The sequence below is a fragment of the Astyanax mexicanus genome, chromosome 3 (genome assembly GCF_023375975.1).
Source record: "Astyanax mexicanus isolate ESR-SI-001 chromosome 3, AstMex3_surface, whole genome shotgun sequence".
NCBI classification, from domain to species: Eukaryota; Metazoa; Chordata; class Actinopteri; order Characiformes; family Acestrorhamphidae; genus Astyanax; species Astyanax mexicanus.
In genome coordinates, this window is record NC_064410.1 from 56679885 (window position 1) to 56751973 (window position 72089).

At 37.4% G+C, this 72089-nt stretch overlaps 2 protein-coding genes across 3 annotated transcripts; one reads left to right on the plus strand and one right to left on the minus strand.

Annotated features, from left to right (window-relative positions):
• Nucleotides 1-39259: 39259 nt before the first annotated feature.
• Nucleotides 39260-41507, plus strand: LOC125799262 (uncharacterized). Its single transcript, XM_049475540.1, has 2 exons — nucleotides 39260-39734; nucleotides 40383-41507. The coding sequence occupies exons 1-2, from the start codon at nucleotides 39320-39322 to the stop codon at nucleotides 41381-41383; spliced, it is 1416 nt and encodes a 471-aa protein (XP_049331497.1). The 5' UTR covers nucleotides 39260-39319; the 3' UTR covers nucleotides 41384-41507.
• Nucleotides 41508-41518: 11 nt separating this feature from the next.
• LOC125799263 (uncharacterized) lies at nucleotides 41519-44949 on the minus strand. Of its 2 annotated transcripts, none has more exons than XR_007438097.1 (4): nucleotides 44718-44949; nucleotides 43336-43527; nucleotides 42908-43004; nucleotides 41519-42805 (listed from the first exon to the last, which is right to left on the minus strand). XR_007438097.1 is itself a non-coding variant. In XM_049475541.1 (4 exons), the coding sequence occupies exons 1-4, from the start codon at nucleotides 44371-44373 to the stop codon at nucleotides 41871-41873; spliced, it is 1257 nt and encodes a 418-aa protein (XP_049331498.1). In that variant the 5' UTR covers nucleotides 44374-44704; the 3' UTR covers nucleotides 41519-41870. The 2 variants fall into 2 exon arrangements, 1 of the variants encoding a protein (XP_049331498.1); XM_049475541.1 differs by lacking the exon at nucleotides 44718-44949 and adding an exon at nucleotides 44341-44704.
• Between the last annotated feature and the right edge of the window lie 27140 nt (nucleotides 44950-72089).

Sequence of the window (72089 nt, forward strand, 5' to 3'; positions counted from 1 at the left end):
AAAAAATCATTTTGACCTACAGACCCCTTTCTGTGCCCCTGTGGTACGGCTATAAAGCTATAAATGATTAATGTGTCAAATTACCCACCATAGATTGAACACAACCATAGCTGTCACAATTAATCAATTATATCTGATTACACTATTTAAAATAATTCAATAAAATTGATCTGAATGAGCCTGCAATGATTAGCTGCCAGTTGTGTGCACTGGTATTGCATATTTTAAAGTATTATAGAACATTTAAAAGGTTAAGCATGTTTAAAACAGTTTGTGCATTACATTTAGAAGGTTAGTAACAGTCGATGCCAAAGTAGAGTCCATATTAGTGCTTTCTTTATTGCTGTTTCTGTCAGCCCTCAACAGACGTTGTCAGTCTACCTACCTCAGACTCTAGTATTCCCCTAAAAATACTCCATTTCCCAGAATTCATCTGCACCCAACCTTCCAGACATGCCAGATCACATGACGTTAGGTTTCTGCTTTCTGTAATGAACAATCATAGTCACCCACTTAACACCACCATCATGAAGCAGAGGAGTGTGTTCAGTGGCAGACTGCTGTCACAGAGCTGCACAACAGACAGACTCAGAAAATCCTTTATTCCGAGAGCCATCAGACTCCTCCCACTTAATTATTTACATTAATACTTCCCCAACCTCACTTACATTCAAGTACACTTTACTCATGATTGGGTATTCACATATTCACATTCTCTTTTTAGAACTTCTAGATCTTCTAACGTATGCATATTTATATTTATATTACATTTCCACGTCACATCAGTCACTTTCGTAATCAATGTCATTGCACATTGCACTTTGCTCTATTAATTGTTATTTAATTATTTATGACCATTAGCAACATCTACTGCACTTCTCCGTTTACAGATATATCTTACCTTGTATAGTCAGGTTTTTACAGCATAATATATATTTTCTATTCTTCTGTGTTTTGATTTGTCTGAGTATGTTTCTTATTGTATTGTGTTGTTGCTGCTGGATGCCTAAATTTCCTTCTGGATAAATAAAGTATCTATCTATCTATCTATCTATCTATCTATCTATCTATCTATCTATCTATCTATCTATCTATCTATCTATCTATCTATCTATCCATCCATCCATCCATCCATCCATCCATCCATCCATCCATCCATCCATCCATCCATCTATCGGTGCTCCAAGTCACCCAGTTTCTGAGATTTCTCACACCTGTGTTCCCCTGTATAAATACCCCTTGTTTTTCTCTTCTCACTTGCCCTGTATTGAACCTAGATTCCTAGCTCTTCTACCTCACGTTTCTTTTGTGTTTGCTACTTTGTTAGCGACCTATTTTTTATTTTTAACTACTCCTTTTGCCTTGTCCTTCTACCTTATTTGGATTACCCATGTATGACCTTTTCCTGCCTGCTCACTCTGGTATGTTGCTTATTTTTGCTGACGTCTTGTTACTGATCTTGCCTGTCTGTCAAGTGTTTGGTCACTGTGACAGTTTCAATATAGTGTATATATATACACTTTTTTATTTATATAAAAACATAATGAAAAAGAAACCAGACTATTGAAATAGTTCTTAAAATGGGTGTTTTCAATAACATCAGGTTTTCACGAGTCAGATATCAAATTTCTTTCTTGCAGCCAGCCAATAATCTCACAGAAGAATGTGACCTAAACTTCTGGATTCTGCTGCAGGTTTGGACCCATTGTATTTCCAAATATGGATCTTTGTATTTTATGGTTTCTAATAGTATGCAACACTGTTCTATATATTGATGCAAAGATGAAAAACATGCTTTGTGAATAAGCATCACACCTCAGCAAAGACTGAGAAAAATGTGTATACATACACTAAGAAGTCTGTTTAAAAAGCTAAAATTACATTATTTTAAGAACCTGGAATATGCTGTTAAAATGATGACTTGAATAATCTTTGCAAGTTTATTTGTATAGCACCTTTTATACACAGAGGCAATACATAAAGATTTAAGACACAATGCAAAACAAGTTTAAAAGAAAGTTATAAAAATATATAAATTATGGTAGAAAAAAGGACATCTATAACAAAATTTAAATTTTTATTTAAATCAAATATTAAATTTATGAAATAGTAATATAAGAAATACACTTAAGACAGGATACAGAACAACGTTAAAAAAATACAAGAAATTATAAATAAAATAGTATACAAGTATGTATACTATGTAAAAATGTAAGTGTGGAAAGCGCAGATAAACAGATGTGTTTTCAGCTTTTTCTTTAAACCCACAGACTCACAGACATTAAGGTAAAAACAGGTTTTAAGGTGAACCAGACAACCAAACCAAGGGCAAAATGGGTGTATGTATAATAGGTAAATAGGTGCAGTGAATCTAGAAGTCAGGTGACTGGGTACGTAGGCATAGGTGAGCCGTCAGCCATCAACCTGCGCAGCTTGATTTAGGACGTGTCAGTGTGTCTTTGCTATTGTAACAATGGGAAAAGTACACCTTGTGTGGCTCGAAACACGCAAAAGGCATGTTTTGTGTGTAACGAGTAATAAACCAATCAGTGTGTCTCTTGCCATTCCCTTTAAGAGCCATGTGCACTCTGGCAGATTGCTATTTCAGGGATGCAGCTACTTCTTAGCAGAGGGAACTGTCCTGTTCGTTCATGCTCGTTCATTCTGTTTATTGTTCATATTGTTGATTGTTGCATAGCTGACAACCAGTATGGGTTTGTGCACTGCTCAGTGTCAGTTGACCTCTGTCTAGGTTTTTAATTTTTTTTCAGTCAGTGGCGCACCTATGTTTTCCATTGCCAAGATAGCCATATGCCAGAAATTTACCTGAACACACCTAGCAATGAGCATCACAACCTGCCACACTGTCTCTTATTGGCTGGAGAAGAACACAAATGCCCTTCATACACTGCCGAACTGCAGCTTACAGACTTCGGACAGAAAACTGCTCTGTTCAGTACTGTGAGATTATGTGTGAGACTATGTTTAGGTCTAATTAGCAGGACAGAGATCAGGCTGGTGAAGAGAAGAGCTGATGAGTGGCAGATACATGAGTACAGGCAGAGTTTGTGGTGAATCCTCTGGTGTTTTACGAGCATGGCCAATTAAGTTGATTGAAACTTTCAGAGGGACCCATCCAAAAATATAACTATAGACTATACAGCTCTGGAAAAAACATAAGAGACCACTTAAAAAAGATGAGTTTCTTTGATTTTACCAAATTGAAAACCTCTGGAATATAATCAAGAGGAAGATGGAAGATCACAAGCCATCAAACCAAGCTGAACTGCTTGAATTTTTGCACCAGAAGTAAAGCAGCATAAAGTTATTCAAAAGCAGTGTGTACGACTGGTGGAGGAGAACATGCCAAGATGCATTAAAACTGTGATTAAAAAACATGTTTTTTTCTACCAAATATTAATTTCTGGGCTCCTTAAACTTTATGAATATAAGCTCTGCATCTTTTTGGTTATTTTAGCCATTTCTCATTTTCTGCAAATAAATGCTCTAAATGACAATCAAAATCAGAGAAACTGATTCAGAAACTGAAGTGGTCTCTTAATTTGTTCCAGAGCTGTATATTCCTGACTGTTTCTGTATTTAGTTGAATTATAAAAGTTGTGTGAGTGTGAACAGCCAGCATGGTCTGGCTTGTTAGTATGGGATGCTGAGAGCCAGATGCTTCTCTGGTTTTAAACATAAAAGTGAAGAATGTGGAGGACTGGCTGAATGTCGTTTCCTGAGCTGAACCAGCAGAGAATTTTAAACTTCAGATTTGTCTTTTCTTTGTCCTTAAAACTGAGAACATATATCTTCTATATACTTTTGGTCTTTGTTCTTCTGGGAGGACTTTTGTGGACTTAGAATGATGCTCTATCCTCTTATTTTTGAATGTCAGAGCTGGGAATGATGTTACACCAAGTTAGCATTTTTTTCGGTTTCCAATACACATAATATATAATATAATTGTACAATATTTCCACATGGTTTCCTAAAAAGTGTTCCTAAAAAGCTTAGGAGTTAGGAGTTTACCACAACCGATTTGCAAGTCTTTTTTATCAGTAATTGTTTTTAGCATTGTGCCAGGTTAGCATTGTCAGCATTATTAGTTGAAAATTATTGTGGTTGGTGTGGTGCAGTGGATAACACCACCCCCTGCCAGTGAGCTACCATGTGGGTGACTAGGGTTCAATTCCAGGTGGGATTAGTTTTATGGGGGGTCCTCTGTGATTTTATTCCCATCCGGAACAACCATGTACGTGTTCTTCTCAGACGTCCTCTAAGAAAATTACAGGCTGAATTGTCTACTGTTTTTCGCTGAACTCTGTGGTCCTCCGGTAATTTTAGTCCTGTCCATACGCAGTTCTCTCTCTGAGTTTCGTCTCCTTACGTTTAATAAATTAGCTATTTGTCCACTGCTACGCACTGCAATAACACTTTGGGCGCATGTTTCCACGCAGATCTAGAGCAGAGGTCAGCAATTCGTTTTGGCTGCGGGCCAAAATAGATCTTTTCCAAATTATTATATAGATATATACCAAAAAGATATTTTCCAAGCCATTACATGGTGAGCCACAACAAAAAAAAAAAAATGTGTAAGTGTAATGGGATGGAGTGCTACAGACTAGTAGCTCTCCAGCCCAGAGGGTTGTTGAACCCAATTGCAGAACAGTTGATCTCAAAGCAGGTAAACCCAAGAAGAAAAAAAATATATATATAAATAAATAAACACCCCGCTCCTCATCAGGGTCGCAGTCCAATACACTACCACTGCCCCAGCTGGTGAATTGGGATACAGCCGGGAAAAAAGGCCTTATAAGGAGATCGGGACCCAAAAAAAAAAAAAAAAACGCGACAGACAGACAGGGGAGGCGTGTAAACTAAAGTTCGCCAGAGAACTTTTTTTTTTCATTATCGTTCATTATAGTAACTTCATGGTTCAGATGTTTCACGCTTGCGTGCCACCTATTGCTGACCCTTGCTCTAGTGTAATATCTACTGATATCTACTATAATCTGTGTAGTGCTTCTTAAAGTTTTCCCACTTCCTAATTTAAATCTACTTTTCCCCCCAAATGCTCTTTGCTATTCATTCTAACCTCTGGGCTTGTGAAGAGTTTACACTATTAATATTTATTGGTACATATGAAAAATGGCCCTCGCTAGACTTCTTGCTCTGGGCTCCATGGGGACAGCTGACATATGCTCAACAGCAAGGCAAATGAAGAGCTGTGGCGAAATTGTCAAGAGGCATTAGACTCAAATCCGGGCTGTTTTCTCCCCCGACAGACGTGGATGACAGATGTAACAACACTGTGAGAGATAAAGACACTCATGTTGCCACAAGTGTTCACTTTACTGTGTAATGGTGGTGATTTATGTACAGCAATTCCATCATGTTTCTTCGCTTTTTTTTTTCATCCCCTCTGATTCCGCAAAACTGTTTATTTGAGCTTCGGCGAGGTTCTCCTGTCACTAGCGAGCGACCGCTGACTGATATTCACAGTGCGGTTTCACGGCGAGAGTTGCAGCATCACTCGCGCACTCTCGCGCTTTCGCTCTTTCGTCTGGAGTATTCTCCTAACTGAGTGCGAAATATGTTGGATTCACTTACCGGCACACAGGAAAGCAGCCCTTTTGGGAGTGAAAGAGCCTCGGAAAGAGCCTTTAGAAATGTTCTACATGGTCTACGCTGAAGTCTCCTGCTTTCATGCTGCTATGCTATGACGTGCTTTCCCAACATTCCTGACGAAATAACTCTTTCGATGTTTTACGCTGCATTTACAGCACTGCCCTGTCGCATCAATGCACATGAACGCACTGCCCGCCTCCAACTGGTCGCATGTGGGCGTGACAAAGGCATCCCCTGCGTCATCCAATTAAATCGTTTAAATAAAGACTTACAAAAGACTGAGCTCTTCAAAGAGCACTTACTCTCCTAACACCTCTAACACACCAACTACTTCTAACCTCATTTCCTTCTTCCCCTCCTTCACTCCTCTATTCCTTTATTTCCCTTCGACCTCCTTTAAGCCCTATCTAAAAATGGTTTATCTTAATTCCTATTACTTTGTACTTGACTATTGTCGCTTTGGACAAAAGCATCTGCCAAATGTAATGTAATGTAATGTAATGTAAATGGGAAATGCTTTAATACAAGCTATTATAGTTTTCTATAAATGAAAAAAAAAAAAATGTGTATTTGTAAATATCAATGTTTGATTGAGCTTTATTACACTAACTAGTGAGCAGCATGTAGGCTAAGAAAAGCAAACTTTTCCAATTAAATTATATATATTTATATTTTAAAAACCCACCAGAGACCCCAACAATCTCAGCAACCTTTCTCCTCGCTGTATTACACTGATTATATTCCCTGTAAATCAGCAGGGATTTAAAAATAAAAGGCAGGGAAGCCTGAAACCTCACTTCCAGGCTTCTCCGGACGCTTGAAAGCGGAACTAAAATGTTTTCATACGCTGCTCTGAGGACACTTATCAGGTGAACACCTGCTCTCTGATTGGACAGACGCATCGAGTTGGACGGATTCATTTGCAGAAAGTTCAGCTCGGCTCAACTTTTCAGCGCATCGCATCCCCCGTGGTCTCTGTTTAAGTTCTTCAGAAACAATACAAATTGGAACACTGGAAATACTGGAAATTTTTTTTTTTTTTTTTTTTTTTTTTACTTAGAGAAGCGTTAAACACATGCAGGTAGCTGCGCCATTGAAATAGCAATCCGACAAAGTCAGAGCTCACCTTGCTCTTAAAGGGAAAATTGGTTTATTTAATGTTTTGCCCAAAACACACCCATGATTAGTTAAAATAATTAGCACACACCTTTTAAGCATTTCAAGCCACGCAAGGTATACTTTTCCTGTCTTTACAACAGCAAAGACACACTGACACGCCCTAAAGGAGAACTCCGGTGTAAAAAGTGCTCAACCTTTGATGAATAGCACACCTCCGTTCTCCCACAGCGTTCCGAGATCCAGAAATCCGAACAGTTTGTCCAAACACCCTTCAGACTGGGTGACACTGGGCATAATTTGCCTCAATAAATCACTTTTCCACCGTTTTTTCAGGCTCAAAGTAGCTCCACACCTCCTTGCTAGAATACGGAGAGCCCTGACAATTAAAACGAGACATTAATAACTTAAAAAAGTGCACAAGAAGCTTATTCAAAACCACTGTCTAAATCCTATAACGCTAGCTTCAGCTCCGAGCGCCACCATCACTGTACTGATAATAACATAGACATACATATTAATATACATAGACTCCACATAGAGTAGCAGGAGGCAGGCTATGGTACTGTTACAGTTGATAATTATATTTAATTAATTAAATCAGTCAATCCTTCTCATCACTGTCATCACTAGGTGACTGATATTATGATTGTCTGTCTTTGATTTTATTTTTCACTTCTAGACAAGAATAATGCATAAAAATAGACTGCAGACTGCAGACTTTGATTGATATGCTCTCATAAACTCATATTCAAGTAGAGGCTCAATATGACTTGAGGAAAGCATTACAGCCACCCTTCTAGGTCTTTCTATGGTTGGAGAAAAAAAAAAATATATATAAGAGGCTTTGTTAGATTTGGTGTCAAACACATGTCAGAAATAAGCGAAACTAAAGAAAAAAAAACAAAAACGCTGCAAACAATTTCCTCATTTCTTGACTGGTGCAACAGTGTGATTCTGAGCACAGGGGTTTGATGAGAGCCAGCTTTAGCTCTTCTCGCCGCTGGTGAGCAACTACCTGGGGAGCAGGTAGACTAAGCTTCTGTTCGGCAGTAATTGCTCAGCAACAACTCCCCCACCAACTACAGAAAGTTCCCAGGCGCCGCGAGCAACCGCAGCCCCCGCTGGGTGAAAACAAGCTCCCCGGTCTACGTGGAAAAGCTGCTCGTGCGCCGTCTCTCGTGCATCTGGCGAGCCTCGACTCCGGTGGGCGTGGAGATCTGCTTTATAACGTGATGTTGTGTGGAGCATCACTGTCACGAGGAAATTATATACGTCTACCTTAAAGAAAAGCACTACTTTAAGCATTAAACTACACTGTCTGAGCACAGTATAGAAGAGTGCAGAGTTAAAACAGTGACTGCATGTTTAACTGATGAGGTATACTAAAATGTATTGGGACACAAGCATTGAAAAAAAATGAGAGACCACTTTAAAATGATGAGTTTCTTTGATTTTACCAAATTGAAACCTCTGGAATATAATCAAGAGGAAGATGGATGATCACAAGCCATCAAACCAAACTGAATTGCTTGACTTTTTGCACCAGGAGTGTAAAGCATAAAGTTATTCAAAAGCAATGTGTAAGACTGGTGGAGGAGAACATACCAAGATGCATGAAAACTGTGATTAAAACCAGGGTTATTCCACCAAATATTGATTTCTGAATTCTGAAATATTTTTTTTCATTATTTGAGGTCTGAAAGCTCTGCATCTTTTTTTTGTTATTTCAGCTATTTCTCATTTTATGCAAAACGAGATCATCAAAAAATGCATCAAAAAGCATTTAAAAAATGTTCTAAATGACAATATTTCTATTTGGAGTTTGGTAGAAATGTTGTTCATAGTTCATAGAATAAAAGAACAATGTTCATTTTACTCAAACATAAACCTATAAATAGCAAAATCAGAGAAACTGAGCTGGATATTTGTTATCCAAGATATCAAAGGTAATTGATATCTTGATATCAAATTGTTGATATTTTTCCACAATTTTAGTTCTTACTCCACAGACTGTTCTTTATACTTAGTCTTTTTTGCAAGTTTTGTGTGAAATTACGTACATTTTGGCTCGTTTCTCAGCTTTTTTGTGTTGGTCCAATACACACAAATATAATAATGTGTAATTGAATTAACTTTCTGGGAGAAAAACGTAATTTTCAGGACAAATTTCACTTTCGGCCATGACTGTATAACACAACACTTTCTGGCATCACCCATGATGCCATTTTAGAGTTTATGAAACTGTCACTCCTTGCCTAGAGGTAAGGGTATTTGTGCCTCAAAAAGGTAGTGGGTTGTAGAAAAAATGATGGCAAACTGCAGTAGCACATCCAGTACAAGTGTTTTTTCTTTTTTTTATCAAGTGACTGGTGCAAAAAAAATGTCAAAACATCAAATAAGAGAAGATAAGACTAGTTATTTAGTAAGAATAGTTATTGTACACACCGTAGGCCACAACTCATAAAATAAGCATAGAAAGAACAATTAAACCTTATAACCCAAAAGAACTCCCCTTTAAATGGTATGGCCCAAACTACTGAGCATGCCTCATTTTGCTTAGGCACTATTTAGGGGCAGCTAAATCTGGGATAGGGCCTTTTGCCAGACCAGGAAGAGAACACAGGAGCCCTGGTGAGCATGTAAGTGTAATTTGTTGGATGTACAGCTATTAAGAAAGAAAATGTATAGTCCAGTAGCATAACTAAACCGTAAAATGTTAAACTTCTAAAGGGGGAATTTTAAAAGTGGGCAGATTCCCTCTGTTGACAACTTTTATGGAGATGCAGATTTCATTTTCCAGCAGGACTTGGCACACTGCCCACACTGCCAAAAGTACCACTTGGTCTTATATAATAATCTAATTTTCTGAGATACTAATTTTTGGGTTTGAATTGGCTGTAAGCCATAATCATCAACAATAAAAGAAATAAATGCTTAAAACATCTATATAATGAGTTCCACATTATATATAACTGGAATAAAGTAACCTTTCAGTGATGTAGCTTTGTGGCTAAATACCTGAAATGTAGGCCTATGTGCGGGGTTTAAAAAAATCTATATACACAGTGAAGAAATTGAGATTTCTGTTAAGATCTTATGATGGTGTAACTCTCTGCGAAGCACTGATAACCTTCAACTTCTCTGAATAGCTTAAGTAGCACTCATGCTCTTTAAGATTACAACAGCACGTAATGCTTCCCTCTGTTTAAGACTTCTATGGAGATACGGATTTCATTTTCCAGCAGGACTTGGAACACTGCCCACACTGTCAAAAGTACCAATTGGTCTTATATGATATTCTAATTTACTGAGACCCTGATTTTTTCGGGTTTTCATTGGCTTTAAGCCATAATCAACAATAAACGAAATAAAAGCTTAAACTAGATTGTGTAATACCTACCATTAAATATCTATTTAATATGATTTTCACATTTTAAACTGAATTACTGGAATAAAGTAACCTTTCAGTGATCTAGTAGTTGTGGCTAAATAACTGAAATGTAGGCCTGTGGGCAGGGTTTAGTTTTTAAAAATCTATATTTACAGTGAAGATATTGAGATTTCTGTTTCTTAAGATCTTATGATGGTGTAAATCTCTGCAAAGCACTGATAACCAACTACTCTAAATAGCTTGAATAGCATCCACGCTCTTCAAGATTACAGCACTCTATGCTTATGGAGATGCAGATTTCATTTTCCAGCAGGACTTGGCACACTGCCCACACTGCCAAAAGTACCAATTGGTCTTATATAATATTCTAATTTTCTGAGACACTGTTTTTTGGGGTTTTCAGTGGCTCGAAGTTATAATAATCAACAATAAAAGAAATCAAAATAGCTTAAAATAGATCACTCTGTATTTAATACATCTATATATCGAGTTTCACATTTTGAACTGATTTACTGATATAAAGTCACCTACATCACCTTTCAGTGATGTAGATATGTGGCTAAATAACTGAAATATAATCGTATGTGCATGGTTTGAGTTAAAAACATCTATATTTACATTGGAGATATTGAGATTTCTGTCTCTTAAGATCATATGATGGTGTACCTCTCTGCAAAGCACTACTAACATCCAACAACTCTGAATAGCTTAAATAACATCCATGCTCTTATCCATGATTAATGTGTAAAGTTAGATAAAAGTTCTTAACCATGAACTTGACCTTCACCAAGATCTCTCTGCTTTAGTTGGATCAGTAAATCGGCGTATAATAGTGTCTTTTTTTTTTTTTTTTTTAAGTCGAGTTGAAAAAGCTTCAGTCAGTTTTCGGTCTATTTAATAAGGCAACAAATTGCTATTGCATATTCCAGAGTGCAGTAACACCCCACTCATTACATCACAGCCCTGAATGCAAACTACTGCTTTACCCCTCAACTGCAAAATGCATAAGATGGACATTACCATGCAGTCGCATTGAGTTAGAGTGGGGAAGTGAACAGACTGGCAATCTTGCAAAGAGCCCTGAAGAAATCAGCTGTGAAATGGAAATAGTCCAGTCTATGACAATCCCTGGAGCTTGAAGCTTCCCTATTGTGTCTGGGTTCATTTGTCCAGCAAACACTGAGGATTTGTCCATTATAACCTTGGGAAATGGAGATGAAGACCACCGAAATAAATGATTCATCATGCAGGTCTCATCAAAATTTGCCAGGGTTTGAAGCCGAGCCAAAATAACACAGAAGGAGAAAGTCTACAAATAAATCAGGAGAAAATTCCATTTTCTGTGAATCTTATATTCATTATGCATTATGAATGCATTTATATTGCATTATACCTAATAAGCTTGTATAATAGCTCGTATAATAACTAGTTTTAGCATTAATTTGGGTTTCATAATACATTATATTAGTGTTCACAATGTTCTCATAGACATACAGCTCTGATTTTACTTTACATATTTATTAGTGCATCTAAAAAAAATAGAATAATTGAAAAGTTACATTTCTTCTATAGTTCAGTTCAAAATTTGAAACTCTATATATATATACATATAATAATGTGTAATATATATATATATATTACACATAAAAAAAAAATAGAACACGTACTTTTGGCAGTGTGGGCAGTGTGAACTAGAAAGTGAACTAGAAAGTCCTACTAGAAAATGAAATCCACATCTCCATAAAAGTTGTCAGCAGAGGAAAGAATAAAGCATGACATTTATAATGATACTCAATTGTTTTGAGATGCACTAGTATATGTTTGAGTGAACCATTGATTACCATTGGTGTTTTATTATGTGAACTACTTAAATCATTCCTTCCAAATTCCAAATTTTAAAAATGTGATTTAGCAAAAAACAATTTGAAATGATCAAAACGTTGAAAAAGACGCAGTGCTTTCAGACCACAGATAATTCAAAGAAAATACGTTTATATTTATATAGAAACAACAATACTTTTATACAGTTTTACCTCAGGAAGAGTTCAGTAATCAATATTATTTAATCACTGCCTTCAAGCATTATGGCATGCTCTCCACCAGTCTTACACACTGCCTTTGGGTGACCTTACACCTTATAATCTTGGTGCAAAAATTCAAGCAGTTCAGTTCAGTGTGGTTTGATGGCTTGTCCATCCATTTCCCTCTTCATTACATTCCAGAGGTTTTCGAGTGGTCTCTTAATTCTTTCCAGAGAATTACAGAACTACGATATGTAATTACAGAATAGAACTATAGAGTATAAAGTGTTCCTATACAATCAATAGAGCAGAAAAAATGATAATGGATGTAGAATTATACAAGAAGTACCATACAAGGTGATAATGCTATGCTTGATTGGTTTATGACCTATTACAAAGGCTTAATACAATCAATGTAAGGTATTGTGTATGCTATATAATGCATTATGAATACAGGAGTCACGGGAAGTGTTACCTCATTAAAGAAAGTGTATGAAATCAGAGAGAGCGAAAGCAGGAGGGAGAATTAAAGGTCTCCAACCCCTTCGCATAAGTGATGTCACCATCACTTATAGCCTACTTCGCAACACGCTAATTATAGGACCAATGTGCAAATTATATACTTTCACTTTGATAATTGGATTTCGTAGGATGTGTATAAAAAATATGCTAATATGGGTTGGGGGGGTTGGAGTCATTTATAGTAGCTTATCTGTGAACCGATGCTACTCCTGTCTGAAAATGCAATTACCTCAACACAGCCATCCGTTAGCCTACACAACCACTCGCACAGTAACTGGTGGATACTGGCGGTGGACACAGGCGCCAGTCCCAAACGGTGATGGGAGTAATGACGTTGAAATAAACGGCGTTACTAACGGCGTTACTTTTTTAAGTAAGGAGTAATCTAACTAATTACTCTGACTAACAATAACGTTATTATCATTTCCTACACCCCGTTACTGCACCTTACTTTAGCCGCTAAATGAACTTTAAAAAAAAAAAAAATAATAATAATTTTACATTTCGCGCATACAGACAAAGGCGCGCGTGTGTGTGCGCGTTGTGTGTGTGAGTCACAAGGGAGGGGAGGATGAGATAACCGCCTAAGCAATGATTGTTGTCTTTCCTCTTGTGCACTCTATTCATCTGGCTTATGAAACATGCTCTGAGAAGGTAAGGGGTTACGGGGGCAAGTAACACAAGTAATGCAATAATTACTTTTACTGGTAACTAGTTACTTTTATAGTGGAGTAACTCAGTTTGTAACTGTTACTTTTTTGGAGAAGTAACTAGTAACTATAACTAATTACTTTTTCAAAGTAACTTGACCAACACTGGTCCCAAACGTGCGAGTATAGGATGTGCAGCTCTGCTGGATAAAGAGCATTTTCCACCTTAATCAATCTTTATACCTTTAATTCACGTCTTCTTAACAGACCCTCAAGAAAGCTGCACTGGATCACTTTAGTTAGTCACAGAATTATATTATAACTAAACATACAGTACTTGAGAAGTTTCCCACGTATGGATAATAAAGCCTAGTCTTGATCTACACAGTATTTTATGTTGATTGGTTCAATCATTTGTCTTTATGTAAAACGACTAGGCTTAGTATGACTATCAGCTGTATTTTCTTATGTTAGGTAAGCTGATTCCTCATTTAGTTTTCAATGTAAAATATCATTATTTCAATCTTGAACAATGCTGATTTATAGTTATATTGATTTATAGTAAACTAAACCAATAGAAAATAAAATAAAATGATGATAAAACAAATAATTGTTGACCCAGCATCTGTTTGCTATCTGGAGTGTGAAGTTAGCATGTTTAAAAAAAATGTTCAGAGGAGCTACTTTAGGGTTGTTCTGATTTGTAGAAATAAACTGGGACTAAATTTGATAAAAACAAAAATAAAAAAAAAAATGTTCAAACATGGGTTAAATTTGGACCAAATCAGAAAGACTAAACACATTTAGTGACTTTTTTGGGGGGGTAAATCAAGGATGTGATTTGACTGTTAAAATATATCTATAAAAAAAACAAAACATAAAAATAAAGTAATACCAGAGACTGTAAAAAAAGATGGACGTCGTGTCTCCGTTCCCATTCATTCATTGAAAATAAAGCCAAAATCTTCCACCATGTTGGTGATCCTGAAACCCGAGTCTGTGCAGTAGAGACCAGAGGAGGGAGAAAGACTGTGGAGAGCAGCCTACTCATTTAAATAACCCCGCCCCTGAGGGCTGCCTCGAGGTCACAGGCTGCAGAGCGGAGCTGACGGTCTGTTATTGGTCCCGCCCATAACCAGCCCTTTTACAATAACCACACCTTTTTTGAATAGAGCTGAATAAAGTTTTAATAAACAAATTCTGTGGGGATATAAAAATTTGACAATATAAGCAGAGGTTAGACTAGCTGTTACATTTAAATAATGGAGGTAGAATTATAGTTTATTAGAAAAAATCTTGATTGAAAGTTGTTCTGTTTTGCCATTGAAACCTAAGGGGATGGGTGGGGTTACACAGCTTTCTGCAGCCAAACAGCAGGGGGCGCCCGACCTGTGGTGGCTTCACTTTTGAGAGACGATGCTCTGTCCAGCTCTATACAGTCTATGAGTAATACATATGATCTGTAATTATTTGATCTATAAAAAACAGTCACTGAGTATTCTGTGTCTAATTTAACTTTCCTCTTAGGTGCTGCATGAAACCAAATGTGTTGATTTTATTAAAGAAATTAATATGCAAGTTTAAAATGTCTAATTTAATGTTTTCATATTGTGCAGATTAATACAATAACTATAAAGCAGTAATGGCCACAGAGGCTTTAAATTCTCTCTATTGTAAAAAAAATGAATTTTTAATGACTCTTTTAGACTGCTTTCAGATTGTGAAACATGGTTATAAATTCAAAACTGTATAATTATTTTTTTAGGAAGGACATCAGGGCATGTGTAACAGGTGCTCAAGAAATTGTAATGGCATCCGTGACATTACAACAGTGCTCACAGCTAACACAGGTAGTGATTGAGCTCATGAGTGCTCATTACAACGATGCATAAAATCATACAGCTAATCATTGCTGTCCAATGAAAAACATGCAACATCTCCAAAATGGGGTCTTTAAAAGAAAAGGTAAAAATGTTCTTTAGAATAAACTTTGAATGAAAGTCAATGTAAAAAGAGTTTATTTCAAATAATTTTAGAGCATTTATATGTGGAGATGTAGGTCATGGGTGAATGGTTAGTTTTTATATTTTTAGAAAAGCACATATATATATAATATATATATATTCCTAATGTTAAATGAACACATGCAAATCTACTGAGTAAGAAAGTTTTTTTATTTTTTCATTTTTCTTTCATAAAATAAGTTTTTGTTTTTATTTATTTGTGCTACTGCTTATTTTTTAGAAGAAAGTGTTTTTTTATGTTTCTTGATAATTGGCTAAATCTACTTTTACACCTTCTAAAAAAAACAAGCTGTGTTCAGTGTTGTTAATGATTATAACCAATCACAATGCTGATTCCACATCTTGATTTTAGTGTAAAATATTTCAATGTTTAACAATTCTGATGTATAATTATAGTAATCAAACAAATCCAACCAACCAAAAAACAAAAAGCTTAATAATAACAAAAAGGATTGATTGTTGATCCAGCATCTATTTGCTATCTGGGCCAGAACCTGTGAGATCAGTTAGCATATTTGAAAATTAGTTAACATGTTTAAAAAATGTTTGGAAGATCTACTTTGGGGTTGTAAATGTGGGTAAAAAAGATGTTCAAACCTGGGTTTAATTTTGACCAAATCAGAAGGAATAAAACAAATTTTAGTGACTTTTTGGGGCTAAATAAAGGCTGTGATTGACTGACCACATTTACTAAAAAAAGAAAATCATACAAAAAATTGGTTTGGTGGCTAATGTAATTATTTAATCTATAAATAACTAATTACTCACTGATTCTTCAGTTACTGTTGTTTGTTCATTCTAAAAAACAAGGTGCTTTTCTCAGTGTTTTTTATTATTGTTGAATGATCTCAGTGGACACTTTCTGTAGTGGAGAAATCCCTGCAGTGATCTCCTCCAGTAAGCGAGGGGTTAAGTACGGCTCATGTAAACTAGAACACAGCCTGCTGACAGACAAGGCCGACAGGGCCTCATTTAAAGCGGCCCTGAATTAGAGATGACAACACCATGGCCTTGAGAAAGATTAGTCAGAGATCTGAAATACCGCCCTCGATAGCCCGATATGACTGTCACTGTGGGGGTCACACACCCCCAATAAGCAGAAAGCAAAGGTCTGAGCCCACGGACTGTCAATCACAGGCCAACGTCAGCAAAACAAAACAAAAAAAAGTCAACATTGACAGCGATGATCACATCAGGTGCTGTGAGGGCTGTGGAAGCGCCGGTGATGGAGTGTAATGAGCCGGGGCGGGAGGTCCGATCGTGACCCACCTAAAGGACGTCATTTTGAAGCATAAGAGAGTGACATACTTGACCCTGCAGAAGAAGAACGTGGCTAAATGACCTTCAGCATCGTCTAAAATACTCATTGATACATGAGCATAAAACCGGTTATCTACATGCATTCATACAGCAGTTCTCCAATCTCAGTCTCTATAGTCCAGTATGAAGAGCAGTATGAAGAGCAGTAGAGTGGGGTAGCTGAGTACACTGAATGCCTCTATGCCCCCCAGAAGTGTCTGTTTGAGGAGTGAGTAATCCCACCCATTTAGACTGAACTCCTTCACCCCAGACGCTGGAGTGAAATGAAACCTGTAAATCTCTGACTCAAAGGTGGCCGGTTTTAATAAGACGAGCACATATTACAATGTAGCTCGTCTCCCTCAGAGTCTATTTAATAAATAATTGATGCCCTTTGCTGGCGCTTGAGGCACACGAGCCATAGGGTGGGTGAATCCAGGCAAAGGATATATAGCCTTGTATTTCAGAAGAGCACAATAATGTGAGTTCCAGGGTTTACTTAATTTAAGCCCCCCCTGCTGAAGTTCCTCCATTCTTCACCCGCAGTACTTCTTTCACACTTTTTAATGAATGAAGTGAAGGAAAGGAACTAAAGGCCTTTGTCATCTCCTCTCCTTCACTTCCTCCCGACCCGTGTCTGCTTTCATAACCCTTCCTGAGCTCCGAACCGTCGGCTGGTGGGGGACAGATGACAGGTGGCACTGGAACTGTCCACCTCTTTGAAGTCTTGCCCCTATTTGTTCTCCACTGTCTGATCCCCGACTGTCTGGTGTCAGGAACATCTGTTTGTCCAAATGTGTCAGGGCTCATCAGTTTGCCGCTGTGAAAGCAGGATGTGATGAAAGCACTGCGCACAGGTCTTAGATTGTTTATCTCTGTATATAAAAATGTGCAGTAAATGTTTTAGCCAGTAAAAACTCTGTGGATCTGTTTCTCAGACAGGGATTAAGTCTAGTTTTGCATTACAAAGCATTTTAATGAAGATTTTGCATAGAAAGAAAAATATAGGCTATGGCGATAAGGTTGGTTGGATGGATGGATGGATGGATGGATGGATGGATGGCCCTATATAAAATTATGTTGGATGGATTGATGGATGGATGGTCCTATATAAAATTATGTTGTTGGATGGATGGATGGATGGATGGCCCTATATAAAATTGTTGGTTGGTTGGTTGGATGGATGGCCCTATATAAAATTACGTTGGTTGGTTGGATGGATGGCCCTATATAAAGTTACATTGGATGGATAGATGGATGCCTATCTGGGTGGAGTTTCCATAGTTCTCCCTGTGTCTGTGTGGGTTTTCTTCCAGGGACTCCAGTTTCCTCCAAGTAAGTTAGATACTCTAAAATTACCCATTAAACTAAGTACTCTAAATTGATCTGGATTGGCACTTTGTCCTGGGTAAATGCTGTAGTGACCGATGCAGTCCTCCAGGTGGACGGTTGTTTCCGGTTGAGAGTACGTTGTGCGCTATTGGCTGCTGCTTCTCACCGTTGTGTGGATGAGTGCTGAGTATGAATGGTTGTATATAAAAACTTGATTGTATAACATCCTTGGGTTTTTAGAAAGGCCCTATATAAGTGTAACTTCATTCATTCATAAAATAGAAATACAATTGAAATGTTTTATTCACAAAACAGTATTTAATTTATTTTACTTGTTATTCCAAGTACTGTGGGTTTAAACAATTTAGACAAAGTTGGTTGAGCTTATTTTAAATTTCCTATTTAACAGCAACTGTTCAAACTGTATTTTTCATTGTTTCAAAACATTGATACCAACACTGACAACATATTTTTTTAGTAATACAAGAGAGAATAATTTAGCACCAGGTTCAACACACTGCAACACCTCAGCAACACACCATAAAGGTAACTTGATCTTACAGCCTACAACAATGGAGCCTGGAAGCTACACAATATAATTGGAATGACTACCCATTCAATCTTACAATAAATGATGCCCACAAAGAAGGTTATGGCTATAAGCAGGATTATATATTCATATAATGTACCTTGTTATTCTGTGTTTGCTAACTTGGAATAAAAATGCACCAAAATGACTCTCATTTTGGTGATAAACGGTCCTTGTCCAAACCTAACAATACTGTATGTACATGCATGTACTAAATTGTATTTTACTAACAAAGTCTTATTTCAAACAAAAACACTGACTGAAATCATTACCAATAAATAATAAACCTTTATTCACTGCTGAAACATTCTTGGCACCAAGCAACAACGTAATGCTCTCCATGGTTTCGGCATGTTGTCTCTGCAGAACCTGCTGGTAACATTATTGCTTAATTTATGTGGCTCACATACTGTGTCATTTAACATACACTGACACTAATTTACATAATTACTTCTTAATTTATGCCATTAATTAATTTAATGCGCATAAGAAGCTTCAGTGGCAGGAAACAGTGCAGTGATGTTAGCATGGCTAATACATACATGGTTTGTTGTGTTTTGAATGGAGATTTCCCATTAAAAGGAACATTTAGTCTTGGCCTAGGTTTATTCACTGTCTTATTTTCAAAGGGTCGGTTTCCTGGCAAAAGATTAGGCCTAGTCCTTGACTACATATATTTTACAATGGAGGATTTCTTTCCAAACTGCTGTATAGTCAAAAATATGGCCTAATCTCTGTCTGGGTCAGTTTATTGGTAAGATATTAGTTGTAGTCCTAGAATACGCTATTGGGTCAACGTAGGAAAACAGTGTTTTGAATGGAGATTTACCATTAAAAGGAGCATTTAGTCTCTAACTAGGTTTATTCACTGTTTTATTCTCAAAGGGTTGGTTTCCTAGTGAGAGATTTAGTTTAGTCCTAGGGTACATATATTTTATAATGGAAAATCTCCTTTTAAACTGCTGTATAGTCCAAGACTAGCCTTAATCTTTGCCTGGGTCTGTTTCTTGCTGAGATCATAGGCATAGTCCTAGACTACAATGGGGAATCTGTATATTCCAAGATTTATAATACAAAACTAGGTTTAATCTCTATATGAGTCTGTTTCCTGGTGAAAGATTAGTCCTAATCATAGTCTACATATATTTTATAATGGAGAATCTCCTTACAAAGTGCTTTATAATCCAAGACTACCCTTAATCTCTGTCTGGGTTGGTTTATTGGTAAGAGATTAGGCCTAGTCCTAGACTGCATATGTTTTACAATGGAGAATCTCTTTTCAAACTGCTGTATAGTCCAATACTAGCCTTACTCTCTGTCTGGGTTGGCTTCCCTAGTTCTAGACTACATATATTTTATAATGGAGAATATCCTATAATGTACTGTATAGTCCAAGACTTGGCCTAATCTCTGTCTGGGTTGGTTTTCTTGGTGAGAGATTAGGCCTAGTCCTAAACTACATATATTGTACAATGGAGAATCAGTATAGTCCAAGATGTATAATTCAAGACTAGCCTTAATCTCTGTCTTGGCACAGCATTTCCAATAGAAATTTAATCCACAACTACTGTAGGTTTAATTATATTCTTGGGGACTATCCCACTAGAGAGTGGCTAAATATATTTTTCAATAAAAAAAATCTACATTACAAATGCTGTAAAGTCCAAGTCTATGCTTAACCTCTGTCTGGGTTAGTTTCCTGATAAAAAAAAATATGTAGTCCTAGACTACATATATTTTACAATGTAGAATCTCCTTTTAAAGTGCTGTATAGTCCAAGACTAGTCCCTGAACAGCAGTTAATGGAAATGGAAATGGAATTTCTTTCTGGGGAACTACAGTACTGAATAGTGACTAAAGGACTAAATATATTTTTTAATAATAAAAAAAACTCTCCATTAAAAACGCTGTAGTCCAGGACTAGACTCAGTCCCTGTTCAGTAATCTCTCATCATTGTGTCTAAGTTCAGCATTGCTTTAATGATAAAAAGGATGTGAGGGAGCCGATACCCCTGACAGTCTCAGACTCGCCCCACATGTTTCTGTAAATCCCAGACACAAAGCAGAGTATAGATAGCTCTTCACCTCTAAATATAACGTGTTCATACAACTATATACTGCTGACATTTTCCCATCTCTCACACTCCTCGGGTCTATCAAGGGGAAGTCAGATATATATATATATATATATATATATATATATATATATATATATATATATATATATATATATATATATATATATATATATATATGCCAGCAGACCTGCAGCGCCAGACGTTGTGAAGCGAGCTACAGCTCTAACCTTGTAAACAATTTGTGCGAGCTCGGGGAATAATGGATTTCAATTTTGCTTCGTCTATAACTGTCAACTCTCCCTTGACGGGCAATTAAAAAAGATAAAACAAAAAGATCAAAAGTCAGCAAGGCACCTCCGCATTAATTCAGCCAGCTAATAAGTACCCGGCACAATCAATATCACACTGTTCGGTCCTGTCTACCTCGCTGCATACAGGGGAAGTGATCATTTCCCCTAATTACGCATGCAAAATTACACATCAAAACATCATCTCCTTTTTACATCACAATTATGCATTTCCAGAATTTACAGAGGATGGAAAAGGCTTCATAAATATATCCCCTCGGAGCGCTATTTCGATTAGGGAATAATCATTATTGCAATAATCTCCTATGGTGTGATTCTCCAACAAACCCTTACCTTATACCTTGAATTGGATGTCCAAAATCACCATTAGCATGTGTAAGAAAGATAACATTAGGGCTAAGCACTGCCACTATGATCAGAAGATCACTGGTTCGAATCCTGCTTATGTAGCTTGCCATCGGCTGCCGGAGCCCTGAGAGAGCACAAATGGCTCTCTTCTTGCTCTCTCTGTGTGAGTACAGTAGATGGCACTCTCTTTTCTCTCATCACTCCAAAGGGTGATGTCGATCAGCACAAGAACATCTGTGAGCTAATGTATCAGAACTGAGTCACTGCACTTTCCTCCGAGTGTGCTGTGATGATGTTACTCGGTAATGCTGCATCAGCAGCAGTTCAAAAAGAGGCAGAGTCTGACTTCACATGTATAGAAGGAGGCATGTGCTAGTCTTCACCCTTTTGGTGTTGGGGCATCACTAGTGATTGGGGGAGTCCTAATGAGTGGTTGGGGAATTGGCCTTGTAAATTGGGGAGAAAATGGGAAAAACAAATATATAAATAAATTTATAACAAAAAAAAATAATAAATATTGAGTTGGCCATTTCTAGCATTCCTGAACCTACAGTATTGCAACAGGACAATGCTCGTCCACATACTGCTGCTGTCTCGAGCTATTGTCTTGGGATTTGGGATGGATTTTCACAGGACACTAATAGGGATCTGTACAACTCCATGCTGAGATGTGTTTAAGGCATGTTGCATTAAAAATAGAGAAATAAAAAATCAGCAGCACTTGTTGATTGGAGAATTTTTGAGTGTGCCGAAACACGCTGGTATTTTCTTGTATTGCTAATAAATCGGAAATTCTTTAGTCAACTAGGGCTGCAACCAATGATTATTTTGGTAATCGATTAATCTTCCGATTATTTTTTTGATTAATTGATTAGTCGACCATTATTTATGAATGCCCTGCCTCTCTGCTTGCTCTGGGAACTGCTCCTGTTTCTAGCTTTCACTATTGGTTCAAAATGATAGAAACAGCTGAATGTGGGATTTCAGTACCCTTCAAATGTCCAGAACATATGTCCTTTGAATGTAGAAGGTGCTGATATCTAGTGAGGAAATGTGAAATCTGTTGTGATTGGACACTTTTGGAGATGCAGGTCCAGTAATTTTTCCCCAGTAATTTGTGCAGTGCTTTTAATTGACGATTAGTCGACTACGAACATTGAGTCGACAATTTTTTTATAATCAATTGTCAATTATATCGACTAATCGTTGCAACCCTACGGTCTGCCCAGTTTTTGTGTTGTTTCCAGGCACTTTGTTTTGCAGTGAAGTTTTGGTATGTAGCATTAGCCTTTGGTATCTGTCAGAACATCTGAACATCACATGTGAGCCAGGGATCATCTGCTTAAGTTTATCCATAATAGTGTGAAAACAGTTTTACCACTGCTGTAGTCTTTCACACTGTTTATTTTAACCATACACAGGCAATTGTAGCTTATACTGTATTTATATAGATCCAGTCTGTTTGTTGGATCCATTGCAAAATAAATAAGCATTGCTGAAAAGTGAAGAGTAATTATGCACACAGGCACTGATGTTATCCATGCCTGCAATACTGCAATATTGGATTTCAGAGTTTCAGAGTTCCAATACATTTGTTTAAGCATATGTGACTTAAACTCAGTCCAAGTGTACATGACATTAAGAGTACATGGCTCAGCCCATTACCTCACTAACAGGATTGCCCTCTTGAGAGTGCATCACTCAACATAGTACAGTGAGTATCAGATCACTAACAGGATACCCCTCTTGAGAGTGCATCACTCAACAAAGTACAGTGAGTATCAGATCACTAACAGGATACCCCTCTTGAGAGTGCATCACTCAACATAGTACAGTGAGTATCAGATCACTAACAGGATACCCCTCTTGAGAGTGCATCACTCAACAAAGTACAGTGAGTATCAGATCACTAACTAGATACAACCATGATGTGTTTTAGCTAATTGAGCCTTAGTAAATAATGGCTAACCTTGGCAGCATCATTGCATTAAACTTTTTCGTATTTCATGTGATAAATCTATGAATGAAATAATAGAAAAACCCTTTGTGTCTGCCTGCCTCGATGAAGAACAGTGACCATTATTTTTTTATACATTTCTGCATGATATTTAATGTGATTTTCTCTTTTTTTAAGAAAAGATCTGAAGGAAATCTAACCCCGCTAAACTTTACACGGCACAAGCTGATTTTGTATTCTGTGTGCTTTATCTTTTCCTCTTGAGCATGAGAATCGGCCGGGTCTCGTCCTGAATGAGAAGTGCCACGCTGGTCCTGAGGGAGCTCTGCTCGGCTGCTGTATTGTCACACGGAGCACGGCGGCGTGAGGGCAGGCTGTTTAATGCATACCTCACCCGTGCCCTCACTGATCCGCACACGTCCCTAAACAGAGTGCAGCAGGTTCACCCAGAATCCACCATCGTCCACCCAATCAGCCACGCCTGTGGGTCTCTGTCACATCCATCAGCCTGATGATGGACTGCTTGCAACCACCCAGGTTCTATCTGAATGTAGGAGTGAACTTTTAACATGTGTCAATGCAATGTAACAGTGCTGTCCAAGAAATAATTGCAATAAATGATATTATTGTTATTTAAGGACTATATAGTAATCATAAGATAGTATACATAATAATGCAATTATTCTCTTTTAAAAAACAAATACACTGATTACAATGATATTCACTGTATTGTGTTGGGTGATGCACTTTCAAGAGGGGTCTCCGGTTAGTGCTCTGCTAGACACGTCATGTTTTGGGGGTGTTTCTCTGCTAAAGGCACAAGAATTCCTTACTGCATCAATGGGAGAATGAAGGGAGCCATGTAGTGTAAAATCTCTCTTTCTCCACCAGGACATTAAAAATGTGTTGTGGCTGGGTCTTCCAGCATGACAATGACCCAAAACATACAGTCAAGGCAACAAATAAGTGTCTAAAAGGAAGCACATTAAGGAGAAGCGTATTATGCAGTGGCCTCGCCAGCCTGGCTAAAATGCATATACATCTCTGCTAAAATATATACAAATACACACTACACAAATTAACACAGTAAGTACATGAATGCAACATTCCGTATTTTCGGATTTCAAGGCACAATAATGAACCTCTATTTCTGGTTTATTTTCATAAATATGGTGCACTGGATTATAAGGCACTTTAAGCGACAATAGTAAGAATGCAAACTTGAAGTGAACAAGGGTGTCGCCATGTTTCCCTTCTAATGGGGAAGCTGGGGGAAGTGCCTAAGTAAACAAAACTGTAATTCTTAAACAAAACCCTTTTTTTCAAAGTCAAACAAGTGCTGGATGTTAATCTACACAGATTTCTCTCCTAAAAACTGTTTATTTGGGTGAGTAAAGCGCTTCCGTTTATTCACAGTAAGCTTAGAATTCCATTATTTTGTATAGGGGTGAGTGCTAGCCACAGTTAGCAAGCGCTTAGCCTTCCCCGGTTAGCTGAGGTTAGCGCTAGTAAATGCCACCTGATAGCGCTAGACTGAGAAACCCTGAGTGTTTCGGTAGGCCATGGAGCTATCAGCTAACACATTTTCCTATGTAGCTTGTTTTAACACAGCAAACACACAGCCTCTGAACACCGAAAGAGCTAGCGCTGTGGTTAGCAGCTAGTGCTAATGCTGCTGCACTCAGCCTTAGTGCTGGAGAAACTTTACTGAAACTCCCTTATAAAACTGTACTTCTTCGAAGTGGCTTTACTGCCCCTTGCAACTTGACTGGTAGAATTTATGTATCATAAGGTGCACTGATGATTTTTTGGGGGAAAATTAAAGGATTTTAAGTAGAATATGGTAAATAAACATCATGCAAATAAATGCAATGGGCAATGTTGAGGTCACTAAAAATGATAAAAGATGTATCCTTATTTGTTCGCCTTGTAGAGACCAGTTTTTTAGGTCTGATATTTTTTCAACCCTCTTTTCCACAGCAGCAGATTCTAAATCTGAACTCAGCCTGAAACAGTAGCTTCTGCAAACATTCCCCAAAGTCTGGATAAAAGGCTTTTTTTTCTTGCTGGCTTCATAAACCTCTCTGCCAATACTCCAGCACACTGGATCAAACTGTTTCAGGAAGAAAAGGATTCTAGCTGTGAGAAACTTGAACATGAAATCTGAATCTGAGACAAGTCTAATAAATACATAAGCAGAGGAAACACAGATCAGCCATAACATTAATATCACCTTTTTGTTTCTACACCCAATGTCCATAGTTTCAGCTTCACTGATAATACAGTGTCATGAAAATATATTTGCCCCCTATAGTTTTCTTTTGTTTTAGAATTTTGGTCATACTTATATTTTTCAGATTATCAAAAAACTTAAATATCAGACAAAGATAACCTGAGTAAATATAAAAAGCACTTTCTAAATGATTTTTATTTATTAAAGGAAAAAACGGTCTAAACCAATCTAGCCCTTTTTAAAAATAAAAAAAAGTATTTGCCCCCTAAATCGAATAACTTGGTTGTGCCACACCCTTTAAGCTTTACTGATAACTGGCAACGAGTCTTTCACATCTCTGTGGAGGAATTTTGTTCCACTCTTCTTTACAGCTTTTTTTTTTTTAATTCAGACACATTAGAGGGTTTGTTTAAGATCATCCAAATCATCTCAATAAGGCTTTGACTAATCCACTCCAAAACTTTCATTAAGTTTTATTTTTTTTAAGTCATTCAGAGATTAACTTTGTGTTTGTGTGCTTTGGGTCATTGTCCTGCTGCAGAACCCAAGTACACCTGAGCTTGAGGTCACAAACAGATGGTCAGACATTCACCTTCAGGATTGTCTGATAAACAGCAGAATTCCTGCTTCCATCTATTACAGCAAGTTGTTTAGGTCCTAAAGCAACAAAGCAGCCCCAGACCATCACAACACTACCACCACCATGTTTTACGTTGAGTATGATGTTCTTTTTCTGAAATTATATGTTAGTTTTGCACCAGACTTCCAAAAAGTTCTGCTTTTGTCTCGTCTGTCTAAAGAATATTTACCCATTAACCGCTGTGTTCTGTTTTTTATATTGGAAGTCTCCCATGGAGACCATTTTCACCCAGACTCTTTCTTATTACTGAACCATTAACACTGACCTTAACTGAGGCGAGTGAGATCCTGCAGTTCTTTAAATGTAGTTCTGGGTTCTTTTGGGATCTCCTGGATGAGTTGTTCATGCCCTTTTGGAGTAATTTCAGTCGGCCGGCCACTCCTGGGAAGGTTCACCAGTGTTCCATGTTTTCTCCATTAGTGAATAATAATAAGCTCTTACTGTGGTTCTCTGGAGTCCCAAAGCTTTAAAAAATGACTTTGTAACCTTTTCCAGACTGATAGATGATCAATGTCTTTGTTTCTCATCTGTTTTTTGTGATTTTTTTTATTTGACAGTTGTGGCAGTAATCAGGCCTGGTTGTGGTTAGTAGTGACATAAAACACAAACTTTTTAAAAATAAAAATTATCATTTAAAAAATGCTTTTTATTGTTACTCAGATTATATTTGCTCGAGGTTTGTTTGATAATCTAAAAAAAAAAAAATAAGTATGACACAAACGTAAAAACAAAATAAATATTTAAGGGGCCAAATACCTTTTTGTTTTTTAAACTCCTATATAAGATACTTTGTAGTTCCATCATAACAGACTTTAGTTCTGTATCTGTTTCTGTGTATACTTTATTTATTATTGTATTATTTATTATATTTATTTACTTATTATTATTATTATTATTATTATTATTATTATTATTATCATTTATCCTCATATTATTCAAAGAGACCACCACAGATCAGCTATTATTATTATTATTATTATTTGGGTAGTGGGACATGACTCTTTTAATCACTTGCTCTTAAATATATTTTATTTATATTCACAAAACGTAAAAAAACAACAACATAGAAACACCGTGTTTGAGTGTCTCATTGCTTGTGCTAATGCAATCACATACAGTTTTACTTCAGCAGAGCTGGAGCGCAACGGTGAGGAAAAGCAATTGTAAATGCAAGGATTGTTCATACAACAATGGGAATGAAATATCAAATAGACCTCACTTTTACAGATAGAATTTGCCAGCTACAGTGCACAGTGCAGCTCGAATACAGGTTCTGCATTTCAATCCATTTGTGTCTAAAATCATTCACATTCTAGTGGGAAAAGCAGCTGCAAATTTACTACTGAAATAGCAGGAGTCTGATTTTCTGAGCTGGAATATATTAAAAGAACAGATTTCTGTTGTACTGTACAAATATGTGAATATATGTGAGTAAATGTATTTTATATGATTTTAATTTAAATTGAATTTAAATGCTTTTTAGGCCAATAATAGTGTTTTTGTATTGCAGCCTACAGATGTAGATAAGTGCAATGTGTTGAGCATACAACCAGTAATATATTAACTCAGAATCAAATCAATAAAAAAAACGGTAACACTTCCTATGAAGCCTGTATTCATAATGCATTATGAGTGTATTTATAATGCGTTATATGACATACATAATGCCTTATAATGACTGTAATAAGCTTGTATAATAACTCATAAGCGCTTACAATGACATTCATAACACATTATAAGCTACAAGTATAAGGATTTATAAAGCCAGGGTTTATAATGCCTTATAATGTCTGTTCATAAGAACGTTGAACATACTAATGTTGTAATGCACTATAACACATATATGGTATATTCTAGTATCACAAGTTATAATGCATTATAATGTGCATCTTTAATTTTTAAATTAAAGTACATAACACATTATAAAGCATTATATACAGTCATTACAGGCTTTAAGTGAAGTGAGTTTTTTATATGCCTTTTACATGTAAATTTTACTATGCCTTAATGTAATGCCTCATAGAGCATTATAAGTGCTCTTTACTGGCTTTAAGTGAAGTGTGTTTTTGTAATGCTGTTATACTAAAGGAATATTCGCTTGAATACAAAAAAAAAACCTTACAAAGCATTATAAGTTCTCTTTACTGGCTTTAAGTGAAGTGTGTTTTGGTAATGCTGTTATACTAAAGGAATATTCGCTTGAATAAAAAAAAAAAACCTTACAAAGCATTATAAGTGCTCTTTACTGGCTTTAAGTGAAGTGTGTTTTGGTAATGCTGTTATACTAAAAGAATATTCGCTTGAATCCAAAAAAAAACCCTTACAAAGCATTATAAGTGCTCTTTACTGGCTTTAAGTGAAGTGTGTTTTGGTAATGCTGTTATACTAAAGGAATATTCGCTTGAATACAAAAAAAAACCTTACAAAGCATTATAAGTGCTCTTTACTGGCTTTAAGTGAAGTGTGTTTTGGTAATGCTGTTATACTAAAGGAATATTCGCTTGAATACAAAAAAAACCCTTACAAAGCATTATAAGTGCTCTTTACTGGCTTTAAGTGAAGTGTGTTTTTGTGATGCTGTTATACTAAAAGGAATATTCGCTTGAATACAAAAAACCCTTACAAAGCATTATAAGTGCTCTTTACTGGCTTTAAGTGAAGTGAGAAACTAATGATTTTCACAAAAATAGATTGACAATGTTCATTTTTTCAGCAATGTATTCTTTACTGCAGAAACAAGCACTGAGCTGAAACATTTTTCTAGTATGTTTTGTAGAAATTTTTTTGACAACTAAAATTTCAATTGAAAACAAAAACTGCTTTAATAGCATTTACTTGCTATGCTGAATGCTTTTCTAAAAATAAATAAAAACACAGGATCAAATAGGATCAAGCTAAAAAAAATCTTAAAGCAAACAGCATACTAATTATACAAAATTACATTATTTCCGTACGCTAGTTCAATTCACTCAGGGCACAACAGATGAGCTGAAATAACATGAAAATGAACAGAACATTGAAATACAGAACTTCACAATGTGTCTCATGTAAACATATTCAACAAATTCAACCAATTGCTGAAATATAGCTTTCTATTCAGTTTGCAATAGGCAAAAGATCACCAGAGTCTTTCATTCTTGTAATTTTTTCTTTAATTTCTGCGGTTGTTGCCTGTCTGCATCTTTCAACAAATGCAGACAGTTTTTCACGTTTCTCATCCCATGGAGACAGAGCCTTGAAAACATCCGGAGCAGCAATGGCAAGTTCAGCTATCGGGGCTGTTCGGGAGATAGTGTTCCGGTCCACTCCAACCCTCTGGAATGCTTTCTTCATTGAACCACCACGCTTGAAAGCATCAAATGCACGGTTGTACCTTTGAACAACTCCTCTGGCATTTTTTGCTGAAGGAGAACACATTAAATTTAGCATCTTAACACAAATATCACAATTTAGATTATATCATATAAAATGTTTTTGTGGCTATACATTGAGCAAGCAAAACATTATGACCATCATGACTAGGGGTGCGGGAAATTTTCGATTCTTAGATGCATCGCGTTGCGGAACATGGACGATTCTGAATCGATTCACAAATGACAAAAATCGATTTTCTAGACGTTGGCTGAGAATGTAATGATAACAGAACGCAAAAAACGCGTGCGCCGCGGGGAGATCGTGGTGGAGTAGCCGCCTTCAGTCGCTCGCCGGGCCGGACACGACCAAAGCTGAAGTGATGGAGTCACTCAAGAAACCAGGTACTGTGACGCGTGGACTTCTACTGCCACAGAATCGTATGTTAAACTTCTTTCATAAGAACTTGCACATTAGCACTCACTAGCTAAGTAGTAAGTACATTTGCATTACCACACATTGACCTGCTGTTACTGTGATCTATTTTGCATTTTTTTTTTGTATGACAGCTGCTTTAATCATTGTTTAGCTTTCCTGTCTCTCCTGTCTGCAGATGTTAATTTAGATACATATTCTTTATATTCCAAGTTTGTTGACTTGGTATACAGCAAACTTTGTCTAAGGAATTTCATACTCAATATTTATACTAAAGACTTGGAATCTTTATTTTTATGTAAGGGAGGTGTTTAAGTTATCAGCTATTCAAAATATGCTGAAGTGTACAAACATTTTTTTTATTAGAGCTGCTGGCACAGGTGCTACAGGTGCACTTTTTTCAGTTTTTATTTCTTTGTTCGGTTCTCTGGAATGTGTGCTCTCCTTGCCATATTGCTTTCATTTGATTTAATATACATATAAAATAAAATGGAGTTTTAAAATGGAAATAACATTAATTCATTATGGATTGCTACAGATAATGTACTACCAAGATGCATCGATAATCGTTTTATAATCGCATCGCAGTCCACTGAATCGTAATCGAATCGAATCGTAAAGTGCTTGGAGATTCCCACCCCTAATCATGACCTTGTTTCTACACCCATTATCCATTGTTTCAGCTCCACTTTTCCTATAGGACACTGTAGTAGTATAATTACAGGCTGTAGTCCTGTATCTGCTTCTTGGCATACTTTATCATCCTACTTTCACCCTCAATGCTCAGGACCCCACAGGACCGCGACAGAGCAGCTATTATTTTGATGATGGGTCATTCTCAGGACTGCAGTGATTTAGTCAACAACTATTTGTGCTATCCCCTTAATCACTTTTCATGCTTCCATAAAAAAGGGAACAAAAATTGGCTTGCCAATGTCTTACCTCGAGTATGTGCTGGGTCATGACTAATCTTCAGAGACTTTTTGCCTTTTCCTTTCTTTTCTTTTGTTGGTACAACCTTAATTTCTTCATCAGAGTAAGATGTATCAGTGCTGGGTGATTCTGTAGACACTACAAAATAAATGAATAAATGAAAGAATGAATGAATTAGAAATTAATGAATGAATGAATTAGGCCTGTCATGATAATTACGCTATCGACTCAATGTACGATAAATGAACATGACTAAATGAACATAATTTTTGCCACACTCAATATGCTCTTTAACAGTGTTTATTGCATTACTATCTCGCCTTTCTTGATGCCCTTTGACACAGCACATTAACAATTCAGGACACTGATTTTTCATTCCACACATATGCCACCTAGTTTGCTGATTTGGTTAGCGCATTTAACAAACAGGAGTGTCAGTAACGTGTGGAACAACCATACACAGCCACAACAGCCTGGCACCTCCTCCTCATGCTTGTTACCAGCCTTGTCACACACTGCTGTAGATTCTCTATAAGATTTATTACAAAGAAACATTGTTACAGCAAAGAAATTTTCACAAATTTCCGTACATTCCTTTCCTTGTGCCTCGTTATGTATATAAATATATGGACCAGAATATTTGGATATTCGGATATACCTTTGTTAAGTGGGTATTCGGTTTTTAATTTTTGGCATTAGCTAATACCAAGCTAAGATCACACTTCAGTTCAGGTTTGGTGGTTGCCTACGCAGAAGTGATGCACACTTCCCCAGAAATGTAACTATGTGCTGACATCAACTGTTCAACTGTCCACAGAGCCCCTCAAACATTCCCTGAGCAGCACAGAGCTGAACAAACATTCCCAGAAGTATAAACGCAACCCTGCATACTCACATACTGTAGGCTACACTGTAGGGAACACGTTGGCTCAAATGCCGCAATGCTCTGCTGTTTGAAAGCATTAAATTGAATGCAGACAAGACAAAAACAGAATGACAAATATGTCATACCCAACTTGCATACCATGGTGGCTCAACAAGCCTGAGAAGCCGTCTTAACACAGTGAAAAACGAGAATATTCCGGCCGACAAATGTATCTTAACTGCTTTGGTCAGACATTAAAAGTTATGTTACGTGATAAAAACTTGCAGGTTCTTTGAAATGGATTGATATAGTAAAACATAAGGAAACACCTGGGGCCAAATCACTTATAAGTGTTCCTTTTTAAGTTGTGATGATATTTTTAAGGCGAGTTGTGCTATTTTGTTACATTTATTTTTTATTTATTTAAATTGTTTTTTGTATTTTGCGCTGCTATTTTAAGAGCCCATCGTGCTATTTATGCAAAAGAATATTACACTTAGTGTTTTGCATTTAACCAGTTTCTATTTGTGTTTTGTGATTTCTATTTTAAAATGTATTATACCTTAAAATTAATTTGTAACTTTTTAATGTGTATTTTTGTGTGCTGCACTGCTATAATTTCAAGGAGCTCACATTGTGTTGAGTTCACTTTTTAAATAGAACTTAACATGTTTATGTGTGCTCTGCTGCTATGATGCAATGCCATGTGACTCCTGTTCCATTTTATAATCTGAATCCTAAATTCCTTAGTTGGGTTTTTCTTTCGGTTGTTTGTCACTGGTTTTTGGTTTAATAGTGTGTAGGTGGTTTAAATTGTAAGTTCTTAAGTGTCAGTAGCAATAAGTAAGCTATCCAAAATGTCTGTTAGGGTATATGCCACCACAGTTTTAGGTGATAGCTAGGCTGTGGCCAGGCAGTTGCTTTCCCACATGGTTGCTTATGTGTTAGAAGGAAGTGGTTACAATGTTTTGTGGTTGCTAAGATAGTGTGGTGTCTGTGCTCATTGCCAAAGGTTTACTGTAGTGATCCAAATGCATGTTTGAGTGTTGATTTCTGACAGATGTCTGTTTAATGTATATGTTATGGGAGTTAAAGTGGCAATTTAATACCCCTAAAATGAGAACCAGTGACTTTATTTACAGTATTTACTGATGACCATCACTTACCATCTGTGATATCTTCTGTGTCATCTGCTGCATTTCTCTTTCCTGCCATATAAATAAGGTCAAATTAGTTACATTTTTAAATGCTACACATTTATAACATAGCCTATAAAATTTAGTGATACCTTTGAGATCAACATGTTTTGTGACTCCTGAACAACTGGGAGAAGACCCTGAAAGGCTTGAGAATGACCCTGAAGCAGAATGCAAAAAGGTTAAATTCAGAGTAGGGCCTAATTAAAATGATTGCATGATATTTGAGTTAAACTGTGTCATACAATGGATCATGGTGTATAACATTTTATATATTTAAGTATATATATATTTAATGGGGCTGTCAGTTAACTCAATTAAATAATTACAGACAAATTAATGCTATTAAAATATCTCTGATTAAACAACTTAATTGATGCCCTTCGACCCAGTGAGTCATCAACAGTTGCAATTCAGACTGCAGCTAACAGTTGAAAAAAAATGCACAATTTACATGGCAAAAAATTATATGAGATTAATTTCGATTAATTAATCACAGAGCATGACCACCACAGAGCAGATATTACTTGGGTAGTGGGTCTTTATCAGTATTGGTGTCACTCTTGTTGGCATGGTGGTGGTGTGTGAGGTGTTAGTCAGTTTTGTGGAGTTTTTAAACACCTCAGTGTAATTGCTTTCATTGAGAATTGTCCTCCAACCACTTATGAAGGATGACCAACACAAACAGTACAGCAACAGATGAGCTTCTGTCTCTGACATTACATCTCCAAGGTGGAGCAGCTAGGTACGAGTGTCTAATAGAGAGGATAGTGGATGTACACCATGCCAGTGTCACTTCAGTGCTGAGAATGACCCCTCCCCCCAACTTGAGTAAAAGCTGTTCTGTATTGGCCCTAAAAATATTAGTTTGTGAAAATACAGTGAGGAAAATAAGAACTTGAACACAATGCCACTTTGTAAGTTCTCCCACTTAGAAATCATGGGGGGGTCTGGAATTGTCTTCTTAGATGCATGTCCACACAATGTAGGAAATCACAATGTATGATTTTTTAATCATTTATTTGTGTGTAACTTCTGCTGCAAATAAGTATTTTAACATATGCCAATCAGCAAAAATTCTGGCCCTCAAAGACCTGTTATTCAGCCTCTAAAAACCCCACTTCACTCCACTTATTATTCTAAATTAGAAGCACCTGTGTGAGGTTGTTAGCTGCATAAAGACAACTATTCACCGCACACAATCAGTAAGACTCTAATTACTTACATGGCTAAGACCAAAGAGCTGTCCAAAGATACCAGAGACAAAATTGTAGACCTTCACAAGGCTGGAAAGGGCTACAGGGCAATTGCCAAGCAGCTTGGTGAAAAAGGATCAACTGTTGGAGCAATTATTATAAAATGGAAGAGGCTAAACATGACTGTTAATCTCCCTCGGACTGGCACTCCACGCAAGACCTCACCTCGTGGTGTATCAATGATTCTAAGAAAGGTGAGGAATCAGCCCAGAACTACACGGGAGGAGCTGGTCAATGACCTGAAGAGAGCTGGCACCACTGTTTCCAAGGTTACTGTGGGTAATACACTAAGACGTCATAGTTTAAAGTCATGCATGGCATGGAAGGTTCCCTTGCTTAAATCAGTTAAAAAATCAGTAAAAAAGTTTGCCCATGACCATTTGGATGATCCAGAGGAGTCATGGGAGAAGGTTCTGTGGTCAGATGAGACTATCCCTGCTGTGAAGCATGGGGGTGGAAACATCATGCTTTGGGGAGGTTTTCTGCACATGGGACAGGACGACTGCACTGTATTAAGCAGAGGATGACAGGGGCAATGTATTGTGAGATTTTGGGGAAAAACCTCCTTCCCTCAGATAGAGCATTGAAGATGGGTCATGGCTGGGTCTTCCAACATGACAATGACCCAAAGCACACAGCCAGGATAACCAAGGAGTGGCTCAGTAAGAAGCATATCAAAGTTCTGGAGTGGCCTAGCCAGTCTCCAGACCTGAACCCTATAGAAAATCTTTGGAGGGAGCTCAAACTCTGTTTCTCAGCAACAGAAACCTGGCTGAATGGGCCAAAATCCCTGCTGCAGTTTGTGCAAACCTGGTGAAAAACTACGGGAAACATTTGACCTCTGTAATTGCAAACAAAGACTACTGTACCAAATATTAACATTGATTTTCACAGGTGTTCAAATACTTATTTGCAGCAGTAACAAACAAATAAATTATATTTAAAAAAATCATACATTGTGATTTCTGGATTATGTTTTTTGTAGATTATGTCTCTCACAGTGGACATGCACCTAAGATGAAAATTTACCATAGTGCAGTAATTTAGTAGTTTAAACTAAAAGCTAATGACAAATAAAAACTAGAACAAACTTAAATTTCTAATTCACCTTTTTGTTCTTTGTTCTTACAGGAAAGCTGTTCCTGTAAAAATAATTTATCTGCTTGCAGTTCTTTAATGGTTTCTTGGAGGCCTTTCACTTTTTCTTTTTCAGCAGCCAGAAGAACCTTGGTCACTTCCAAACTGTGCTGGGCTGTGGGTGATGCTAAAAAAAATGATGGCATTGATTAAAAATGTTTGTTCTTTAGCAACTCATAATAGTTTCCTCAATCGAAAATAAATTTGTATGTCTTTGTGAAGAATAATACAACAATAACAGCAAAATCTTTGGTTTTACTTCAGTGAAACAGAACCTTCACAAAAAAAGCTGTAATTCCACAGAAATAGGTGGGTATATAGCAAACTAAGACAACAAAGAAAGTAAAAACACAAAAACTAGCTAATTTATTTTCTTATGTATTCTAATATGTTACCTGCTTTATGCTGTTGAGGTGACTGTGGGACACTCCTTTCTGGAGAGGAAGCCCTTTGAGGTTCTTTGGCTCCCCCACCTCTGCACCTTCTAGTATTCATCTAACATACAAATGAGTAATCTTAATGTTACATTAGACAAACATTGTTTAAAACAGCACAATAGTTGCATATAAAATAGCATACAATATCACACAAAAAAATGTTAAAAATATTACAAATATTTTTGTAGTGAAGTGACATTGTACAACGTGCCCTGCCTAACATTGTTAAAGCATACGTGTCTTTATGTACCTCAGTAAATCAGTGGCTAAATGGTAAAATGCTCAACCTAGATGGACAGAGAGAGAGAGAGAGTGTGTTTAGGATAATTAATCCTAGATTTTTATATTAATCAGTTTCTTCTTTTTTCTCAAGTAAATTGAAATAGCGTCAAAGGGCCAATTAAATAGCGGGATTCATTATGGATGATTGCAGATACTTTACTTACAAAGTACCAAGTAGTTAAACCATGAGGAAAAAGAAATCCTGCATAGAAGAAAAAGACGCATCAATAATTGTTTTATAACCGCATCGCAGACTTCGTAATCGAATCGAATCGTGAGGTGCCTAGAAGTCCCACCACTAAGCTCCACCTATTTTCAGCCACCTCTTAGGAAACACTGGAAATATAAGATGACTGTAAATAAACAGATGTTTTAGGAGAAACTTCTAAATAAATAAATGAGTTTCAGGAGAAATATATGTGCAAATTTACTTTTGAAAATATATAACCAAGTTATTATTTTAATAATCTAACAGGTACAGAACTACACTGTGGAGCTCAGACTGAACTAAAAACTGCTGTTCATCAATATTTGCAATAAAAATATTCAGAATGTAATTACTTTATCTTTCCGACTGCTACTGCTGCACTGTTGGTGGGAGTTTCAACTAATGGTTGTATAAGATACTGCAGCTTAATTTCACAGTGAGCTCCTGTAAACCCGAACTTTTGAGTCCTTTTTGGATTAAAATTGGCCGATACCGACACACCGCCGATAGTTTATCCCAACTCTAATATAGTGTTTAACTGCAACGCAAAAATGCATTCTATGGTAGCTTGTGTGTACCTCTGCAGGGACTGGGGTGGGTTGGACTTTGTGCTTGTGTTTCTAGTAAAGAGAGTGAATATGGAAAAGAAACAGGTTTACATGCAGTATAACCAGGTGTAATAAAATAAATCTAGATTTTAGGTTAAATGCACTATATCTGAATCCACTAGATTTTAATCCACTATATTACTGAAATAATTTTGTATGCTTTTGAAAACTTTGTAATAAATACTGTATATTGTGAAAATGTCTCTAAATATTATTAAATATTTTACCATATCAGCATGTGACTGATATCTCTGGGCTGTAGACAGTGTCCCATCTTTTTATGATTTTGTAGTTGGCACCATAGTTTTATGCAGGGCTCCAGACTAACTTCTAAGACAGTTAAGCTGATCAATAAAATTTCAGTAAAAAATGAAATGCACTGGTATTAGAAGTGATACTATGTGTATGATTTTAAGAATAAACAGGGTTTTGCCATCCTAATAATCTATATGTCTACAGTAATATGATGTCATGGGTACAGGAGAATATGTTATTTAAGAATCCATTGGTGTGACTTGATTACAGGTTAATTTGCTTGTTTTATTAGATTTTAAATAAAGTGTATTTAACCTAAAACTAAAACTTTAATTTTTAATAATAGAGTCTTTAATTTTTAATATGTTTCCCAGCATTTACACAGTTCTACAGATAGGTTGTGACATTGTTTTTTTTCTGGTACACTTTTATGATGGAACACCCAATTTTTTGTAACTTAAGCCAAAATTTCGTTTAACTAGCTAACTTAATAGGGTCACCAGGGTAGACCCATTTGAAATAAAAGTATTATAGCAAAACTTTTACATAATCTTACAGAATATGAGCATTTTCACCACTACAATAGCTGTGTACTTGATAATAAAACTACCAAAAAGTTGCATTAAAGGGTTTAGCTAGAAGCCAACAGCCACCTACGGATTTGGGCTACACTAGCAAGTGGACCCATGAGGGCCGGTGTAGTGTAGGTTAGTTAACAGCTAGCTAGCTTGCTAAATGCCTTTTTTTCTTGAATTAGCTGTTAGTGCACCGTGACCAAGCCAAAATAACACATTAAGGAGTCAATACAGAATAAACACAAAATAAATACAGCTTAATGTAACCACTACCACTTGCCTTGCTTTTTCGCACGACTGCGGTGGAGTGACGAGAAGCGGCTCGGCTCCGCTCGGCTCCGCTCGGCTCGGGTAGACTGACAATGCAGCGCGCGCTTTAGTGGGAGGGGCTTAAGTTTAAAATAAGGCGCGTTTATGCAAGCGGGTTAACAGAGCTGTTTCTAACGTTTCACACAGAACTCACACCACTGTAGCCATGACTTATATACAGAACAAGGTGCTGAAATTAATCAGAGCCAGTGATAACCTGAGAAACAGGCGCAGAATTGTTTTATGGATGCAGAAAAAAGCAATTTTGTGCAAAAGGATGAAATGCAGTGTATGCCAAAGTTCAATGAAACTGCACAAAAACAGCCGTCGTGATGGTTACCGGTGGTAAGTTATTTTTTTATAGTTTTTTTAATAAAAAAAAATCAATTCTAAAAAATATATTGAATGTCAAATGCTATTAAAAAGAATTGGTTTTAAAATCTGTTTTGTATTCGTTTTAATATTAGTATCTCTCTCTCTCTCTCTCTCTCTCTCTCTATATATATATATATATATATATATATATATATATATATATATATATGTGTGTGTGTGTGTGTGTGTGTGTGTGTGTGTGTAAATATATGCTCATCAATACACTATTATCTTATTTAATTATTTCTGTGTGAGCCTACAATCACACACTGTAATGCCTAACTCATACTTTCAATTTGATAGGTCCTGCACAAGGAATGGACATCATACAAAAGAAAAAGTAGCATCAGTACGGAAGGGGTCTATATTTTTTCATTCTCGCTTACCTCTTCAAAAGCATTTGGAATTTATCTACAGGTAAAGTAATATGGTTTCTTTTATTTTTGTCACTATTTGCATACTGATTAAATAACACTAAACTGATTCCTGCTGTACTCCCATAAAATGTACAGCTACTGTATAGACAAATGTATTGGGGCACCTCACCTCATTCTTTATGTCTTCTAAAATCAAGGCTATTAAAAAGACTGTTTCCTGCAGCACTGTATGCACAAGAAAATAAAAACAAGATTTTTTTTTTATACATAGGTGTATTAATAACAGGTGTATTAATAACATTTATTGAGTTAATAAATAGGTTTATTCTCATTAAAATGTATTGTTTCTGAGTAACATTGCATTTTCTAACAACCAAAAGGCATGTTCCTTAGTTTGTGAAAACGGGACTTTTATTTTGAAGGCCCGCGGAGTTATTGGGGAAAAGCGCAAATAGGACGCAGCCACGGAGCTCCGCACTCAGTTTAGCCCCTGATAGGCCCTTTTCACACTTCCGCATTCTTTCATCCGGAAGCAGCCGTGAACGGGTAACGCTAGTTCCGGTAAACAGTAAACAGTGATGGCAGAGTCCAAGAACAAGAGCTTTTGCAGTGTACCTAGGTGTTCAAACTCAAAACAAAAACAACCGTATCTTCGTTTCCATAGTTTTCCGGCTGATGTTGAGCAGAAGAAAAAATGGGTGCGTGCGATTAGGAGAGATGAGGGGACGAACTTTGTGATTCGGCGGGGAAGTACCTTTGTGTGTAGCATGCATTTCACTGCTGCAGACTACGCAGAAGGAAGCCCGCGACTGAAAGCTGGTGTTGTTCCCACTCGGTTTCAGTGGAACAGTTTTAATGTTCCCCCTCAAAGGCCGTCAGCATTTGAGAGAGCAAGCTCCCGGCGTGGAGTACCGTGTCCACTGGAGTCGGAGGCTGTGGAACACCCTAGCATTTTCGCTAATGACCATGACTACGCAGCTCGCCCTCCTGCCGGTATGTATACGTGATCACATACTTTACCCACCTAATTGCTATTCAGAATAAGCTGGTTAAACTAGTAAGACAATTTTTTCAGTTGAGTTTGATGGTTCAAGTGGGTTACAAGCATGATAATTCTGACCAAGATACACATCCAGTATGACCAACCCTGACTATTCTGCACATAACCAAAGACAAATGCAACATACACTCTGCTTGTCAAGAGCTGGTTAACAAGCTATCTTACCAGTATAGGGTATGTTCTACCCTGCTTTTCAACTAGTTTGACCATAAAAGAGCAGCTTGGACCATAAGAAACCAGCTACCAGCAGAAACTGACGATTTCAACAGGGAGCAGTTAAAAAAAAAAAAGCTTACGTGACATTCTTCAGGACTAATCTGTTTTATTGGGCATATTCATTTTTCAAAGTACTAATATCACCCATTTACAATGCTGATATAGAGGATGAAATATTGGAATGTATCCAGATCAATTTAGTTTTAAACTTGCATATGTTCTTTAATTTTATATTATTAAGCATGATAGCAAAACATTTGCTCCAGCTGTTTTATTTTTTATTAATGCCACATAGGTGCATTTAATTATGCCATGTAAAGTACTGTAATGTAACACAATAATAATGATGTTCATATATTTTGTAGGTGCGTTGGATGATGCCCTGCAATACATTGAAGAGCTGGAGGACAGGTTGCAGAAAACATCAAAGGGGTCATCAAGCATCCTGAGCAGATTTTGTGTTTCTGATGAGACCATCAGGTACTACACCAGATTTCCTTCTCAGCAAGTGTTTGAGATTTTTTGGGAGTCCATTGCTCCATCTGCCACACATCTAATCTACTGGACAAAGGCCCAAAGAAGGGGAGAAGCAGCAATCCCAACACCAAGCCCTGCACGGAAGATCCACCTCCTAGATGAATTGTTTATCTATTGCCTTCGTGTCGCTGCTGGACTGAAGGAGCAGGTGATTGCTGACATCTGTGGAGTAAGCATAGCTACAGTCAGCAGAATAATTATTACATGGGCAAATTACCTGTTTTTTGTGCTGGGTTCAGTACCCATTTGGATGTCCAGGCAACAAGTAATTGACTCCATGCCAGAGAAATTTAGACAGTACAGTCCAAAACTGAGAGTCATACTTGACTGCACAGAAATTCGCTGCGAGAGCGCCACCTCTCTGACACTTCACTCTGAGACCTTCTCCAACTACAAGAACACAACTACATTTAAAGGTCTACTTGGCGTAGCGCCATGCGGTGCAGTGACATTCATTTCCAGCCTCTTCACAGGTTCGATTTCTGACAAAGAGATCACAAGACAGTCAGGAATCCTGGAACTGCTGGAACCAGAAGATGAGATCATGGCAGACAAGGGTTTCATCATCGAGGATATGCTGGCAACTAAAGGTGCAAGACTAATCATCCCACCATTCAAACATGGAAAACAGTTCAGCAAAAAGGACTGTGAACAAACACAGGCAATTGCCCGCCTCAGGATCCTTGTGGAAAGAGTGATTCGCAGGGTTAAGGAAAACCATATTTGGGATTCTACTGTGCCCCTTAGCCTGGCTGGAAGCATCAATCAGATCTGGCATAATTGCTGTTTTATGGTGAATTACCAGGGACCAATGTTCCTTGATCCATGAGTGAATGATTTGAAGAATGAACATACATACTTGTTCATATCCATTTAATATTTTTTAATCAGTTTCATGATGTAACATGTTTGTCTATGTAGCTCAAAAAGGTCCTACATGCAATTTAAAAAATCAAAACTATAATTATTTTTGCCCAAAACAATGACATACTGAGACAATGATTTTTTTTATTCTGAATTTTATTCAATAAACAATAAAGATAAAAACACATTTGCTACTCACTTTCCTTTTTTCATGTGATTATGTTCAACCTTTTATCCTTATAAAACATTTTACAGGTTTCTTACAAACACCATCTAGGTCCTGCATTAGAGAAGTTTTCAATTTTTCCCCATCAATTGTAAGCTTAATAATCAAATGATCTGCAAGTAGGTGCATGAAAAATAATAACTATACACTATACACTATACATTTATATATACATAAAATATTTACAGATCTGTCACACTTCAGTGTCTTAAAATGCAAATGCTATTCAGACCATGGAAAGATACATGTTCATGTATATGTTGTGATAAAAAGCATCCAACTTGTCTTTCATTGATGCTATAAAAACATCATCTTTCCAAATTCGCTGTATTGTGAGGTCACCTTTTGTGTCTGTGACAAAGTCACACCACTGCAAACCAGTCACTGCAAGCTGGCCTTGAACCTGCCAGTAGTATTTATGCGATTGTTTTAGTTTGGCCTGATCTTTGTGCATTTTGATAAATGAAACTCCAGCTATATTATCAGCTGTGGTGCTTTTTACTTCTACCAGCCCAAATGGTGGGGTTTCCAAAAGATCATACACTCTCCCATCTGGACTGGCTCCTAGATGTGGTGCCTCTGGGTGCACAACCAAACCACATGGCATTACAGTGACATTTGCCATTTGAGAATAGGTTCTCAATATTTCTGGTTCAAGGTCCAACCCACGTCTCATAGCACACGTTTGCTTTGTCCCCCTAATGATTCGAGCTGCTAGTGACTGCCCAGCTAAATCCCCTACCACATGGCATACCTCTCTAAACCTGCTTGCAGTTACCCTTGGTTGACGAATTTGTGCCCATGCAGTGCATTTTGATTGAAGTCTGGTGTTTTCTTCAATTTCTGCCGCCATACTAAAAGACACCTTTAAAGACTCTAAATGAAGGGCTTGATGGTGACTGGGAACAAAGTTAAAATTGGATCCCAGTGAATGTCCAGCAACAGGCAGTACAGGAAAGTTCACAGTGTCGGGACCGGTTGTCACTGTACTCACAAGAGGACACTGGTAAGACAGTGTACTTCCACGAGGCACTGGCCCAAACTTAGAGGGAAAAAATTCAACATCTGAGAGGCTCTCTAACACAGTCGCTAGTAGAGGACGAGGGCTGACTTGACTCAGTTTCTCTGCCGATGCCAAAACATGTTCATCAGGAAGGGGGCCTATAGGTAAGGATTAAAATAATTAGTGTCAATGTAACAAACCTGTTTGCATTTAAACCTCTGAATATTTAATTTAGATGAAAATAAAGGTAATTGTCTCACCTGGATAAGCTCTGTAAAGAGTAGACTTCACTCCAGTCTTCTGCAGTGTTTTAGGCTTCCTCACAATAAGCTGACCCAATGGTTCTGGATGGACTCCCTTGACATGAATACAATGACAAAACTGACATTACGGACATTTAGGCTCATTTCATGTTTTTCAATTCTGGGTGCCAAAACCAACTGCTCTGTACTTGTTAATGCTTTATGTTTAGTGCTGTGCTTTTCATGCTTTAACAGAGCCCAGAAAGGATAGTTTATCTGGTCAGATGTGTTAGGAGAGCAGGGCAGTATTAATTCAGGATCAGGATTGAGAAATAATACAGTAATACAGCAAAAGAAAACCCACTAACTGGTTAATAGGAACAGTAGCCTTATTTACATTTGCCATTATTAAAATAAATTACTAAATGTGAAGTAATGACACATACCTGAGTCCTTGGCCTATGCCATCTTTGCAGCTCACTTGTGCAGGCCAGTGGCAGTGGCACAGCATTCAAATTAAGCTGCACATAGTGGGCTGTTTGAAAAAGCAGTGCAACTACATGATTGCACAACCCTTTACCAGCTGCACAACTGCATACATGGGCAGTCAGGGTACAGTTGTGTGCCTCCAAAGTCACCTAAATAAATTAAAATAAGTTTAGATAATGAACTACCAATTTATACAAAGCGTTTCAGGAAATCTGCATATTAAATGGAAAGTAAGCATCTGCAACCACAACCCTAACTAATATCAACTAAAGTAAATAAAAATAAGCTTGGCTAATGAACTGTCAAGTATACAGAGCATTATAGGACAGCTGCATATTGCAGGGAAATAACATGTCTGCAACCGCAGACTCTCAAATGAAGTGATAAGAAGAACTGAAAGAAAGCTGCAAACTGCAGTGAAATAAAAGGTACAGCATGAACAAAGGTATTCCAACAGACTTTCAAGCCAACCAGGGTGTTCTGTCCAGTTATGCTACCCATCGATACGTGCTTCCTAAATGCACTGCGCATGCGCTGACCTACACTTTTTTAAAAATGATTTTATTTTATATATATATATATATATATATATATATATATATATATATATATATATATATATATATATATATATATATATATGTTTTAGTGCATTAAACAACATGGACTTACTGCCATTGCACTAAAGTGTAAATGGAAATAAGAAATAATAATAAATACAATAAGTATTATACAAAATATATAAAAGCAGTTTGCAATGAGCTCTCATTGCCATAACTTTACCATGATACAGTGATTTATGCTATCCAAATATACTAACTACATCTACTGGGACTTCTCATGGGAACAGGCTCTAATATAGTGCTTCTTTTGTATTTTTACAGTTAAAAACATATACACTAGGGTAGCACGGTTTGACAAGGTAGTACAACTCGACAGAACACCAGCAGACCAAGTATAACCTCAAGTTTGTGTGGCTCCTCGTTCTTCCTCATCGAACGGTAGCATCTAGCTCTCACAATCACCTTGCTGTCGACTATATTGGACACTGAACAAGCAATAACACTTAGCTTTGCATTCCCACTGTAATGATTTCCTTGATGTGCTAGCTAGCACACATGTAAACAAAGCTACCTTAGCTGGCCTTACTTGTTTCTTAGATAACGTTAACTAAAGCGGTCAGTATACTTAATATTATTTACTAACTGTTTAATCTAGACATCATTTCACTACCCTGTAGAATGACAAATGGACCGCTAAAACCTACACTAAACGTTAGCTAGCTAGCTAACGCTAGCACATATGTAAACAAAGCTAACGTTCGCTGGCGTTAGCTTACCTTGATAGCTGTGGATGAACTCTTCCACAAAGAACTTGTAGCCTTTATTCAACTTAGAATCCTTCGTTGTTGAATGTTCTCCAACGATTCTGGACACATCTTCAAACCTTAGTCTCGGCAGCGACGACAGGGATGCAGTGAAAAACCGTTCCATGGTGAGCTGAAATGACAGGGCCTCCGGGAATGCAGGAACTTGTGTTACCCAGTGTCTACGTATTTCCGTTTTTTTGTGAAAAGGGCCTATTGTTGAGGCAGGAGCTCTTATGTTGCTTTTTGTTAGTTTATTTTAAATTTTTGTTCGTTGAGGCACAAGCTCTTAGTCTGGGTTTACATTTTTTTGTTGTTGTTTCTTCAAGTTGTCTTCACGATTGTCAGCAATAAATTGTCACTGAATCATCAGTAAAGACTCTCACCTTTATTCTAATGGGAATGCTACAGAAACTCTTATATATATATATTTGGAAGTATTTCATCAGTAATAAAGAGGGAATTGTTCATGACTTTACTTTAGGGTCCACAAACATGATATATTACTCATGAAGTATCAGTAATAAATGCTTAACATATAATGTATTTACAGTCACTTTCAGTCATGTTTATATAACTTATTAATTATTACAAAAACACTAAGGAAAATAACATAATACACTCATATATAAAAACAAGTTAATGGATGTGCTATTTTACCTTTTACCAATGTAACAGCCTCAGATGTTTTGTTGCTTTTACAAATAAATATGACATAACAATAAAACAATAAAGAGTATAAAACTCTCCTGCCAACTTTTCTTCTTGGAATTAGCAGTAAATCATCTACAGCTATGTATGTACATTAGTTATGGCATTCCAGCCAGCATTCTGGGAAAGATTACAGGATGGACATGCAGGTGTCTGTGTTGTATACTCAAAAATATGTAAAAAGTGTATTTTTGTATGTATAATTTTAAATGTTATCATTCTATAAAATATGAAAGGATGGAACTAAAAAAACAAACCATGTGTATTAAGAAGGCAGATGTTTTACAGAATTATATGTGGAAGGGAATGTGGGATGTCAAATGGAAACCACATGCTTAATTAACATATTAATTACTGGTATATTCATATAGTGTACAAAGCCTTCATTACCCTCATTTTCATTTATTCGTACACACATTAGTTAATGGTGAGGAGTTTAACCTTGCAGTTATGAATGTGTTTGTTCCTGCTTAATTCATCCTTACTTACTGATGAGTTCATCCTTAATGAATGCCTTAATTCATGTCATGACATGTACCCTTATTATAAAGTGTTAACTAATAATTTTTAAATATATTATACTATTAATATTTTAATGCTTTTTAATTTCCAATGCAGAACCTTTACTTGTAAAGAGCACATGTGCAATGCTAGTTAGTTAGTTAGTTAGTTAGTTAGTCAGTTTTAATCCTATTATAATAAGGGTAATACAATAATACAAGGGTAGTACCGTGATATTGTAATTATTGCTTATCGTATCAATCCTCCACCAGTTTCACTTCTCCACAGCTCAATGCTGGGGGCTTTAAACCCCTTTTGCCCACACCTGGCATTAGGCATGGTGCAAAGAGATTAATGTTTATCATATGTCTACATCTGGGGTAAGATGTTTCACCATTGTTTTCCCTTTTCTTCCAGGTACTCTCAGGGCTTGAGAATGAGGCAGATTGACCTCATTAATGATAAAATTGCTGGCAGCAGCCAAACACTTTCAAAGATGTCTTTCACAATGAGAAAGGTAAGAAATATTTAGACACGTTGTTCTTTTAAAATAGGGCAAAGTGACTTATTTGACTGTTATTGGTCACTCTACCCACCAGGTTTGCATCTCAGCAATCAGAAAACTAAGAAGAAATGGACAAATGCGTGTTGGGGGTTTACATCGTTTTGTCATGATTGATGAAAGCAAATTCTCACACAAACGAAAGGTAAGTCATGCAGATATATATAATAGGTAATTGATTTGAAGTCTATGTTCACACAGCAGGTAAAAGAGGCCCTAATCCGATGCTTAATTTGAGCTGTTTAATGTGATCAATATATGACATCTGTCTGAACAATAGTAACAGGCATGCACCAAAGAGCAATGCTTAAAGTTAAGTAGGGCTGCAGCTATAGGGTATTTTAGTATTCAAGTATTCTACAGAAAAAATCATTTGATTAATTGATTGATTGGATAAAACAAATTTTTGCTTGGTTAAAGAACAATTATAAACGCATAAGAGAAAATAAGACATTTGACTTAATAATTAACGACCAATTGGTTTACATTTTTACATAACAGAATGCAGACCTTCTAGAATTTAAATATTAGGCAATATTGAATGTTTTTGATATAATATTTGTGCTCATTATTTTCCTCCCATATAAATAAGTACTTAGTGCTTATGATCAAGCTGCCTTTTTTCTTAGTCGCTTCTCTTAAAAGTAACCAGTTGTTCATAATTGAGACTAGAGCCGTGACATGTTTCCAGTGTTTTTATTGTGTAATTTAATGGCGTGTGTTTAGTGATAATTAAACCTCAATATCAGCACAATTTGTTCTTTAGAGATGTGAAGAGAGGGTTTCAGTTATCTACTACTTTGATTTGCATCATCGAAATATAGTTCAGTAGTGCGTTAAATTATTTTCCATTTGTGTTTAAAGAAAATGACCAAACAGTGTCGTTCTTCAACCTTAGTTACCGCTGCTAATGCTAGCTAGCTCAGTCAGCCCACACACTGCCCTGTACAGTTTAAAGCCTGTTTTATTGTAAAATATGTATAATATATAAAATTCTAAATAATATTTGGTAGGGAAATATGGAGGACCAAAAATGACATAAGTATAAATAAATAAATGCACATATAAATAAATAAATACATTAATAAATGATTAAATAAATAAATACATGCATAAATAATCAAATAAATAAATACATAAATAAATAAATAATTTATTTTTACATATATTTTATTTATTCATGTATTTATTTAATTATTTATATATTTATTTATTTATTCATTTATATGTGCATTTATTTATTTATACTATTATTTATTTATTCATTTATTTATTTCCACATTTATTTCTATATTTATTTATTTATTTCCACATTTATTTATTTATTTATTTCTACATGTGTATGTTAATTAGGTAGGCGGTACTCTCCTTGCTCTAAAGCAGGATTGGTTAAAGAGCTGCAATAGGTTCAGTTATAGTGCTGCTGCAGCTGACATCTTGAAGCTGTAGTTCCTCTTTCATTTTCAGCAGTCCTTTGCTAATGACGGCGTATTTTGTAGGAGCCTTTGTAGACAATTTGAGGTCATTAGCTAATAAGAAAGGGTAATGGAGGGTTTAATTCAGCTCAGTGCTGATATAGACGTTACACATCCGTGCTTTAGAGATTCACAGTCCAGCCATCTGCTCTTATTCCGAGTGCACGTATGCACGCGGTATTGCGGTAAATGCATGCAGCTCGCTGAATGGGCACAGAGAAATAGACGCTGAAGTGCTTTTTAATTTAGTTTAATTTCTCATCATTTTCTCATAATGCTACAACACTTAAGTGTTTATGTGAGAGAAGCAGTCCTTGGCATCACCCAGTGCAAGCTTGGGAAAATTTCACTATATCATTAAAATCATAAAAGGACTGTATGCATTTTAATTTCTCATGATTTTCCCAATGATGAGAAATTAAAATACATACAGTCCTTTTATGATTTTTTAATGACTCTCACATAAACACTTAAGTGTTGTAGCATTATGAGAAAATGATGAGAAATTAAACTAAATTAAAAAGCACTTCAGCGAGCTGCATGCATTTACCGCAATACCGCCTGTATACGTGCACTCGGAATAAGAGCAGATGGCTGGACCGTGAATCTCTAAAGCACGGATGTGTAACGTCTATATCAGCACTGAGCTGAATTAAACCCTCCATTACCCTTTCTTATTAGCTAATGACCTCAAATTGTCTACAAAGGCTCCTACAAAATACGCCGTCAGTAGCAAAGGACTGCTGAAAATGAAAGAGGAACTACAGCTTCAAGATGTCAGCTGCAGCAGCACTATAACTGAACCTATTGCAGCTCTTTAACCAATCCTGCTTTAGAGCGAGGAAAGTACCGCCTACCTAATTAACATACACATGTAGAAATAAATAAATAAATAAATGTGGAAATAAATAAATGCGTAAATAATAAAAGTATAAATAAATAAAAGCACAAATAAATAAATAAATAAATACACTAATAAATAATTAAATAAACACATTTATATATAAATAAATGATTTATTTATATATGTATTTAATTATTTATGCATGTATTTATTTATTTATTTATTTAATTCTTTATTTATTTATTCATTTATATGTGCATTTATTTATTTATACTTATGTCATTTTTGGTCCTCCATAGGGAAATGTGCAGTGTGTGCCTCTTTAAAATTGTAAAGCTGCCCGTCTCTTTTAACTTACTGGAAAATAATGATGCATATTTCGCGCTACGAGTCTATTGAATAAACGAATCCTTGAAGCAGAAAATATTCCTTGATCATTTGTTCCATTCAAGGAACTCGAATTACTCGAGGAATCATTTCAAAATAACAAAATAAGCCAAAATAACAAGTGAACATAACCTTAGGCCCCTTTCTCCTACTTGTCCTGCGTACTGGTACAAACACGTATTCACACAGCAGGTAAAAGCGACCTAAACACGATTCTCTGACCAAATCAGATATTGAGTGTAATCTGTTCACACAGTCTTTTTAATGTAACTCATACTGTATGTGACATCCTCGTCAGAATCTCAAGAGCTATGAATGATTTGTGTATCACCACAAAACAAAAAAAAAAGAACACGATATTCGTCCAAGTCGATTTTTTTCTTTGCTGCTACTGCTGCGATCTTTGGTCAATTTATCAGGACCAGCTGAGACTCAAGTCTTCTATTATTATTGGAATGGATAGATCAGTTCAAATATTTCAGAGCTCTGATACCTTGCTATCCCTCCATTAAAATTGCCGCTATTGGCAAGTTTCCTGTTTATTTGTGGTCATTTTCTATTACCCTTGTGGTCCTTTTTTCTCTGTGACGTAAAAGTCACACGAATTCCGATCTGAGTCACATTGATACAAATTGGATATGTATCATATTTCAATGCCACATATTGAAATGGCCCAAATCAGAATTTTATATATCAGATTCATTATGTTTTTTGCTGTTAACACAGCCACACAAATGACACACCTGTGTCACATATGATGTAACAGATCAGATTTTCATGCTGTTTGAACACAGTCTAATTGCCAAAAATAGCTGTTTACAAGATTAATCACAGTTTATGGCCTAATTTAAGAACATATACTACACGTTTCATTGAACACATTGCATTTAGTTTTGGCTTTGTCTGATAATTACTTACCTGGTTTCTAATATTTTACAGTACAATCGTGGCAGAGTAGGTCATGCCTGGAGACGAAGCAAGAAATGGGTGCTTGGAATTCTGGAGGTTGGCGCAACATCCAGGAAGCCCATTTTGAAAGTTGTTTCTGGCAGGTCTAGGGAGCACCTACTTCCTGTTGTAATGCAACATGTGAGAGGGGGCACTAGTGTTGTCACTGATGAGTGGCGGGCTTACAGATCTCTTGCAGCTCATGGTTATGATCATCACACTGTTTGCCACAAAAGACATTTTGTAAACCCAGCTACAGGAGCCCACACCCAACATTTAGAAAGGGCTTGGCAAAAGTACAAAGTTGAGGTTTGGCGTCACCGTGGTAATCGAACCACAAAACTTCTCAAAGAACATCTGAAGGTTATTGAATGGGAGCACTGGCTTGGTAGAAAGCACAGGTACGGGATCCTTGGACGACTTCTGCATGACATCAGAAAGTTCTCGAAAAATCTGTGAACAGTTCTCCCGCAATTTAACTGTACTGATACTTGCATTCTCACACATTGACTGTACTGAAATGTATTGAGAGAAATAGAAACACAATTGTTCTGTGTACAACTATGTACAGTGTGATTTGATCTTGATAAATATATGAGGAAATCCTTGCTTAATCTTTTACAAAATACGTTGCAATTGCTTAACTACAATAAATTATGTTTTTGAATCGTTTGTTTTTGAATGAGTTGTATGTCTTGTTTGTGAATCCATTCTGTGAATCTATGTGCGTTTCTCACTTCACTTAAAGCCAGTAAAGAGCACTTATAATGCTTTGCAAGTTTTTTTTTTATTCAAGCGAATATTCTTTAAGTATAATAGCATTACCAAAACACACTTCACTTAAAGCCAGTAAAGAGCACTTATAATGCTTTGTAAGGGTTTTTTTTTTATTCAAGCGAATATTCCTTTAGTATAACAGCATTACCAAAACACACTTCACTTAAAGCCAGTAAAGAGCACTTATAATGCTTTGTAAGGTTTTTTTTTTTTGTATTCAAGCGAATATTCCTTTAGTATAACAGCATTACCAAAACACACTTCACTTAAAGCCAGTAAAGAGCACTTATAATGCTTTGTAAGGGTTTTTTTTTTGGATTCAAGCGAATATTCTTTTAGTATAACAGCATTACCAAAACACACTTCACTTAAAGCCAGTAAAGAGCACTTATAATGCTTTGTAAGGGTTTTTTTTTTATTCAAGCGAATATTCCTTTAGTATAACAGCATTACCAAAACACACTTCACTTAAAGCCAGTAAAGAGCACTTATAATGCTTTGTAAGTTTTTTTTTTTTTGTATTCAAGCGAATATTCCTTTAGTATAACAGCATTACCAAAACACACTTCACTTAAAGCCAGTAAAGAGCACTTATAATGCTTTGTAAGGTTTTTTTTTTTGTATTCAAGCGAATATTCCTTTAGTATAACAGCATTACAAAAACACACTTCACTTAAAGCCAGTAAAGAGCACTTATAATGCTCTATGAGGCATTACATTAAGGCATAGTAAAATTTACATGTAAAAGGCATATAAAAAACTCACTTCACTTAAAGCCTGTAATGACTGTATATAATGCTTTATAATGTGTTATGTACTTTAATTTAAAAATTAAAGATGCACATTATAATGCATTATAACTTGTGATACTAGAATATACCATATATGTGTTATAGTGCATTACAACATTAGTATGTTCAACGTTCTTATGAACAGACATTATAAGGCATTATAAACCCTGGCTTTATAAATCCTTATACTTGTAGCTTATAATGTGTTATGAATGTCATTGTAAGCGCTTATGAGTTATTATACAAGCTTATTACAGTCATTATAAGGCATTATGTATGTCATATAACGCATTATAAATACACTCATAATGCATTATGAATACAGGCTTCATAGGAAGTGTTACCAAAAAAACTATATATATATATTGCTAGATAAATAATAAACTCTATTTGCTGATTCACCCCCTTGCGAGTATGAATTTGGGTGACATACCATTCTTAATTTTGTAGTCAGTATTAAAGCTTTTATATGCATGTATGTGCACTGCTAATGCTGCGGCACATGGTTTATGCTAGCATACAGGCTAACTTGCTAACTATGTTATATATAAGTTATATATGTGTTTCACCTTATTATTAAGTTTATTAGCGTGTGAATCTCTGTAAATATTGAACTGTTATCAGAATCCCCTCAAGGGGGCGCTTCTACTAGTTACTTACAGTAGCCAGCCAGCCAGGTTCGTCAGTCCTGCAGCCGGCAAATTATGAACCTTCAGAAATTAAATCATGAAGCCAGAAAAGAAAAAAAGAGAAATGAAGAGCAAGAAATAGAAAAAAAAAAGTGATACGTATAAAATACGTGATTTACACTGGAAAAAATTATGCCCATTTTGCTTGGGGCCCCCCAAATGGCTTGAAAAAGCCCTGGATATACAGTGTTTGTATGAAAGTCAAAGAAATGATATTGGCTCAAGTACACAAAATTTCCCAATCTAACACAGTTTATACCACACCGACCCTGCAATGTGATTGGCTGAGAGGTGTTCTATGAGTGCTGTTATCAGCCGTTAATGCACTGTAACCGAAGCTCTCCATGTATTACTCCCCCACAAACAGGTTAGACCACAATAGTTTATTGTCCTTATGGACAGTTCTGGTGGAAACAGGAGAGTTGAGGTGCACATTGAATTCTGCCGTGATTTGATCAGCCGTGGTTTTATGTTTTTTGGATACAATCCGGGTTAGCACCCGAACATCCCCTTCAGACAGCTTCCTCTTACAGCGTCCACAGTTAATCCTGTTGGATGTGTTTGGTCCTTCTTGGTGGTATGCTGCCATTACCCTGGATACCGTGGCTCTTGATACATCGCAAAGACTTGTTGTTATGGTCACAGATGCACCAGCAAGACGTGCACAAACAATTTGTCCTCTTTTGAACTCTGGTATGTCACCCATAATGTTGTGTACATTGCAATATTTAGAGCAGAACTGTGCTCTTACCCTGCTAATTGAACCTTCACACTCTTACTGCTCTTACTGGTGCAATGTGCAATTAATTTTAGGATTAAGATTGGCCACCAGGCTGCTCCAATTTAGCCATGAAACCTCCCACACTAGAATGACAGGTGTTTCAGTTTCATTGTCCAACCCCTGTACTTTAAAGCTTTAAATGCTTAAAGAAAAAATAATAATCAATTAGCCGGGAACACTCTCTTCTCTCCTGTTATGAAAGAATGAGAGTATAATCGATGCCTCCCATAAAAGAAGAGTCTGCTTGATGTAGGCTTTCTTCTGCTGCTGTTCTGATCCGCTGGTTCTAAAGAGCGATTTTAAAAGAGAGCGTGTGGTAAACACATGCTTGTCAGACAGGCCCAGATCTCCACGGAATTAACTGCAAAAGCTTCTGCCAGGAGCTTCTGCCATGTCAAATGCCAAGAGATGTTATCCCGGCTAAAGGGAGAGGAACGTGCTCCGGCTGTCTACACGCTCAGCATAATAGGGCCTCATGTTGCTCGAGACTTTTAGGGTGAAGCGGGTTCCCGCGTAACAACCCTTAAACTCAAGAAACAACACAGGAAGGAGCGGTGTGTGCCGTGCTGGGTCTGGGTCGACAACCTCGCTGTCTGTGTTTGACAGTTCTCAAAAAAAAAAAAAAGTGTTAGATTTACACCGATCAGCCATAACATTAACACCACCACAACTGTATCAGCTCTACTGATCAAAGAGGAGCTCTTTGTAGATGTACAGTACCAGTCAAAGGTTTGGACACACCACCCAATTCAGTGTTTTTTTATTTAATATTATTTTTATTATTTTCCTACATTGTAAACGAATACTGTCGTAATCCAGACTAGGAAGGAACACATAAGGAATCATGTAGTAACTTAAAAAAAAAAGTGTTAAACAAACCAAAAATACTCTTATCTAGGGTGCTGTAAACAGAGGTGGTCTTGATGAGTGCCAGTTCCATCATCAACCATTGTTAATGGTCTTTGCGACTACACTTAAGAATACTTTCAAAATTCTTGAAATGTTTCAGATTGACTGACCTTTTTTTTCTTAAAGTATTTTTTTTTATCTTCACTTAGTTAAAGATAAGTAGTTCTTGCTTCTCATAACATGGATTAGAACATTACTCAAATAGAGCTATTATTCACTGTATACCTGTTACTCTACCTCTTCACTACTTTACAAGTGATGCTCTCAAACACATTAAGAGACAAGAAATTCAAGTAATTAACTCTTAATAAGTTGAGCACAGCTGTTAACTGAAAGCTGAATGTTCCAGGTGACTCTACCTCATAAAGCTGACTGAGAAAATCCAGCCAAGATGTGCAAAACTGTCTCTATCTTAGCAAGAGGCGCTACTTTAAATAATTTACTAAATAATTCCATGTTTTTCTTCATAGTTGTCCTTAGAGCATTTTAACATGATGAAAAAACACTGAATTTGAAAAGGTGTGTCCAAATATTTGACTAGTACTGCATAGCTATAATTACATACTGTAGTCCTGTATCTGTTTCTCTGTATACTTTATTATTATTATTATCCTCCTTTCACCCTGTTCTTCAATACTCAGAACCCCAGAGAAGAGAAAACCACCATAGAGCACCTATCATTATTATTTGGGTGGTGGGTCGTTATTCTCAGCACTGCAGTGATTATCACTGATTAGCATGGTGGTGGTGTATGAGGTGTTAGTAGTGTGTGTTGTTCTGCTGGTACAGTAAGTGGATCAGATACAGCAGCATTGCTGCTGGAGTTTTTTAATTAGTTTTTTTTTTTTTTTTTCCCCAATACTCAACAAAGAACAGAGCAACCTGGGGCCAGGTGAAAACAATCAATAACTGGGGGAGCGGGAACACTGTAGCGTCACGTGATCAGCAGAGTCAGGGAAGTCTGGTGTGAGTGCATGCTGGGAAGTGGAGTAGTTCATAGTCCAGAGCAGGCAGACTGACAGCATCAGGGCTGGCAGTTTTGTAGTCTGTTTTATATCACACTATAGTCCTGAATAAACCTTATTCCTGTTCACTGCGTACCTTATATTTGGTCAGAACGACATTAAACCTTGAATTAAATCCCTACGTAAAGAACGTAGGTGGTAAAAACAACATTCTGGTCTTATGTCAGCACCAGATTGAACAAACAAGCTCTTCTGGCGTCTCTGTGTGTAATTTTCTCACGTTAAACAATGGATATGTAGTCAGAAACAGTAATCAGGGAAGGCATTTTCGTGCCAGTAGGGGATGTTCAGGCTCATCCGCCCTGCATCCAGCTTTTAATTCTCTAGATACACAAAAGGAATGCAGGCGAGGATGCGAACAATGCTGCTTGTGTAGATATGGAGTATGCGCGTACACAGTACATATTTTTAAAGGGCAAATATGTCAAATGAATATAGTATACATTAAAAAATGCTATTTAAATTGTGAATATAAATGCAAATCTGCAGTCATAAATATTTAATTCTGTTTTTTCCTTTATTCTCCAATTAATTATATATGATTTATTTCTGGATTGTTTCCTACATCCATGCTAATGAGGTTGGTGAAACTCGCGTCATGCTAATAAGCTATTGTTTGAAGGTGGGTTGCAAGGAGTTGAAGAGTCCATTCCTCGACTCCACTTATTTTAATAAAGAATAAAGACTGCACCAGAGCCCCAGTGCCTCTGATTAAAGAGTATATGAGATTTAACAGAATTTGCAAGAATGCAAAAAACACTAGAATAAGGAGAACAAATGGTACCATTCAGAAAAAGCAAATAATAAGACTGGGCATTGTTAGTATCTCGATTAAATGTGTAAGAATCCAAACAACATCATGGAGGGAAGCTTCTGATGGTTCATACACTGCCATCTACTTACATGAAACTACACACGGCACTAAAAGGAAGCTCATCACCAGAATATTCATCACCAGAATATTTCACCTGTTCACATCCATATATATTTATACACACCTTCACTCCATTCACTCTTTGCTGAGTATCGATGGTTATCCTCTCAACAACACTGACGATATGAAACTTTTATACAGTGTAAAGTAGTCAATGTAAAGCTACAGTATAACTCAACACACAGCCATTAATGTCTAAACCGTTGGCAAAAAATGTATTACTCCCTTAAGTGGAAATGGTCAAATTGTGCCAGATTAGCCATTTTTCCTTCCTGGTGTCATGCGACTGGTTAGAGCTGTATAATCTCTGGTGTGAATGAAAAGCATTTTTAAAGCATTTTAAAATTATTTTTCTCATTGGTACATGGCCATTTTTACACATCTCTATTGACCAACATGACATGCACATTAAAGTATCACAAAATACAAAATACATCAATTTCTTTAATCAAACCTTTCTTATTATCAAGGACATGTTTAATTGGATAAACGTCATTGTATTAAATATTATATATATATATTTATTTTTTGACAGAGGGATGCCCCCACTAATTCCCCACTCACCTGCTTTTACAGTAGGCTTAGATTTTCAATATTTTGTCTAAGAGTGAGTTTTTAAGTGAAGTTTTTCCAGCACTAAGGCTGGGTGCAGCAGCATTAGAATTAACCGCTAACCACAGCTCTGAGTGTTCCGGTAACCAAGGGCGCTATCAGCTAGCGGTTCGCCATTGTAGCTTGTTTTAACATGGCAAACACACAGACTACAGTCCAATATACTCTCCTCTGAATGGCAAAAAAATGAGCTAGTGCTGTGGTTAGTGGCTAATGCCAATTCTGCTGCACCCAGTCTTAGTGCTGGAGAAACTTCACTGAAAACTCTTATAACCCTTATAACACTGTACTTCAGCTGTAGAATTCATACATAAAGTGCACCAGATTATAATTATACTCTGAAAAAAGGGTGTTTTAATATTTTTGTCCAAATAATGTATATCGCAATCACAACACCTAGCAAAATATATCTGCAATCAATAAATTTCTCTTTGAATAAATAAAGAAACAGTTGTATTATTATCATTATCATGTATTGTGATTCCTACACAGCCAGTACTGTTTCTGTCATTCTTATAACCTCACATTTCCGTTGAGCATGACTGACCAGCAGACCCTGTATATATTACATGGCAGCTTCATGACATGTTGCCCCTGTTGCTTCATGTACCATGTGACATCCCTTACAGTAAACCATCCCTCCAGGCTGTCTCCTCACTGTGAACCCAGTTTCTATACTGTGACCTTCTGAGCGGTCATAAAGCCACACCACACCATTAACTGTCCAGCCCCAACACTATCAATTTCCACCACGTCTCAACTGTGAGCCATTTTCCACCACTCAGCTTCAACCGTGATGACTCATTCTCAGACTTCAAGACTCGTGTTAAACCCAGTCTTAAAACTATAATTCTGTATAAATATGGGCGTCATGTATTAATACTATTGCGTTCTATAGAAATGAAACCAAAAACGAGTCTGTATAGTAGAGATAAGAGGCAGAGCCATACTTGCTCACCTACTTGATTGGTAGGTCATTTGGTAGCATCCCAGACAGCCTTCATTGAGTTTAGAGTGCAGGGGGAATAGGGGCAGTTTGTTAGTAAAACAAATAGAGCAGCACTGTACTTGTGGTGGCTCCATTTTTGAGAGACACCTTTGAAAGCAATGGCTTCATAAAGCTGATGTCCGTAAGTTTTGGTATTGAAAAGCGACGAGAGTGTTCAGTTGTAGCACAGAAAACGAGCCAAAGAGTGTAAAAGCAGCCAGAATGTACAGTTGTAGCGCAGAAAACGAGACAATGAGTCTAAAAGCGGAGAGAGTGTGCAGTTGTAGCGCAGAAAATGAGACAAAGAGTTGATAAGCAGAGAGTACAGTTGTAGCGCAGAAAACGAGACAACGAGTCTAAAAGCGGAGAGTGTGCAGTTGTAGCGCAGAAAACGAGACAACGAGTCTAAAAGCGGAGAGAGTGCAGTTGTAGCGCAGAAAACGAGACAAAGAGTTGATAAGCAGAGAGTACAGTTGTAGCGCAGAAAACAAGCCAAAGCGTTGATAAGTGGAAAAAGTTTACAGTTGTAGCGCAGAAAAAAAGCCAACGAGTTGAAAAGCACCGAAAGTGTACAGTTGTAGAGCAGAAAACGAGACAACGAGTCTAAAAGCGGAGAGTGTGCAGTTGTATCGCAGAAAACGAGACAACGAGTCTAAAAGCGGAGAGGGTGCAGTTGTAGCGCAGAAAACGAGACAACGAGTCTAAAAGCGGAGAGAGTGTGCAGTTGTAGCATAGAAAACGAGACAAAGAGTTGATAAGCAGAGAGTACAGTTGTAGCGCAGAAAACAAGCCAAAGCGTTGATAAGTGTAAAAAGTTTACAGTTGTAGCGCAGAAAAAAAGCCAACGAGTTGAAAAGCGCCGAAAGTGTACAGTTGTAGAGCAGAAAACAAGACAAAGAGCCGATAAGCGGCAAGAGTATGCTCATAGTAAAACAGAGCCTTTATATGTGACATAAGTATGTAAAGATTTGTGACTTGGTCAGAAGAAATCACGTGAAAAGTGACCCAACACTCCAGTTTTTAGAATTAATATATTAGGTGTAGCAGGAATGGTTGTTTCAAAGCACAGCACTTGTTTTCTGAGCTACAACTGTACTCTCTCGCTGCTTATCAACTCTTTCTCTTGTTTTCTGCGCTACAACTTCACACCCTCACTGCTTTAAGCCTCTTTGGCTCGTTTTCCTCACTACAACTGTACACCCTCACTGCTTTAAGCCTCTTTGGCTCGTTTTCCTTGCTACAACTGTACACTCTCTCTGCTTTAAGCCTCTTTGGCTCGTTTTCCTCATTACAACTGTACACTCTTGACGCTTTTAGACTCTTTGGCTCGTTTTCCTCTCTACAACTGTACACTCTCTCTGCTTTAAGCCTCTTTGGCTCATTTTCCTCACTACACCTGTACACTCTCGCCGCTTTTAGACTCTTTGGCTCGTTTTCCTCACTACACCTGTACACTCTCGCCGCTTTTAGACTCTTTGGCTCGTTTTCCTCACTACACCTGTATACTCTCGCCGCTTTTAGACTCTTTGGCTTGTTTTCTGAGCTGACACTCCAGTTTTTAAAATGAATATACTAGGCTTAGCAGTGATGGTCGTTCCAGCATACTGGTACCATTAAACACAATATTTTGTCCCTTTTTCACTAAGAAATGCTTCTGCTTTCAGTTTAGAAACAAAATAATATGGACTCCTACTTTAAACTAGGTGCTTCTACTACTTTTTGTACTTTTTGTTCCACTGCCAACCATTTCACCTGCTGTATCCTGAATGTCAGCCTCTTCCCTGCCCTCCAGCCACATCTAAATGAAAACAGGAACTTTGGGGTGAGATCCCCTCACTAATTATTAGCCTATAGAAACAAGAGGTATTGAGTGGAAGTAGCAGGCTGTGGGGGACCAAGACAACAATCATTACCACCCCCAGGAAGATTAATGGGTCATTGGCTGAGATGTTCCTCACCCGACGGCAAGGAAACAAACCACAGCAGCTCCATGTTCAAGTCCGTACCACACCTCCACAAGCCAATACACCACAAATCCATTTTACCCCCTTCTTGGGGGGAGGTATCATTAGGCATTCTTTGAACTGTGTCAGAAGCAGAAAAAGGTTTCTCAAAATCAGATCACCTCTCATATATTATATAGATGTATTACACACAGACTGATCTATTTTAAGCGTTTATTTCTTTTATTGTTGATGATTATGGCTTACAGCCAATGAAAACCCAAAAATCAGTATCTCAGAAAATATTATAGAATATTATATAAGACCAATTGGTACTTGTGTGTGGGCAGTGTGCCAAATCCTGCTGGAAAATGAAATCCACATCTCCATAAAAGTTGTCAGCAGAAGTAAGTGAGGTAAGATTTACAGGGAAAACACAGTACTGACTTTAGTCCAAGCTAATTGAGGTTTAGTGTGAAGTTTCCACAATCAGTGATGGTTTGGAGAGACATGTCATCTGCTGCTGTCGGTCCACTGTGTTTTATCAGATCCAAAGACAACTTTTATGGAGATGCGGATTTCATTTTCCAGCAGGACTTGGCACACTGCCCACACTGCCAAATGTACAAATTGGTCTTATATAATATTCTAATTTTCTAAGATACTTATTTTATTCATTTTTATTGGTTGTAAGCCATAATCATCAATAACAAAAGAAATAAATGTTTAAAACAGATCACTCTGTGTGTACTACATCTACAGGGGTTGGCCAATGAAACTGAAACACCTGTCATTTTAGTGTGGGAGGTTTCATGGCTAAATTGGAGCAGCCTGGTGGCCAATCTTCATTAATTGCACATTGCACCAGTAAGAGCAGAGTGTGAAGGTTCAATTAGCAGGGTAAGAGCACAGTTCTGCTCAAAATATTGCAATGCACACAACATTATGGGGGACATACCAGAGTTCAAAAGAGGACAAATTGTTGGTGCACGTCTTGCTGGTGAATCTGTGACCAAGACAGCAAGTCTTTGTGATGCATCAAGAGCCACGGTATCCAGGGTAATGTCAGCATACCACCAAGAAGAACCAAACACATCCAACAGGATTAACTGTGGACGCTGTAAGAGGAAGCTGTCTGAAAGGGATGTTCGGGTGCTAACCCGGATTGTATCCAAAAAACATAAAACCACGGCTGATCAAATCACGGCAGAATTCAATGTGCACCTCAACTCTCCTGTTTCCACCAGAACTGTCCGTCACCACAATAAATTATTGTGCTCTAAAACCAGGTGTTTCAGTTTCATTGTCCAAACCCTATATATAATCCATTAGTTTCACATTTTGAACTGAATTACTGGAATAAAGTAATTTTCCAATGATATTCTATATATATATTTTTAGATGCACCTATATATGAACACAATCTCAATAAAATCTGAGAAACCAATTCCTATACAATTGAGCACCTTTAAAAAAAAAGTCAGTGAGTTGGCTTTCTGCATCCAGCAACACAACATCAACTCCAAGCACATATGAAATATGAAACGTGCAGCACCTGCATATGTCGGCGTTACGATCCCCACTGGTGCACAAACAAATGGCCATCCATCACCTTCCCCTCAGCCAAAGCCATTTGAGTGTTAAACACACCCTTCATCACCAGTGGCAGGCCTATTACTACACTGACTAAAGCAGGGTATCTCACTGCAGCAGTTCCGGAAGCAGAGGCGGAGTTTTTTGGAGTAGCGAGAGGAGAAAGGCTGAAAGGGCCCAGGTTGATAAGATGGAATGGACAGCATATGTGTGTGGAGCTGGCAAAGTTCACCAACAGCTGGACCAGAGGATCTGCCAGAGTCCGCATCCATCTGTCGCACATCCCAGCCTTTACACAGCTCACATTCAAAAATTCAGAATTCAGTATGTATAATAATCGATCATGGGACTGTGGGGATTTTCATCTCGAGACTCTTCGGGTGTGTTTAGGGTCGTTATCTTGCTATCAAAGCTATTATCTTTGTATCTTCAGCTGGATTTTTACAGAAATGGTGGAATGGTTGTTTTCTTTCAGAAGATGCTGGTATTTAACTAAAAGTAGTGCTATGTATTATAGCTTAGTTTTGGGAGTTGATCCACGCCCTCACTCCTCCCACTCCCTCCTTCCCTATTTAAACCGTCACTTCCTCTCTACCTGCTCATTGAACAACCTCGCACCCACCTCTTCTCCTTCTTCCTCCTTCTTTAATTTCATTCTTTTTCCTCATGTTTCTCTTCATGTGAGGGGGGGGGGGGTTTCGGTTTCATGTTTTATAGCGAAGCTGCGTCGAACTCCACCCCAAATACTCTGAGTTCGCTCCCCCTCTTTTCTTCTTCTCTGCCCACTCAAGGGCATGGGTCAATACTAGCAAACCATTCTTTTTCACAGTGTGTTATGAATCAGGGGCGTCGCTTGGCCTGGGATTGCGGAGCGCAGTTTGCTAGTAGGCGAGCAGCCCCCCCTCCCCCCCCCGCGTGTATAACTGGCCAAGAGTGTAGTGTGTAAAATTATTCACCTTAATTTTTGCACTATAAGGCGAACTTAAAACTGTTTAAATTTTAATTTTTCAAACATCGACAGTGCACCTTTAAATCTGGTGCTTCTTATGTATGAATTCTACCAGTCAGGTATTAAGAAGCAGTAAACCTACATCACTGAAGTACAGAGTTATAAGGGTGAGTTTTCAGTGAAGTTACTCCAGCACTAAGGCTGGGTGCAGCAGCATTAGCATTAGCCGCTAACCACAGTGCTAGCTCTTTCGCCATTCAGAGGAGAGTATATTGGACTGTAGTCTGCATGTTTGCTATGATAAAACAAGCTACGTGGGACAAACCGCTAGCTGATAGAGCACTGGGTTACCAGCACACTCAGGGTTCTTCAGTCTAGAGCTATCGGGTGGTATTTACGTCCTGTTAGCGCTGCAGTTAGCGGCTAATGCTAATGCTAATGCTGATGCTGCTGCACCCGGCCTTAGTGCTGGAGAATTTACTTCACTGAAAACGTACCTTTAGACAAAATATTGGGAATCTAAGCTTACTGTAAATAAACAGAAGTGCTTTATTCACCCAAATAAATTATTTTAGGAGAGAAATCTGTGTAGATTAACATCCAGCATTCGTTTAGAAGGGAAAATGGTGACACCCTTGCTCACTTCGATGTAGGCATCCTTACTAGTGTCACTTAATGTTCCTTATGAGCCTTATGTATGAAAATAGACAAGGTTTGGGTTGTACATGTTCCAACGAATTGGGGGCCCACTGATCAATCAATTAAAGCATCATATCATTCGAATGCACCTATTTTTTATCTCTATAAATAAAAGATAAGGCTGGATTTCTGCTGGATACTGGATCCTCGTTTTCATAATAGCAATAACACTATTTTCATTTTTAAGTCCCAAGGATACAGAAGAGTATTGTGTTTAAACACAGAACAGAGATTAAGCAAATCTGACAAATTTCCTCTCAGAGAAATAAGGTCCTGATAAATAAAAACACTCCCCACGGCACTTTAGCACTGCTAGTACCCAATTAATAACTAAACTCAGCACAGTTTTACAGGCCCTTCTCTCTCTCTCACCGCCTAAAGTTTCAAACTCCCAGTGCTCTAAACCCAGCAGAGCTCTCTCCAACTTCAGACTGTTCAGCAACAAGCCAGCTCCAGTGAGCTGCTGTAATTTGGGGAGGTAGCTATCGATAATGATTAGCTCTCTTTGATATTCCCCCGGGTGGACTGTCTGTGAACGTCTCCACTGTAAAGTCATTGCTCACCCACTTGTCAATTAGTCAGCGAGAGGCCGAAGCACTGTCTCAATGAATAGTGATGGGCAGAACATTTAACAGCTCCCTGCGACTCTACAAATGCCAGCCTTCGCCAGTAAAAGAGGCTAGAGTTATACTGGAGCTGACTGTGTTATGAAGCGTTTGAGATTTCCTGTAGGGCTCACTCTGATGATAAATCCAGCTCAAAACTCTTTTTTCAGCTTTTGTTGGTGGCTGGTTTAGGATCAGCTGGACTTTAGGGGGGTTTCAACTACATCTGTTGTTGTTTTAAATGGTCCTGTTGATCAGTTGATGAGCTGTAATGCGCACCGTGTGCAATATCCATCTCACTACGTGTACTGTGATCTCCTCATCACCATTTGTGCAGTATGTTTAACATTCAATATTTTTTATTGACTAATTATTTGATATTTATTCACTTTTACTCTTTGTGCAATAATACTGGTCACTACCATAATCATATCTCCTCTGACCTTATCTTAGCTGCACTAAATGTAAATATATACATATATTTCGCTTACATACAGGGGTTGGACAGTGAAAGTGAAACACCTGGTTTTAGAGCACAATAATTTATTGTGGTGAGGGACGGTTCTGGTGGAAACAGGAGAGTTGAGGTGCACATTGAATTCTGTGTGATTTGATCAGCCGTGGTTTTATGTTTTTTTGGATACAATCCAGGTTAGCACCCGAACATCCCTTTCAGACAGCTTCCTCTTACAGCGTCCACAGTTAATCCTGTTGGATGTGGTTGGTCCTTCTTGGTGGTATGCTGACATTACCCTGGATACCGTGGCTCTTGATGCATCACAAAGACTTGCTGTCTTGGTCACAGACGCGACAGCAAGACGTGCACCAACAATTTGTCCTCTTTTGAACTCTGGTATGTCACCCATAATGTTGTGTGCATTGCAATATTTAGAGTAAAACTGTGCTCTTACCCTGCTAATTGAACCTTCACACTCTGCTCTTACTGGTGCAATGAGCAAATAATGAAGATTGGCCACCAGGCTGCTCCAATTTAGCCATGAAACCTCCCACACTAAAATGACAGGTGTTTCAGTTTCATTGTCCAACCCCTGTGAATATCCTATACTGATAAACTTGCTGGTTAATCAGCTCTTCACCAGCAGTAGTGCATGTGGTAACACTTCCCGTAAATCCAGTATTAATAATGCATTATATGGCATACATAATCCTTTATAATGACTGTAATAAGCATGTGTAATAATGCATAAATACTTATAGGAAAATTGTTACCATGTAATAGTACAAGTATTTGACATCTAATCATGAGTGCATTGTACATACTGATGTGATAATGCACTAAAACACAAGTTTAGTCCCTTTAGTATTTCAAGATTTAATGAATTATAAGGTCCAGCTTTGTCAAATTAAGCATTTAGATATACTATACATAGTATCTGTGATATCCATTTTCTGGTCAGCAAAAATGTCACCACCTGAACTTTAAAGCAATTAGGTAAAAGTCTCCCACTAGGTAATTAACCAAGATAATTCTGCATGATTGATTATTTCTGCTGACAATTAGTTATTTAACCCTAACTGATGCAGGGAGTAGCTTCTCATTTGTTAAACAACCACGTGGAAAGACACTGAGATGTTTCAGAAGGGTCAAATTATTGGCATGCACCAATCAGGGAAACTATCTAAACAGATTTCTGAAACTACTAAAATTGGGGTAAGAACTGTCCAACACTTTATTAAAAAGTGGAAGAACAGTGACTTAAATGAATGAATGATTGTCAGGGATATGTTTAGTAGTGAAAGTAAGAGCATGTCCACATGCACAATGCAAAGTGAACTCAAGAAACAGGGACTAAACAGCTGTGTAGCTTTAAAAAATGAAAAAGAAAATGGCTTCAGTTTGCTAGGTAGCATAAAGATTAGACTCTGGAGCAATGGAAGAAGATCACATGAAGGTCTGATGAGTCCAGATTAAACTTGTTTCAGAGTAATGGAGCATCAGGGTAAGAAGAGAGGTGGCTTAAGTGATGCTCCTCCCATCATGCCTAGCACCTACTGTACAACCCTGTGGGGGCAGAGCTATAATTGGTTATGTTATGTGCCCAAATAATGAGGTCAGCTGACTACCTGAATATACTGAACACCAGGTTATTCCATCAATTGATTTGTTCTTCCTTGATCCATCTTAAAAAAACATGGAGGGGCTAAGCTGGATGTAGTCAAAAGGGTTAAACATCTGGTCATCCAGACAAAAAGATACCTTATATGGGTATGCTAAATGGTTAACCAGCCTCTGGCCAGCAAAGCAAATGTTAGATCTGATTTTGATCATGCTTGGTTTTCCTGGACATGCTGGATTACCAACTTGGTCTTAATGGTTGACCCTCTTTGGAGGACCATCATGTGCTGGGTGACCAGCTTGGTAATGATGCTTGTCTAGTTTGGTCAGGTTGATCTTGCTTGTAAACAGCGTAAACCATCAAACTCACACAAAACCACATCCTATAATGGTCAGTCAGCTAAACTCTCTTTTCAGCCTTGCGTTCAAGGGCAATGTGGATTTTTTTTTTTTTAACCAGGGAATGATTAAGATGCTTTTTGATGCCTATAAAACTAGACATAATCCTACTGAGGGCAGCATTTAAAGCTTAATGAATCCATTTGTTTATATAGCATTCTTACACTAGAGGAAAGGCAGCTTAGTTAAAATGTCAGAAAAAAAAATGTCCTATGAAGTCTGTGGAATATTAATGGGGTGAGATGAGTGAGAATAATGCAGAATAAATTACAGGGAAAACATTTGTTTTACAAAATTAAATCCTTAAAAATCATTTTTAACTGTGTTCAGTTCATTGTGTTCAGTTAATTGAGGTTACACGGCCGACACAGAAACACGTGTTTATTGTAATACAACCCCAAATAAAAAATAAAAGTTTCCCATAATACAAGTAGTGTTTACTTTATTTTTTTTTACCTTTATTTGATTGCAGACCACATAAAGCCAAGATCCCTAATAATATTCAATGTTTCATTAAAAAAAAGAGGTAGAGTTGCTATTGTCACATTCTCATCCTATCCTGTGTCTCTCCTGTCTGTGTTCTTCTTGTATTCAGTGTTCCCACATGTGTTCATCTGTAGGTCTGCCCCCTCGTTACCTGTCCCCAGGTGTTAACTGTTTCGTACATGTGTATAAATGTGTGTAAATCGTCCCTTTGTCCCAGTGTTGGTGTCGGTTCTTGTATGTGTTTGCGTGTTTCCTATGTACGCCGTCTTTCTTTGTTCATTTCATTTTTGTTTGTTCATTTTGTATATTCAATAAATTTACTCACATTTCTTGGTATACAGTGAATAGCTGTATTTGAGTAATGTTCTAATTCATATTATGGAAAGAACTACTCAACTAAGTAAAGAAATCCTAAAGTGCAGCCGCAAAGACTATCAAAAACATCATGATGAAACTGGCACTCATCAGGAACTTCACAGGAAAGGAAGAGCAGGAGTTTCCTCTGTTGTACAGGATATGTTTATCAAAGTTACCGGCCTTAGAAAACGCAAATTAACAACTCCCCAGATAAGAGCAGCTAAATGCTTCTTCATAGAGTATTTTGGTTTGTTTAAAACTTTTAAGTTACTACATGAATCCTTATTCGTTCCTTCATAGTCTGGCAGTCTTTATTATCAATTTACAGTGTAGGAAAAAAAAATATATATAAAAAAGGTGTGTCTGCATTTTTGACTGGTACTATATATTACCAATATATAGTACCAATTAACGTACTTTTAATGACCGTAAAACTAGTTGTAATCCTTCTGAGGGAAGCATTTAAGCTTTAATAAATCCAAATCCATGTGTTTTGTATGTACTCTTGTTATACTAGAGGAAAGCCATTTTAATTAACCCTTTCAGACCCTGTGTTCATTACAATGGACATGGTGTGTTTTCTTTCTTTTTTTTTTTTTTAATGTTTTGTTGCCCATAACACTAATCGAGACTAGACTAATCAGAATATACTATTAATAAGCAAAAAATAAATAAATAAAATGTTTATAAGCCAATGAAACAATAGCTTAGCCCCACCTATAGCATTTAGGGATGGTTGATGAACAAAAAGGTCATTATCAAATCTAGAATTAAAACGTTAATAATAGGCTTCTAAACCAATGTACGTAAAAAAAAAAAAGGTAAAAAGTTACTTATTTTAGTTTAATTGGATTTAATGTTTATATAGACTTTAGATTAAAATATTAGATTTCATTTGTGTGCATTACAGACAGAATACAGCATTATTATTATTTATATTTTAATGTATTTGCCATCACTGGCACATAATTCAGGTCTGAAAGTGTTAAAATGTCAGAACAAAAAAAAAATAAATGTGAATTTTCTGGAATATTAAGAGAGGTAAGATATAGTGAGAATAATGTGAAATAAATGACAATTACAAACTTAAATCCTTAAAAATCATTGTTTTCAGTTAATTGAGGTTACTCTCAAAGAGACTTGAAAAAACTCGATTATGAGAAAAAAAACTTGTAAATTAAAAAAGAATGAAAAAAAATCTTTGTAAATCAATGATCATTTGTGTCGGCATTTAGAGGGAGCGCCCACGGTTCAAGCTTTAATTTGGACGTCCGACGGAACTGTCTGTCTTCAAAGCCGAGTGAATTTCCTCATAATTGATTCGTAATTGATCTGGGAATAAAATACACTTCGGGCTCGTATCTATCATCGTTTCCTGTAGCGCTCATTGCCTTGGTGCCGAGCACGTCGGCGCTTCCACTGTAAATATCACTCACGCTGAAATGCAATTACAGGCTACAGGAGCATGTGCAGGTCACATCCATTCTGTGGAGGAACCTGACAACTTCAGACTGAACGAGACCTACCAGAGAACCAGCCAGTGTCTCAATCTTTGGCCCCGGCGAGGACTTACATACTCAGCACAAGCAAATAGGCTGCAGACGAATGCATCACAGCTAAATGCAGTTCTTAAAAGCCTTCTGCCTTTACACTGGAAACATAATGTTCCAGTATATCTGCTCACTAGAGAGAAAACCGCACTCTTGGTTTGGTTTATGTTTATTAAGCACAGCCACGCTCACACGAGGCAATCATTTCTACCTAGACATATGCACTTAAAGAGGTTTACTGCACAGGGGTTGGACAATGAAACTGAAACCCTAACCTGTCATTTTAGTGTGGGAGGTTTCATGACTAAATTGGAGCAGCCTGGTGGCCAATCTTCATTAATTGCACATTATTGCACCAGTAAGAGCTGTAAGAGTGTGAAGATTCAATTAGCAGGGTAAGAGCACAGTTTTGCTCAAAATACTGCAATGCACACTATAACATTATGGGTGACATACCAGAGTTCAAAAGAGGACAAATTGTTGGTGCACGTCTTGCTGGTGCATCTGTGACCAAGACAACAAGTCTTTGTGATGCATCAAGAGCCATGGTATCCAGGGTAATGTCAGCATACCACCAAGAAGGACCAACCACATCCAACAGGATTAACTGTGGACGCTGTAAGAGGAAGCTGTCTAAAAGGGATGTTCGGGTGCTAACCCGGTTTTTATCCAAAAAACATAAAACCACGGCTGATCAAATCATGGCAGAATTCAATGTGCACCTCAACTCTCCTGTTTCCACCAGAACTGTCCATCACCACAATAAATTATTGTGGTCTAAAACCAGGTGTTTCAGGTTCAATGTCCAACCCCTGTAGATTTGCCTTATTTCACATTGGAGCCATTATCAATACTTATCCTACAATATCTTGGTACCTTAGTAAAAACCTCAGCTTTTACATATATAAATACAGTATATAAATGCTTTAAAGAGCCACTAAACCATGAACCATATATATATATATATATATTTTTTTTTTTTTTTTTTTTTTTTTTTTTTTTTCATTAATAGCTCAAAAATATGTTCCTTTGAAGTAATGAAACATACCAGCAAACACATCCTAACCTTAAAAAAACGATTTTTTTGCGGTCAATTCCGCCTCTGCAGCTCCCTCACAGGTTCAACTCTGCTATAGGCATGGATGCCAATCAGTCATTCAATAGTAGTACCGCCCCCCGCTGATGTCCAATCATCTGCGTCTCACTCTCGCTATCAGAGGCACACTGCTGCTGCAGTTCAGCCAATCAGCTTTCTCTCCTGCTATGCCTCTAAACCCATACATCACCCAATGATCATCCCAAACTACCCCTCCTGTTTTTTTTTTGTCAATTTTCACATTTGAGGTGTTAGCAAAAAATCAGGGGGTTTAGTTCCCATTTAAGTGATATAGAGGAATCATAAGAGATATTTTGATAAAACTAACTCAAAAAAATCCATTCACTGGTCATCAGACAGCAGCATGGACCTGTACAGGCACCTGTATAAGTTATGAGGTGTAATCATCTCAGACTGGTGTCTTGAACACGACAATGAGAGAGTTCACTGTACTCATATGGCCTCCACAGTCACCAGATCTCAATCCAACAATAGAGCACCTTTGGGATGTGGTGGAACGGGAGATTCGCATCATGGATGTGCAGCTGATAAATCTGCAGCAACTGCGTGAAATGCTATCATGTTAATATGGACCAGACTCTCTGAGGAATGATGTTTCCAGTACCTTGTTGAATCTTTGCCACAAATGATTAAGGAGTTCTGAAGGCAAAAGAGGGTACAAATTAGTACTAGCAAGGTGTACCTAATAGAGTGGCCGGTGAGTGTGGGTATAAATTGACTGTTAGTAAAATACAGTTTCAGATTTCAGTCCATTCTGCAGACACAGCTTGGAGCCCGGCTGCACCTGACAAGCAGCCAGCACCCGTGCAGACCTCTCCGAGCATCAGAAGGTGTCCGGGGCGTGGCTGTAAAAGGCTGCTGGGCTGCGTTTTTCACCGCCTGTCCAGCTGAGTGAGTCTCTGGCCTCTCCGGAGTGACACAGGTGCGCCCGATGCAGCGAGCGCAGGACAGGCGGCCAGGCTTTAATGAATTGGCTGTGCGTCACCAGCCTGTGGCAGCGCTCCAAGATCTGTCTGGGAGAGCTGCTCTCAGCACTCATCAATGCAACTCGGGCACACATGCAAAAATAAAAAAAGAAAGAAAGAAAAAAAAAAAAACAGCGAAGCTCGAGGGACTCGGCGCGTGCCAGAGCTCCCCGGCTCAGGGCCACAGTCATTCCGGCAGTGCGACGGCACGGACACAGCGGCACCGCAAGGGCGCCATCTCCCTCCGCCCGCCTGACTCACTCAGCTGACTGTGAAGACGAGCAGATGAAGAGCTGACCTGGGGGCACGGCCGGTGTTTAAGATTCATCAGCGCTGCCCAATACCATCACCACCTCAGGGACAAATTAGTGGCAGAAAACAGAACCGGGCCATTATTACAAACACAATACAGTGCAGTAGGTCGAGAAATGCATTAGATCACTTTGTTTCTCTGCATTACCCCTCTACATAATACTGTATCTATTGCACTCATTCTTATACTTCAAGAGGAAGATGGATGGTCACAAGCCATCAGACCAAACTGAACTGCTTGGATTTTTGCACCAGGAGTAAAGCAGCATAAAGTTATCCAAAAGCAGTGTATAAGACTGGTGGAGGAGAACATGACAAGATGCATGAAAACTGTGATTTAAAACCAGGGTTATTCCACCAAATATTGACTCTTAAAACTTTATGAATATAAACTTGTTTTCTTTGCATTATTTGAGGTCTGAAAGCTCTGCATCTTTTTTGTTATTTTAGTCATTTCTCATTTTCTGCAAATAAATGCTCTAAATGACAATATTTTTATTTGGAATTTGGGAGAAATGTTGTCTGTAGTTTATAGAACAAAAAGACTGTTCATTTTACTCAAACATAAACCTATAAATACCAAAATCAGAGAAACTGATTCAAAAACTGAAGTGGTCTCTTCATTTTTTACAGAACTGTTACTAACAGGACACATTTATATTGTAGTGCATACTGTACTGCATACTTATTGTAAAGTGTAGAAACTACACTTTCTATAGGTGCTAAGTATGTATGATATAATTTGTAGTTACTGTAGTTGCTGTGTAATTACTATATACACTGCTTCAACAACAACAACAAAAAGGTCAAACACCTTTTTGGTTGGACTGCCTTTTATACTACCATTGATTACTACCATTGATCTTTTGGAGCACTGCACTGAGTCTTCTCCAGCCCATCCCAAAGATTCTCAATGAGGTTTAGATCTAGACTCTGTGGTGAACTCTCTCAATCCATGTGTATAAATGATGATCTCATGCTCCCTGAACCCTGAACTCTTTCACTATTCCAGCCCCATGAATCCTGACATTCTCTTATCTTGGAATATGGCCGTGTCATCAGGGAAGAACAAATAAATCCATTGATGGAATAACCTGGTCTATATTCAATATATTCAGGTAGTCAGCTGACCTCATTCTTTCAGCACATACTGTTGCTGAACCTAAACCTGCAGACCAACTGCAGCATAAACACCACATTATAGCTCCGCCCCTACAGGCTTGTACGCTAGACACTAGGCATGATTTTAGTAGCATCATCATGAGATCATTTGTCCAATTACTTTAGATACCTTGAAATAATGAGGCATTATAAAGGGGTTGGACAATGAAACTGAAACACCTGGTTTTAGACCACAAT

Excerpts from the sequence above, each read along its gene's own strand:
- LOC125799262 (XM_049475540.1), top strand. The coding sequence starts at position 39,320 with ATGGCAGAGTCCAAGAACAAGAGCTTTTGCAGTGTACCTAGGTGTTCA. Across the intron at positions 39,735-40,382 it reads CGCAGCTCGCCCTCCTGCCG|GTGCGTTGGATGATGCCCTG; the intron begins GTATGTATACGT and ends TATATTTTGTAG.
- LOC125799263 (XM_049475541.1), bottom strand. The coding sequence starts at position 44,373 with ATGAGGAAGAACGAGGAGCCACACAAACTTGAG. Across the intron at positions 43,005-43,335 it reads GGCATAGGCCAAGGACTCAG|GGAGTCCATCCAGAACCATT; the intron begins GTATGTGTCATT and ends ATTCATGTCAAG. Across the intron at positions 42,806-42,907 it reads TCTTTACAGAGCTTATCCAG|GCCCCCTTCCTGATGAACAT; the intron begins GTGAGACAATTA and ends CCTTACCTATAG.